The sequence below is a fragment of the Haemaphysalis longicornis genome, unplaced genomic scaffold (genome assembly GCF_048455015.1).
Source record: "Haemaphysalis longicornis isolate Haplotype H1 unplaced genomic scaffold, Haemaphysalis longicornis Haplotype H1 scaffold_7, whole genome shotgun sequence".
NCBI classification, from domain to species: domain Eukaryota; kingdom Metazoa; phylum Arthropoda; class Arachnida; order Ixodida; family Ixodidae; genus Haemaphysalis; species Haemaphysalis longicornis.
The window spans coordinates 189611661-189683213 of record NW_027526422.1 but is presented as its reverse complement, the minus strand read 5'-3'; the positions used below and the strand labels follow the sequence as shown (position 1 = coordinate 189683213).

Sequence of the window (71553 nt, the reverse complement as noted above, 5' to 3'; positions counted from 1 at the left end):
CTGTCGCATGTATCTGCGAACTGCTTGTTGAACTCCAGTACTATCTAAGTGGGTTTATTTGTTTTCCCAAAGCGATCATTCTAGCTTTCAGCTGCAGCTTGTGTGGGAATCTAGGAATGGGAAAAAAGGCAATCGATCACTTTTCAGTGCCCATCTAATAAACATATAGATTCTTAAGCAATACTGACATCTATTTACAATACTTTTCTCGGGTCCAATTTCACATCTTTTCATGAAACATTTTGTGCCTTGTGTGTCGGGCCGAGTAGGCGTTTCTGGCTCTTCCCGGCGCTATCAAGCCGGTTCTTATAATATTTTGAAAGCAACACGATGATGTCATCTCTTCTCTTAAAGCAGGGCTAAACGCCGGTACCTCGCATTTCGTACCCCTGAGTAGCTGCGTTGCACTGTTTTGTGCCTTGTTATCCGTTGGTCGTAAGTAAGCTTAATCGACCAGATTTAGGAGAAATCTGCCAGGTGGAGTAAGTTTCTTTTAAGCAAAAAAATGAAATCCACGTGAAATGTAGACGTACAGCTACAAAGAAATCTTACGAAGCTTTCTCTGCAATAGTCGAAGAAGGATTTCATCCAGGATTTGGATTTTGCAGGATTTGATCCCGGGACTACCGCCTATCTAGGACAGTTGCACTAACAACTGAGTTTAGAAGAAGAGAGGTAGAGAGAGAAAAAGAGAGGGAGAGGAATCACCTCATTTTCCAAGCATATTGGCTTAGGAATCCGCGGTCGCTGCCGGCACATCGCTTGTGGCGACGGTGACTATCCGGCCAACCAGAAGTAGTCGCCTCTAGAATGGGCGCAGCACACAGTGCCCTCCCACTCCTCGATGCTGGAGATTGGGAGAATGGGTTGAGCCGACGGGCACACATGACAAGAGTTAAAGTTTGCATTGACTCAAAGAGGGGACAGCGGGATAAGAGAACTGAGAGAAGAGGTCTCGTAGAGGATGGAAAGACAGCCGGGGGAATTGGTCTGAAATAGTTGCCATAGGTGCTCCGGAGCGTTTTTTAAGGATATGTACATAGGCAGGGGGTGACGGCGGCAGGAAAAACAGTAACGCTCCGTGGCATCTTTGTACGACATCACTCGATCGCGGCGCGACCGAGCACCGTGGTGGGGTGCGCTAAGCAAGTGGCTAGCCGTTTGTACCGCGAGAGCGAATTGATCAACAACTGGACGGGAAGCTTGACTTTGGAGCTCTATGGCATCTTTTGAGTGGCATAAAAATTTCCTTCGCAACAGATAAGCTTGTTAGCTCTTGTTATAGCCAGCTATAAAATTGAACAGGAAACATAAAACACACATCATTTTATTGCTTTTGCCCCTAGCGCTGCGCTACACAGGCTGTGAACCTGCCGGTGCAATTATTCAATTCAATTCAATTCAGTTTATTCAGTTTTCCCAGAAGCATCTGGACGACTTCCTGGCTAAAAACTGCTCGAGCAGCTTGACAAAGGCGCAGGAAGCCGTTACAAGGCATTCCAAAACTAATTATACACATGTTATCGTGGAAAATAAGAGCTTGGCACAATTTGTGCAACTAAAGGATGAAGTAGAGCGAAACATTCACCAAACCTGTATTTAAGACGAATGCGATAACTGCTCCAGTTTTGGCGTACGAAAAACAGTGGGATGTTGGTGCACCGTCGGAGATGAATATGATGACTATTAAGGTGAGATCAAGAAAGCACCATTCTTCCTTCCGTCGTTTGAGATGCGCTAACACCGAGCGCCATTTTGTCTGCTCATGGCCTCTCTAAATTCGCATTTCAGGGCTTCTGCTTCACTTGGTGGGCCATCGACGCACTTTCATCGTGTGCGTCCTCGGCCTCCTCGGTGCTTGGATTTGCATCATTTTTTTCAACACCGTGTGGATGTTCATGTTAAACAGGGCCGCCTCGTGCGGTTGGCTGGGCATCATGACGAACTGCGCGAGCCTCTACGTCACCGATGTTGCACCACCCGAGAAGAGGGCACTCTACGGAAGCCTGACGGAGGCAAGTACCCCACTGCTACGTTTTTTTGCAGACGATCGTAGAAGGCCTACACAAGCAGCTGAGCAAGTGATTGTTCTTCGATGTGCTCGCTACGCGCATGACTGATGGGCAACGCGCAGTTGAAGAGGTCGAGCAGGACTTTCTCAGGGTCATTGGAGGGATGCCGCCATGCTCATTTAGGGAGGACTTAGCGGGGGCTTCCAGCCCTGTGCGATTACAAATAGCGGTTAACGGCTTTGTTTTTTCTTTGCACGCTGACGCCTGTGGCATTGGAGTGGGTTTTTGAAGCTGTAGTATGTGTGACGTCTTTCAGCCTTACGCCGATCTGGCAAATACAACAGCAACGCTCCACATATACACCAATTACTACAAATAACTGCACCAACTCCGTGTAATTAGTAATTCTAAGTATTCTATGGTTGCTAATCCCGGTTTCAAGTACACTGCTTTCTGGTCTCTTACAACAATTGCGCTGGAATACCTCGCTCCAGCTGAAAGAAAGTGAAAGAAGCAGCATTCACCCAAACAGATGAACGCAGACATACCTGCTGCTCGCCCTGGCACCCACAATCCAACCCTCCCACTGGCTCGAATCCATTAAAGAATGTGTTTGAAATACGTATAAAGGGACCTTTCCCTGTTGATGCCAGAAATTAATGAATGAAACAAACAATAAATGAATCAGTGATTGAATTACCCAAAAAATAGAGAAAAACAATTATCCTAAGCCAAACATCCAATAGGAAATTACAATATTGCGTGGTATTCGTCGTGAATAGGTTCTCCTACTGAACTACAAAAGGATCCCATTGACAGCGACGTTGGTGTTCGAGCTGAGAAAGGTATGCTTGCATTGTGGGGAAGCTGCACGCTGTCGGTGCAAAGTAAGTGCGCTACTACGGCAATATTGAACAGTGAAGTTTATTGGCATCAAAAAACAAATTACACGATGACACAGGCCACGAGAAAAATCTGTCTCAAAGGGTACTTTGACCGACCTTAGGGTACCCGTGCGCAGGCAGCACAAAACAACGAATGGAGTATCCAATGTTCCGCAGTACGTCAGCCAGTAAATAAAAAAACTTAACCGCACAGAAAGAGCATTGGCATGGTGTCAGTTTGCCAAAATAATAGGTGCAAAACAAAAGAGATGTACCACTCAATACTCCCCCAAAAAGAGAAGGATAAGTCTGTTTTAAATCGCCATGTCGGGCGCGAAAAATGTGTGGCGCCAGAAAACCAGCCGGGAAATTTGTTAGAGCAACACAGAGCGGGTATTCGATACACGCCAACATGGTTATAAAAAAAGAACGAAAATGCTGACAGTTATCGAAAATGATTATCTAAAATTCGACGTTTACTATTGGTATCGCTAAGATGATATCAGTGGAAAAAGATATTTAAGAAGTAAAAAACTGAACTGACGAATATTGAACTCCCTAATGCGAAATTACACTCTTAGGCAAAAAGGACTAAAAGTTCGTCCTTTCGGGGACTAACGGCCTCTGCCACAATCATTAGTCCTTTTGGGGACTAACTGCGAGGGGACGAACGGTTAGTCCCCCACCCGGAGGGTCCGTTCCGATACTCCCCAAGGACGAACTGCGTAAAGTGCAGAAAAAAGAAAAAAACTCCAGCACCAGCAGGGATCGAACCCCTGACGCCCGGAATTATACGCAAGGAACTAGACGCGCTATCCGCTAGACCACGCCACCGGGCGGTTTCTGCGACAGATAATATTCAAGTGTACAGCGTGTAGTTCTGTGCAGAACGCAACAGATCCATTGCAACTGGTGCCCGAATTTCTATCTGTGCAAGCGAACGTGACCGCGTTTTGCGCCTTGCGCTTAGCGCTTTGCTAGGTTTAGGGACTATTGCTCAGTTCGATTCGAAGTAGAGCCTCACAACCATAGTTTTTTCGTAAATAACAATCAACTCGTCGTCGTTGAGATAGGTAGCTGGGCGATCGGACGACTCATTTGTTTCTGCACAAATTAGCGCAAGCTAAGTGCTTTCTTAGTGTTCGATACATATGTTAAGTGCTCTATGTAACGTATGTGAAAGATGTCGTCTGTGTGTCAGAATAAGGAAACATGCCATATTTTCCTGCATCGGCGAAAGCGAATTTGGTGTTCTTAGCCTGAATTCTTCAAATTCGCGTCGCTAGACGATTGCGACTGTGAAATGCAAGCGGGTTTTACAGCAGTTGCAGCATTGTCATAGTTTTGGTGCCCAAGGCAATTATGTACCGAGTGTAAAAGATAACTTCGAGACGCTTACCTGTAGCGAGCAGTTTTGTTTTGCAGTTGTCATCAGCAACATGCGTTTTTTCTAGTCTGTTAAACATATACATATTCATTACGCTCAGGAATCCACTTTTGCTATTGTCACTAATTTTTGTGTTACTGTTAAGGCGCTTGAAAGCTTTCATTGGCCGTTATTATCTCTGACGAATCGTATGCAACACAGCGTATCAACATGACCTCGCCGAGAAGCATAGGACAATCGCGCTTCGCCGCTCCTTGCCATTACCCGCCGCTCTACTAACCCTAGGCGATTTTCTTATAACTAACATCAATATTTTCTCCCGTGGCACCATCTAAAGCACCCAGTGACTGCAATGCCTTGTGTTTTGGAAATATAAAACTGTTCGCAGACATATGCGCGAAAGGGCAACGACGACGCCATTAGGGGATTAACAACGCAGCAAAGAGACTAACTGCATGCGTTTCGTCTTCCCGTTACTCCTTATAGATCGGCGGGGACGAACAGTTAGTCCGAATTTATGCACACGGCACTTACTCTGCCGCAGATACTCCCCTTGAAGATGAACGGTCGCCCGCGAAGACTAACGGCTGTATTTTAGTCCCTATTTTAGTCCTTTTTGCCTAAGAGTGTAGTGCCCGGCGCGAACTGCAGTATACTCGGTCTGGGCGCATAGCTGCTGCGTCTCTGGAAGTGATCGCGCGATCAGCGAACGCACGGCAGCGTGCGCTGCTGTGCTGTTATTTCGCATCGCGTAGCCGCAGCTTGCAAGCATGTTGTTGCAAATCGTGTTTGAACTTCCCACGCAAATGTCACGTCGTTCGTATGAGGTGTACACGGAGGATAAACGTCTTGCGAGAGTTTCAGGGTGAGACAGTGAGGGAGACGGCGCCATATTAGTGCGTGCCGCCCTCACCCTCACAGTTTTGTCACACTTCCTCAACCGTTTCTTTTCTATCTTCGCTCACTCGGTTACAACGCCGAGGTCGAGGCCGTCGCCGTCGCAGCCTCCAAACCGGTGTTGCCGCCGTCAAAGTGCTGGCGCACTGAAAAAGATGACCAGTGAAATGTGTTTGATAGTCGGAGAAGGCAGGTAGGGTTTCGCTTACTCCGCTGTTTTCTTTAGTAAACTCAGGCGTCATTAACATGTAACGACAAACAACAGAAACAAAACACCTAGCTTCGGCACGACAGTTAGGTGTAAAATATAGGGGGATGAGGTTGGCAGAAATACTATTTTGTCGAACGTACCTGAAAGTGAAAAAGATAAATTGTGTCATTCCTATGAACAGATGAAACTTCTTCTCTGTTGGTTTAGTTACCCTAACTTCTCCTTCATTCCTCGCTTGTATTACTGTAATCAAGTAATTTAGTGTGCGATTATAAATACGGCTTGAGGAAACCCGCGTCACATCCTGAGGTGACTCGAGTTCTTAGGCAACCTGCTCTTCATAACACCTTATTGCGGCTTCATGAGCAGTCTGTGCGTGTGTAAGCAATGAATTCAGTGCAACTAAAAGTTAAACAAGTTAGACTACATAATTTGTTGCTTAACGCATCTAGCATAGAACAACCTTCGGTAAGTCATATCATCTTTTGTCGCGTTCATTTCAAATGCAATTTGCTAGAAGAACAGCGGTATAGAAGGCAAAAAATTGCTTGTTACTCGGGTAAGCAAGCATTCGGTAAACTGAGGTTTGTATTTTTATCGGTCAGCACCAGACAAAACGTGACACATCAGGGTCTACTCAATTCACATCTAAACAAATTGCTAAACAAATTTTTAGCGATCATTTTTTTACCAACACTTGCATTTATGCGTACTAGATATCACGGGTTTGTCTTAAGTACAAGCGGATACTCGTTAACTTAGTTTTTTTAAATAATATATGTGTCGTTCTATTTTTGTGACAGGGGAGTTGGCCCTCAAGAAGGCCACGCATTTGATGGACATGTTATCTCGAAACATGTGCATTGTGAGCTTCACCCGTTTTAAGAAGTAGAGACGGCGGTTATTTTTTGAGCCCCCCTGAGCATTATTAGCACCTTCTAAGCGAATTAGGGGACCATAAGAATTAGCTCGGAATTTGTTAAAGCCGACACTGCACGCAATTTCCCGCCGCAACACGAAGGGCACCAACAGAACCGATTCACTTATTGATATTGCTTCACACGGAACAGTGATGGAATACCGACAAATGCAAGGACATAACCAGACCTCGTGGGAAATGTTATGAGTAAATGCTAATACAAAGAGTAACAGTAAAGACACAATTTTTGAGCAAGACCTTTAAATAGGTTTTCCTTACACAGCCTTGTAACTGCCCTCCTAAAGGGCCGCCACCACAGGTATACGCTAGCACAATATCGTTACGGGCTGGAGCCGCAAGCCCGCGCATTGCCCCTACTCTTCCATTCACCAACCAAAAGCTGTTTTTTAATGTTGGGTTGACTATACAACGTTACGTACCCTTTAAGTTCAGCTAACTACAAAAGCTGCAAAGTCACTCGCTATACGTCAAGCCGCGGCTACCAGTGGAAGCTTGGTGTCAAAGCATAGCGTCTGTTCTTCCCTTGCCACGCTCCCCGTCCTTGGTAGGTCACATCCCAAGCAACGTCAAAATCATTGTCCGCAAGCAACAGCTACCTGTCGGCGTCTTTACGCTTCCAAGCAAGACGTTACAGCAAATGCCTGCTGCGCGAGTAGCTCTGCTGGTTATGATCTCCCCTTGCCGTGCTCCGTTTGTGGACGCTGTTGTGAACCAGAACGTACTGTAGCTGTGAGACAGACAAACATGCACTGCACTTTGCAGGCTAGTAGTGCTTCTGTCCTAAAACAGTATTTGGCAGTTATGCACTACCATTCGTGGGCTTCCTTCTGCAAGCCGAGCGACAACAAAATAAACGCAGCCAGCAGTCGCTTATTGAAGGTGTTACGTGTTGGTAGAACAGAGATCAGACAAGCGATGACATGGGGTGGAGCGGTGTATTTACATTTGGCTGCACGGGAGTGTATAACCTCCAGTCGTCCGCGGCTACCCGACTTGGCTCCTCCGCCTCCTGAGTCATTACCGCCAGCCATACAGACTTCTTGGTACAAAAAAGACAAAAAAGACCGCCTCAAGACCCTCACTCCAACGGGCTTTTTATTTGTTCTACCCCCCCTCCCAAGATCAGCCGAAATTTTTATGAACAAATATTTTGCAAATGCTAGCTTAACCCCACAGACATTCCGTAAATGGTACACCCCATCCCTGCCGTCTCGATGTCCCTTCTGCACCTCCCTCACACCCGACAATCTCCAGAACCTAATTTGGCACTGTCTGAAAGTGACGCGTTACAGAAGCTTCAACCCTCCTCCAAATGCCTCCTGATACATTGACCCTCGAACACTGGAACCCTCCACGCTGACTTTAATTGTGCACTACTCTCTAGAAAGCGGTCTAGCGCGAGCAGTTTAGAGCCTCGAGCCTGCTCTCCTCACCCCACGTGGCCTCTTTCGCCTTCGTAAGGAGCCAACCAGCTTCAACTTGAACGGTTTATTTTCAAGATGTCCAAAGCTACGAATCTCCCACCCTCTACTCCCACTTCCCCCACTTGACTTGGCGTCTTCCTGATGTAATAAAGGCTATCTCCTCCTCTCCTTATTTACATAGCAGGCATTACAGAGCTCGTGCAGGCTGCGCCCCCCACATCTTCCTCCTTGTCGTCAGCGTAAATTGATTGTGGCCCATGGCGCCACGGGGATTGACCGCAGCGTCCCGTGAGAAAGGCATGGCAAGAGACCAATTTCAACAAAACTTGATATCATTTCAAAGCCACATAATTATGTATACTTCGTTTTACACCATTAGTCTCGAAAAATGTGTGCACTATTTATAATCGAGGGCACCCGTCACCACCAATGGTATAACCGGATTGGTACATAAACAGTCGATTCCAAAAAAGAATGAAGGGGAAAATATAAAATAATTACTCCCACTTCAGTATGGTGTGCTTATATCATCAAACAATTTTTTTAGTTTATGGCATTACGGTGGCTGTCTTATTCGGAGACACACCTTGGTTACCAGCCCCGACAATTGTCAAATGATCTTGGCATTGTGATCTGCTCCGATGATCCGCGCAGGCGGCCACCAGCGCCGGTGCCCTGATCGCCTACACAGTGAGCGGAGTCTCCTGGGGCATGCAGGCCAGCACATGCGCCATCCTGTGCGTAGCGGCCTTGTCGCTGCAGTACTACGTGGTCGAGAGTCCGCACTGGTACCTGGCGTACGGATGCCGCAAGGACGTCAACGTCGCCACAGCGCGTCTTTACGGTGTTGTTCCGCAGCCCGAGTACCGGTCGAAGGAGGCCGAAGATGTCTGGCAGCTGGTCCATCCGACTAGCGCGCACAAGGAGGCACGGTGAGGCATCGACTGGTTCCTGCGGTTCTTGGAGGTTTCACAAGACCATTGAAGGTCACTGAATCATCGTAATCATCGTTATGATTATGGTAGTCGTCGTCATCGTCATTATTATCGTCATGACTATCCCCTTTGTTCCCACTGCAGAACGCAGGCTTCTCCCAATAATTTCCGGCGCCTCCTATCTCGCGTACGTGGAGCTGAATATTTCCTGCAAATTTTCGTAGTTTATCTCTCCAGCCATCCGTACGCCTACCTCTATTCGAATATCGGCACGTTGATGCCGCCTTGTTGAACAACCGGACTCTAAGAGAACCAATAGGGCAACATAAAACTTCGCCTAATACAAGAGATCAGGCAGCTCATCACTAACTTCGATTTTCTTCAACGTTGAAGTTTCTGCCTTTGCCAAAAACATTTTAGCTTGATGGGCTGACCTAACATCAAATGTTTTGGTCTTATCATATGATTTACCATTGTGTCTGGTGCATACGCCGCGAAGCAGGCCAAGCAGAGGCTCAATGCAGTACCCTGTTGCTTTAGGCCCGTAGCAAAATTGCCTATAATCGGCTGAATTGAACCCACCTGAAACCAGGGTGGCCATCGGCGAGCATAAATACCGTTATTGTAACAAGGTTCCAAAAACGGTAATGCTGTTAGAGAGCCACTCAGGGGTAGTGCCTATGATGAGGCCCTTGCATAGTCGGTCTCCTAGTTAGGGCAATTTGTGCTCGTTTTTTTAGATCCTAATGCAGGTGCTTTGGGGCTTCGGTGAAAAATAAACGGATTTTACTTCCTTGCTTAATGAGCTCTGATGGTGAGTGCAGAACACAGGCCCTATTCACGGTATTTTTGAGGGGAAATCAGGCCACCTAAGCTTGCCTTGCTACTATTCCAACAGTAAAGTAGGAAGAAGTAGGTCTTGAGTATCAACAACTGCCTATTTTCTCGTTTTATTCTCTTATTTTCTAAGCAGTTTCGATAAAGGCTACCTTAAAAGTGGCGAGGATGTTCTCTTGGCTACCTATCCTGTCAACGAAACGCAGTTGTTTGTTCTCTGCATGTTCACTTTAAACCTTAAAGTGACACCATGGAAGCACTGCACGAAGATAATTCGTAGCTCTGTACGACAAAGGTGGCTCCGAAAGCAATAAAAATCATTCCAAGCAATCATCCTTTACCGCAGAATGATGTGCGTCTGCCTACTACTGCACCTGGCGCACAACATGTCGTGCGCCCCGCTGTTCACGATGCGGGCAATCCAAGTCATGGTGACGCTCTTTGGAGGAGGCTACGGCGGAGTGGTGGCCTTTTTGTTGGTCGCGCTCCACGTGATCGTCACGGCCAGCTTTTCGGCCCTCACCAGCCTAGTCGGACGCCGTCGACTCTTGTGCGCTTCTGCTCTCCTAGTCGCAGGAACCCTGTTCGCCTTGAGGCCTCTGGATCATCTGGTTGTGAGCTAAGGAACCAGGAACAAGTTTTTTTTTCTTGCGTAGCATTCCTTGCGCGATTAACCCCACAGCTAAAATTGTGTCAAGCCGTGAGCTTTACACAAACTGCATAATATGCAAAGTTAACACACATTTAACCGTTATGATAGTGTTCGGAGGATATTGAAAATGCAGGGAAATGTGTATAATGACGAAATCAAACATATGTACCATAAACACCACACTTACATAACAAAAGTGTATTATGAAAGGCCTTAAAAATGAACCGAACAACAAATAAAACCCGTGAAAGGGTAGCAACTTGTAATGCCGTTCATTTACATGAACATGAATAATTGTGTATTTAGCTAATTTAGCAAATTGATACTTTACATTAGCGTAAACCGATATTTTTAACGTTGTTAGCACTGACTTTATTATGTGTCTGAGAACGCCAAGGCCACCAGCAAAGGTTTCTTCGTTTGCAGAGATCCGTGTTCATGGTTCGGAATCCGCCGAGGCCGCAGGTCTTGTTGATTTCGATTGCGGTTGAGCAGGGTGACAGGGAAGTTCTAAATGATGGGGCAGAATTAGGGAGCTACAGACGCTGTTCCGATAGAGAGTGAAAACTATGAAAATATGTGCAGTCTTTAATTCATTTTAATGCACGAAGTCTAAAGAAGAACCTCAACACAATCAATATTTTCATAGCCTCACTGAACCATTCTTTCTCGTTCATATGCATATCAGAAACTTGGCTTTCTGATTTTCACAGGAATATGCACAGTTTCCCATTGTATCAATCAGAGTATTGTCATCGAGCTTCAGATAGCAATGAAGGAACAGCAGTTTTCATATCACCGAACTTCTCGTACACACCTACACATGATCTGTCGTGCACTACTAATCTTTGCGAATCGGTCCTGGATAGAAAGGGATAGGTCACTACTTCCACATACCAATAAGAAGGTCGTCATTTATTGCATCTATCGTTCCCCTTCATCTTCTCTCACTGAATTCCTGCTTAACCTTGATACTATTCTTAACCAGCAAGCTTTTGAAAATGACGTTCTGTTTGTTGGTGACCTCAACATTAATTTATTTGACACCGAATATAACTCTTCTACAGCTTACACAGATTGCTTTAATGGATTTGCATTCGAATCTCTAATACATTCACCCACCAGATGCGTGCGCAATGTTCCATGCACGTTATTGAACCATGCACTATCTAACCTATCGCCCCAACCTTTCCCAGCCGGTATTGACGCAGATATCACCGATAATTTTCATATTTTCCTTATTTTTGACGTGGACGTGCTTTAAAAATGCAGTTCTCCCTTTGCATTCGTATTTGGTTCAAAAATTTAGACAAGCTATCAGGGCGACTTTATGGTGCACCATTAACTCTATTGATCATGTAGAAGTAGCACTGCAGCCCTTTTCTTCCGCATCGTTAGGAGCTGTGTTATCTAGCACTATTACTGTAAAATGTAAAAAAAGATTCAGTTACATAAATATTCCCTGGATTACTAATGGACTTTTAGAAACACGCGAAAGAAAGTTAACGTCTACAAGAAAACCAAAAGGCACCGCTTCAATTCAAATTTAGCTACACGATACTAGAAATACTGCTCGCTTCCAAACATTCTTTTAAAACAGGAAAAAAAGGGTTACTATGAGGATGAATTTGCTAAACACGAAAATAACCCCCAAAACAATGGAATCTGTTTAATACCTTTCTTAACACGACTAGAGATAATGCCTCAATACGAAAAATTACCTGCAGTGGAACAAACCCAAATAAACCAATTGACATTTCCGAAGCTTTTTGCGATCATTTTTTCTCTATCTATAAGAAACTCCTCCGTCTGTGAATGCGCAACTCTGTATGCGCCGTGCCAGCCAATCTTTCTTTTTATTCCCGGTTACACCAGAAGAAGTGTGGTCTACTCTTGGTACACTAAAAAACAGGAGCCCAGGTCTAGACAACATTTCTATTCGCCATTTGAAGTTAGTTGTCGATTTAATCGGAAATACACTTACCCATATAATAAATCTTATATTTAGGTCTAGAACGTTCCCATCCTCTTTAGAGAAAGCAAAAGTGATGCCCATTTTCAAAAAAAGGCGATCGATTATTACTATCTAACTACCGCCCCATTTCCATTCTCTCCTGTTGAAGTAAAGTAATGGAACAGCTATTTTATATACTATTTTAATATACTAAGCTTAATATACTAAACCCTTGTCAATTCGGTATCCGGTTTGTACGTTCCACTAACCTAGCTTTGCTTTCGTTAACTGACTTTATTAAGAAATCAACTGACTATGGACATTTTGTGGGGTCAGTTTTTTTAGACTTTACTAAAGCATTTAATACCATTAATCACAAAATCTTGTTTAAAAAATTAGAAGCCTATGGCATAATTGGACCGGCATTACTATTTTTAAAACGTTACTTACTATACAGACAATAAACTGTATATGTTGCCGATACTATCCCTGAAACGATAACATTTAATCAAGGCGTTCCCCAGGGATCAATCTTAGGTCTCTTACTTTTTCTTTTATGTAATAATGACCTTTCTGACTCCGTTTATCCCGCTCACTGCGTCTTTTATGCGGACGGTGCCACAGTGTCATTATCTAATTTATCAATAATTTGCCTTATTTCGAACTTGAATGCACTGCTTAACAACGTTAAAAACTGGTGCCATGACAATTACTTAAATATCAACTCGGAAAAAACTAAATTTATGGTAATCAGGTCATATCAGAAAACTATCCCTATTTTTTTCCGAAATAAAAATGGGGCATCATTTAATTGCACCATTTGACCGCGTCACATTCTTTGGCATTGATCTTGACCCTAACCTTACATAAAAATCGCACTTTTTAATCTTAAGCAAAAAACCGCTTTTAGCATACGAGATTTGATCAAGGCTCGGCGCTTTTTCTCTCACCATGCTTTGTTCTCCTTATGTTTTGCTTTTGTTCACAGTCATTTCTATCATGCCACTGTTTCATAGGCCAATGCGTACTCTTCTCACGTTTCATCGGTTCAACATGTTCAAAATCAATGTATTCGAATTATAACGTTTAGTTCATGTCGTTCTTCTGCCTCAGGCCTACTACGTCAGAATAACATACTATCAATTAATGCACTATTTCACTACAATTTGGGAATATTTTCTTACAAATTATTGCACTGCTACCACTATTATGATTTCATTGATCTTTGTAGTTTACGAAGCAAAAGCGTCACCAGATTTTCACCTGATAATAATTTCTTATTACCAACTGTGCGCACTAATTACGGTAAGAAAACATCTTGTTTCGCAGCTGTCACATTGTGGCATAATTTGCCTGCTGCGGTCAAATCATCGTCGTCTATTACATGCTTAAAAAAACCTTAGAGAATTTCTTCTGGCTTAATTACGATCCTGCTTTTGTTCACATTTATGATTGGTGTTCTTGTTTGCTTGTGCCGTTATTTTCTTCGTGTCACTTCGCATTGCATAACTTCTCAAATCTTGATTGTGTAACTTCTTGTAAATTTTAGGCTCACTGTTTAGTGCATGCACATTACAGATTAACTTGTCCTTTTGCTATTATGATTTGATGTCACGCCCATTTCCTGCTTTCACCAACTTTTTGCGTATTCCGAATTCAGGGTCTCCTTGCAGTGTGTTGACTATGTGACCCTCGTCTGTATAATATGTTTGTATTCGTTTTTAAATAAACTTTCACCTAAAAATACAAAAAATACTACTACGCACCTTATGATGACCGGGCAGAAACCCGTTTGAGCCACCTAGCTTTGCGGGTGCGTAATTATCAGAACAGAACAATTATTTCGCTGTGGTCGCATGGACGTTTTAAAACCACGTGTTCACCTGCTCCGGAAATGCCCCTCATCACCTCCATCTCGCCTGCCCGCACAGAGTATGGCCTAAATATCTTCCGAGGCAGCTGTCAATCATGTTCCCTTACCGGCCAATTATCCGCCATGGAGCAGGCAGTGCGAATTGTCGGGAAGATACCGGGACGAGCGCGACGGCTTATGGTCGCCCGTCTCCAGAGCCAAACGCGGCGCGTTGCATTTCCCAGTATAAAGTGGTTCCGTCGCGTCAGTGCTTACCCCTTTAGAATGCACAACTACCATGAGACTTGCAGCGACGATTAGCTCTTTCTCACCGCGCTGTCTCATTTGTGCAAACTTGATGGTGAGGCGTGAGGACCGCTACAAAACATTCGCTTGGGTGTTTAACTTTCTCTCTACACTTGGGCGCCTCGTGAAGCAATGGCCGGTTGATCCCGTGGCTGCGTAGCTTCAGCTGCATTGCTCGTTCAGAAAAAAAAATGGCAATGGCTTAGCTCGGCTATGCCAGGATATACATAACGCGAGCTAAGGTTGAGCAATCCAGTCCAATCCAGTCCAGTCCAGTCCAATCGAGTCCAGTCCGGTCCAGTCCAGTCCAATTCAGTCACTGCTCCTCGCGCATGCGCAGCACGGCTCTCCAGCAACCACGCGAAACGGCTATCAAGCGGCTCCGGCGCAGCGTCAGACTTGGCTACTGCGCAACGTAGGCGTACAGCTGGGCACTCGTCGGCACCATTGCGATTGCCGCGGCTATGACGTCACTCCTCTGGAATGCGCAGACCGGGGAATTCGCAGACCCAATTCTCTACGCACCCGTACTCCAATTGGATTGGATTTCCAATCCAATGCAATCTAATTTAATCCAATCCAATCCAAATTCATTCCAATCCAATTCAATGCTCCTCGCGCTTGCGCAGCACGGCCCTTCAGGGTCCACGCGAAACTGCTCACCCTCGCCTAGTGCAGCTTACGCTACAAAAACGCTGGCTTTTCCCCGTTCACACGCCAGGCATACGTTTGCACTCAATAGCCTTCTGATTGACGTTGTTGCTAGCTTTCTTCGGAAGAGGGTTGTTTGAAATCTTGCTTAAGTAAACAATCGAGGAAGTTCATTAGGCTTGGTTGCACTGCTTTACAAAAAATCAGGGAAAAATCAGTATTACCGGAAATATTGGTCAATGTGCAACTCTGGGCTTCTGCGATCCGTTCCAGGAGTACGCACTTGCACAAAACCATCTTCCCACGTGAGAATCCTGAGGGGATGCAAAGCTGTTCAATCTGGATCAGCTACTCGCCGCTGGCGTTTCAAAGCGGCTTCTCGTTCTCGAAGCGAGGAATCCGCTACTCGACGCTGCTGTTTATGTTCGGCGTCGCGAGCTCTCCTCTGTGCAGCCTTGTCATCGGAGGTGCTCGCGGGTCTGACAGTGTGCTGGCCGGCGCTAGTTGAAGGTGTGCCAGCGAGTTCGCTGACTGAATCGTTGGCGTCCATTTCCAGTCATCGCACGGCGCAGTACCAAAGAAGCAACTGAGCGGAGCGTGGACCAGGTTTATTTGCTGAGCAGAGGGAGTGAAGAGGAAGAGCAGCGCGCATGCGCATGATTTGACAGCTGGTGTGGAGAGGGGAGAGGATGAGGAGCGCGCGTAGCGCTCAGGTGGTGTGGAGAGGAGGGGAGAGAGTGGTGTTATCACAGGTGGTGTGGAGAGGAGGAGAAGTGCGGACGCCGGACGGCAGACGACGGAGGGTCGACTAATAGACGTTTTGCATCTAAAACAAATCCCTTGCTAAAACTACGCAAGCACAGAACGCTTCAGCAAATTCAACCATGAAAAGTGATATCGCTCTACTTCCCAGGGCAAGTGTAAAACAAAATACACCCCCTTGACTGAATGGAAGCAGTATTGCAGCGGAGAGTGCAAACCATTAAATAAAATTTGCCGCGTATCTCCGTGTTTCGCTGCAAATGGCGCCGAAAGACGACAGTTCTTTGCCACACCTACCACGTAATTCCCCGTTCTCTTTTACTCCTCCCCATCTCATTCCCTGTCTTACTTCCCCCAGCATGTGGAGTTAGATTCTCATGTACTACTTGGTTTTTGATAATGCAGTTGGTTGGTTTAGAGCGCACAGTTGGGAGGATTATACTTGTGGGATTAGGTATTACTTGAATTGGTAGAAATTGCCCCGTTATAAGCATCCAGACCAACCTTGTATATATTGATGTTCATTGCAAAAGCAAAGCTTTGAGAAAAATATTTTGTTTTTTTACGTGCCGAGATGGTAGGGTTAAAAATCGCTGTATTAAGAATTAAGCTGTACTGTCTTACCTGTGTATGTAGTTGTATTCTATTTACACAATGGGGTTAAAGTGTAGAGTTAGGTTTTCTCTGTTTCATGGTAACTAAAAAACCAAAAGCGTAAATTTAAATGAAAATACCTGTGAATTCACGTCGGACATGTCATATTGTGGTTTTTAGGTGTTTGGCTCGGGGTTTGGTTTTCTTGATTCGGAATGGTGGTTCGTACTTTTTAACTGATTTCCCATTTATAGGGGTTGTTGGGTTCTGTAGTAAGAAGGCGCTTGGTAGGCTAAATAGCTTTCTTGGATAACACCCAACGTCTTTCCAAATTTCTCTACTGTGCCGTAACGTTGCAGAACCTCAGTAGTTGAGCTCATCCTGTTTGTTCGTCCTGTGGCTTATGGAGTGGTTAAGTTTTGCTCTGTGTTTTATGATTCTGCGTACCACCGTGTTAAACACTCGATGGTTTGATACCTTTAGAAGGGTATCATAGTTCTGTACTGTAACATCTACGGGAAGAGAAAGAGAGATAAAAAACCTTTAATAAAATCTGAAGATGTCATCCCCACAATGATAGGGCTTGCTAGTTCAGATGGGGGTTAAGAGCGAAAACATCTCCGGAGTAAAACATCACTTGTACGATATTTTGAGCGAGCTTCAGTAGCCTTGAAATAGATCTGTTGTGAACTTTGCACCCCTTTGAAAGCAACTAGCGAAATTGAAACAGTACTGCACGCTGTCCACCGCACAACTATACGCGCCACCTAGCGCCTTAGATTCAACTCTACAGAAGGTAAGCGGAAATGTGGAATATAGACCCAAATATCGCCGTGCTACGGTATTGAAGGTTTGATTCGAAAGAATCTGGTCACTTTATAATATTGTTCAGTATTCAGAGGCCACAGCTTGGATTCCACCAATGTTCCACGAACACCGGTGTCAGCCGAAAATATAAATGTTAGTTTTAGGTAACACTAACCTATTGCCAAACGATTACTAAATAGGTCGCATTGACGAAATTATTCACGTGAATCTAGACGAAGTGTTTTTTTTTTGGCCGCAGTCAGTGGTCACCTGAGAAGCAGGACGGACCTGTGGACTGGCGGGCCGTGCTGTCCGTCTGTGCCCTGATGCTGGGCTACTCAGTGGGTCTTTGCCACCTGCCGACCTTGCTCACCGGCGAGCTGATACCCCTGCGCCTGCGCTTCTACGGCTCGTCGTTCGTTTGGGCGTGGCGCTGGTTGATCGCTTCATTAATGGTGCACTTCGACGCGGAGGTGGCTGCAGTGTTCGGACGTAAGGACACGTTGATCGTGTACGGCTTGGGACTCGGACTTTTGGTCGGCGCGGTGGTGCTCCTTATACCGTACACGGAGAGCCGTCCGCTGCATGACATTGACATTGCAAGTTGAGCTTAACCAGCATGTTCTATCGCCGTGAGCGGGAAACGATATTATTTACTGCCGGTCGTTTTTCACAAACCGCACTTAAAAGGATAATCGGCTTTTCCTGTCTCACTGTCCGGAATGTATTGCTTTGAACATATAAAGTGTGTTTTATTTCAATTGGCGAATAAAGTTTCTGTTCACAAATAACCTCACTACATGGAAGACAGTGATATGGAACTTTTATGAATATATTTCTACCGCAATCTAGCAGACGGAAAAACGTGTTATGCTCTCTAATAAAAATACCTTCTACGTGGTTTTAGTAGTTTTGTGATAGCAAGCGAATGTTTTTTTTTGTGACAGTCTCCAAAGCTGCTCACAAAGGCCTAAAATTTAGTTCATTTTATATACTAAGCGGTGACTAGGAAAATAGCCATGCTTTATAGTTTAACGCTTTTATTTTTATTTTATTTTTATTCTGTTTTCCACTTGTAAGTGTTGCAGTGTCTCTCGAGACTTTTTTATGGTGGGTGCAGGTAAGTAAATACAAATAGAGTAGACTCTAGATAAACGGAACTCAAAGGGAGCGAAAAAATAAGTTCCATTGAACAGGAGTGCGGTTTACTAAGACATGCGGAAAAGGGAAAATTTATATGTGTCCACAAACTGAGTACCATATCATGGAACTCTGAGCTCTAGAAGGTGAATGTGGTTAGTTTTTCAGAAACCAAGAAATCTACCAGAGGTTCAGGTACACCATTCAGAAAGTTCATTTGAAACAATAGTCACTGTGCAATAAAAAAATGCATCGGTTTTCTTTGTTGCAATGGCATCGTCATCGTCTTGATCGCGAGCGAGCGCCTTAAGCTTCCGGCGTCCAAAAAAGAGCCGAATTCCATACACCAGCGGAACGCCATCTCGATGAGCACTGCCCAACGACACGTTCCGGACCTTAAGTCGCACCTGCGACAGACTCTGGTTTTCCTCGGATGTCTACCCCATCTGATTCGTAGTTGCGGTCTCGCACGAAACGAGAAATGCTTCACATTAGGTCACTGTCAAATGTACTTGTGCTTCCTATAATTTGCATAAAGTAATAAGGACGCTGATCATTTCGGATGCCACCCAAAGCCGGAAACTTTTAGAAACCCCAATGACCATACAGTACCTGGCACTTTTGTTAAGAATTCGTGAGCTACCGCGCGAGTATGTCAACTCCCGAAGGTTGTGTTGCAAACTCACCTACTACAATTTTTTGTGCGGCCAGCCTCAGCTAGCGGTGTGGGCAAGACATGTGGTTGCCACCACACGTTCGTTCATCAGTGTCACGATTTTTAGAGTAGACATCAGCGACACGTTTGATATTTAACACGTTCGATGTTGCAACACGGGGTTTCTCGCCTGAAGGCACCTATAACGCATTTACATGAGTGAACTACCCACTCTCTTTCGAGACGAGTAGTTCCTGTTGAATTTCGGCACAGACTTGTATTTTTCACATGAGCAATCTAAAACAGCTCCTGCAAAGACCGCACAGGTACAAAAGACGCTTATCAATGTTTTACTTTCTGTAATCACTCCCCGTGCGTTTACTTTATAAGGTATTTCCAACCAATGGGGGAAGTATTCATGGCATCCTAAAAAAAACTCAGTACGTTTTTTTTAAGCGCCGTAAGATTGCATTCACTTTTTGGGAATTTCTCTCATTGCCAAACATTTTTCGCCCAGTACCACAAAGCGACGAGGGTACTCGACATCTACTCTCTACAATATTGCAAATTTCAGTCATTGTAGGAAATAAAAACAAATAAAACAACGCAAAAATATAGAACCACTGAAATAAAAATTGGGGTCACCATCACCATCATCAGCGTGGTTTTGTCCACTGTAGGACGAAAACTCTCCCAGAGATTTCCAGCGACGTCTATCGAGCGCTAGCTGAGTCAACCTCACTAGGCTGTCGATTCGGATATTGATAGCCAATAATGGCCTTTTGTGTATTGATAGGTCAATGTGCAAATTTGGCTCTTCATAGCCACACGTCGCAACCATCGTGCGTTGGAGTAAGTAATAAAAACGGACAAAATTTTTAGTGGAAGTAACGATATCGCAAAGGTTTACTCAACCGAACGCCCTCACCTGAATAAGAAGGAAAAGATCTTGATGATGATAATGACTTTATTTTGCCCAAAACTTGGTGAAAGGAGGAAAGGAAAGTGAGAGCCTTCCATTCCTGATTTCCTCCCCCTGAGATGGCTGCATGCAGCCCTGGGGCGCGAGCGCCATCTTGGGCCAGTTGTACGACCTTGATCAGTATTTCGGGGTCGGAGCTAAGCATACAGGTATCCCACTGCTCCGCACTAGTAATTCATAACTTCATAAGCATGTTCGTGGAGTTGGTGGATGGGTATTACAAGCCCAAATCGTGTGAGTGAGTGTGGCTCGCTCAGTGCACCACTTGCACTGATCATTGCAAAGGTCAGGATAAAAGTGGCTGAATACTTCAGGATTTAGGAATGCATTAGCCTAAGCTGACGCCAGGCTACAAATTGACGCCTGTTGAGCGTGGGAACCGCTGCGGGATATTTTTGGCGTTCTCTGGGATAGTGTTGAGCGATATCCCGGAAAGTCACCAGCCTGTGCCCAGCCTTCTGGTCCGAGCCAGAAGGGTCGTCAGGACAATCCCCGAAGCTCCAACATGGGGCCGCCTCATAGCTCGTTGCCTTGGAGAGATACATGGGCCGGTGTCCAGGTTATTTGCAGGTAGCGCATACGAGAGTCTCAGACGGAGCGTAAGATGCGTACGGCTATATTAGAGATCCTGCCAATTTCGTAATTCCGGAGAGCTCTTTTAGAGTCGCTCACGATGGCTTTAGCCGTTGTGGAGGCGGCGGCAAGCGCTATAGCGGCCTCTTCTCCTTCGTCAACGTGACTAGCGTAAATAGAGCCGGATGCCTGAGAGTTGCCTTTAGCAACTTTTGCCACGATGGCCATAGCGCGCTTAGAGTGGTAGTCGGCGGCGTCAACATAGCACACATAAGGGTCATCTCTGAAATGCTGGTGCAGGGCAGACGCTCGGGCATGACGGCGAACTTGGTGATGTACCGGGTGCATGTTTCTTCGTATTGGGGAGACGTAGGTGGCCTTATTGAAATGAAGAGGTAGCGAAGTCTCGAATTTTTAAACAAACATTCTACAGTTGAATATCTAAACAAGCATTCTACAAAGGCAAATATAGAAAGTAACGAAATTACAGCTTTACCTAAAACAGCGCCCTTACGCTTGCTCTAAAAACAATAATTAACGAACATGATAAAACACGCGGAGGCACGAAGGCCAATCTGATCCAGGACCAAAACGTGATTAACTAAAGAAATCGGTAACAAAGAAAACGCATTGTTTGAGTTGACGTGTTACTTCAACGCCACCAGAGATGTGTATGGGCGGTGAAACGAGCATACTGCACAAGAGTTCTTACGCATTCTTAAGCTATGTACCGAGCTGCTGTTTGTGTTTCGCTAGTGTCACCCATATTAAGTTTATAATCCGTGTTCAGAAAAGTAATTGAGGGCCAAGCGACCAATTCAGACCACGGACTCCGGTCATTCTGGAGTAGTTACGCGCCACGTAAGTTGTGTCCTCCTTTTGTCAGCATTAGCAATGAAGACGCGACCCTGCGACCTCCAAGTGAATTTCCACCTATGCTCCAATGGGAGATTTTATTTCCAGATCCTGACCGGTGATTCAGCTTGTGCTGGTCGACGAGGAGCAGGTGGCCATGACGTCATATGGACTTCAATGAAGAAGGAACCACTGCCAACGGGCCACACCACCTTACTTTAGACGCGTAATAAACGTATTCTCTTTTTTTCCCTCTCTTTCGAGCACTTCGATGGGGATGGAGTTTTAACACTGCGAACTCCATCCCCACGACACCTTGTTTAACAAGTATACAACGCTATACTAGGACTCTCCGTTCTGTGTAACATTTCGTATGGCAGTACGGCGGTGTCAAGCCGTACTCGGCATACCAGTAAATGAGGAACTACTTGAAGAGTAGGGGGGGGGGGGGGGGGTCCTGCTGTACCGGGCCGGCCCTGGGGGTCAGCCAAGGCTCGTGAACCAAGCAAAATGGTCAGACGAAGATAATGGCATCCTGAACTGGGGAAACCACCCACCTGAGATTAACATAGCCAAGATCACCGGCTCCATTTTCTCGAACAACGTTTATTTATTCCCGTGCATGTTGTTTGTCATTATTGGGTGGCCGGTCGTTGTACTATATTGTTCATCCCGGCATAATTATCCTCGTTGCCAGCCGTCCTCTTCACATCAGGTTTGCGAAAGACCAGGTACCGCGTCGAGTCTTCCGGAAGGAAAGGAGCCAGGCCAGCCGGTCGCGGATAAGATGAGCAGATGGAAGTTCAAGTGGCAGACACAATCAATCAATCAATCAATCAATCAATCAATCAATCAATTTATTAATATCTCTAAATGATACATGGGGGTTATATACAGAAGGAGGTCCCAAGGTCAAAGAATGTAGCGGGACCTCCTGCCAAGAATCACTTAAAATACACTGTATAATAGCAGCAAATGAAAAGAGGGATGTGTGCAAGAATGATGTAAAGCAGAGTCAATAAGTAAATTACATGGTAGAAATAACTATACACAATCAATTTAGAAAAGAAAAACACTGAAAAACAAAGCATCAGGAACAATTTTGGTTAAGTCTGGGGCAGGGACATCAGGTAGCACTTTAAATTTTTTTTGAATTTGTGCAATGTGTTAGAAGACTTAATGGCGGGTGGCATAGAATTCCATAGACATATAGCCGAGAAGTGCACTGTCTGTTTGCCGTAGTTAGTTTTTACTCTCGGTAAAATGAAATTGTGCTTAAAAGCAAACCTAGTGGTGTTAGTATTAACAAGACTAGCGGCCAAAAAAGAGAAACACGGAAACTCATTGCGAAGCACCTTAAACAAAAAAATACCTAGGTTATAACTCACCAGTTTGGAAATAGACAAAATATTATTTGAACAAAGCAATGAATGAGCATTCGCGCCATTCATTCATTCAAGCTGGGCCATTGGTTGTGTGTTCGAGGCCGAGGCTCACCTGGCACCCTGGACTCGTCCTCAATGCCGCCACGGTGGCCACTGCCATGGAGGAAGAAAAATGTTAGGAGGGAGCATGACGTCAGGCGGCCCAGCTTCGGCAAGCCAACCTCCTCTGAAGCCGCTTTCTCCTCTCCTCGGGCTCCTCCCGCGCAATGCATTATGGAAAATCCACCACGCTCAGGCCCGCGGTAGCATTTAGTGGCTCCGGCTGGCTGCCCGTGGCCTCCGCGATTTGCTGCCGGCGGTGCGCCGAGCAACGGCGCGCCGCCAGCAGCAAATCGCGGAGGCCACGGGCTGCCAGTGGAGGTGGAGGCGAGCGCCGTCGCCGAAGGCGCCGTACAAGATTGTTCGCAGCGTTGCGCTCCAAGCTTCGCATCGTGGAAGTACTGCCGCTGTCGCTGTTCAAAGCAAGGCGAAACTTCGATCGCATTCTTACGAAGCACCCTCACAAGCGGCAAGCCGAATTTCACTTCTGACGTTGGATCGCTCGAACGCGCCACCGTAAACATTCACAGGCATGGAGCGGCCTACAGCTGCGCGGTGTTTGCCAGGTGTGCTGTGACGATTGCGCTTGGCATTCTGCTGAGTTATCGCGCGTAACGAGTGTCGTGTCGGCGGGGAGGTGGTGAGACTAGCTTTGGTTTCGCTCGCACGCGCTTTTGCATACGTTCGCCTTTTCGGTGCTCCGGCGTGGTGCTACGTTTTTATCTACTTCAGTGCACTGGAAAACAAAGGGTTCAGAACCCTTATGTTGGGTGTGACCATCTCGCGTCGCAAGCAGTATGCCAACTGTTTGTCCGCTGAGGACCGCTCTACTGGTGCGATACGTAAATGAAAAAAAGAAAAAAACGAATGCTAGATTACGCCTGGGAAGGACCTTGCTGAATTGTGGACTGACTGCGCTTTGGCAATAAATGGTTGATTACCTAGAATGCCGGATCTTTTCAACTTTTCCTGAGCGGCAAAGTTGAAAAGATCATCTCCACTTCTTCACGCGGCGGCGGCACACAACTCTCCGACTGGCGTGAACTTCGACGGGTCCGAAAGCTCAGTAAACAAAGATGTTTTCTGCCTCTTCCGTCCGACCACTTTGCCCTCACGATCAGGCCGCTGCGCGTTTCTGGTTGCAGGCAGAGCTGCGCGGAACGACTCGTCGCCGAAACTCGAATACGCGGACGGCCCGGCAACGCACGCACGCAGCGTCGGCGAAGGGCCACATGAGGCGCAAAGAACTACCGCTTGCCTGTCACGTGAGAGAGGAACTCCCATCAGTTTTTCCTTTTTATTTTTTATGACTAGCCTTCACGATTGTCACGTTACGCTCTCTCCTAAAATTTTCTTTCCTCCGTGGCCACTGCGGTGATGAGGACGACAAAGATGGCGCCGGCCGGCATTGCCGGCTTCTGGCGGCTTAGGCAGTCTCGCATGAATGACGACCGGAGGGGACGCATTTGGCGAAAGAGCCCAGTTGGGGAGGCCGTGTAGTTGGTGAATCGTTCGGCCATGTCACAGCACCACCAACGGTGGTGGTGGTGGGAAGACCGAGCTCGAGCGTGTGCCGCGATCTTCTTTCTCTCCTTCTTAGGCGTCGACATTCACGCGGAATAGGTGGATTGGCCAGGGGTTGGAAGAATGTTTGATGAAGAAGAATTAAACAATGGGTGCAGGAAATAGAAATACGATCTGCATGAGCGAGAAGAAGCAAATAAAGTGGGTACAAAGGGGCCTCTGTTGGCCTATAGAATCATGTAGGGTGGAGAAAAGTTTCTTTTTTATTGTTGTTGGTGCTTCCGGTTCTAAAGGTAGACCGATAGTACAGCTAGCGGAGAAGGGGGCGCCTGATAGCAGCACCATTCCTACGTGCGTACGTGCGGATATCGTTTCGCCGGGCAACTCTCTGACAGCGCCTGTCTCGTCTGCCACCGTCCGTCTTTTTTGCGTTAAGCCTCCCACTGGGATTTTTACGGGCTGCACTGCAACGGTCAAGCGCGCCACGACAAGCTTCGGGGCGAAAAGAAAAGCACACACAGGCAGAAGCACCGAGTCAGAAAGGCGATTAGGCAGACTCCGAAACAGCCATCGCGTCAAGGCTGCGTGTGCACAGGAGGGTTATTGGGCAACGAGTTCGGGTGCAGCACGCTTGTCCACGCCGCATTACTGGAGTCCCAAATTCCGCGCACCCCTTCCGTAGAGACTTAGTACTCCGTTTTCTCCGTGGGTTACGTGCGTACCGTGTTGACCGTGACCGGTCTGTTCACTTGCGCATTCGTTTCGGAAGAGGGATTAATTTCCCGGCTGGCCTTCGCCATGACCGCACATTCGTTACGGTGGGGTGCGCCCTCCTCGCCGTGCCTGCACGCGGAGGTGCCGTCTGGTCCCGGCCAACACAGTAACCACGGAACAAACGGTGCATACACACAGAACACAAATGAGCCGGAATGGGTGTTTAATCCCTCCACCACTTCTTTTGAACTCCTCATAGCAAACCGCTTCCTCCGATCCGTGGCAGTATTTTGGAAGTGATACTACGGATAAACTCCGATAGCCAAGAGCCGTGGTAACTTAGCGCGTTGTCCACGACTTTACTGCGTCCCCATGAGGGAGTTCATGGATGCGAATACTGCGATTGTTCTAATGGGAGTGAGCCAAAACTCCCACCCGCTCAGATTACAAAATGGCTGTCAGTTCACTGCTGCGAGTGCCGAACGTGTGTGCAAATCATCTGTCTGATTGGAATACCGGCAGCAGGTACGAAACTAAAACAATTTCTGCAAGGCGCATTTTTGTTTACATTCCGCCGAACCGATTGGATGCGTAACCTGCATGGGCGCGCGTTCGACCAGCGCAGTCGGTGCTTGTGCCAGCCATCGGTGAGCCCCAACAAACGAAATAAAAACGGCCACAAATGCGTTTAGTCTGCGTAACGGTCCCAAGTACAAAGCTGCCTGGTATCCCGCTACATGAAAACCAACAACGAATGCCGATCGTTTCGTCCAACCGGGCCGGCAACGTACAAGTCCGACCGTATCGTGCACGGCCGTTCGAGGCGATTCGGGCGCAGCCGAAGAATGCATATGCTTCTCCGGCGAGCGTATTTCCAGCGTGCGGTGTGTTTGCTTTCCCGCTAAGTTTTGGGAAGGTGGGCCCGTCATCTGCCAATCATTGTGCGAGCGCCGCCGCAATTGACGGGAGGGCCACAGCGCCTCGTTGCTTTTCTTGAACGTTTTCGCGAACATTTCTTCCAGCCTCACCGCGGCATAAAAACATGTCCCCTCCGTTGAAGTGGCCCTGTGTAACAATGCAACAATGCAGAGATGACCTTACCCTAGATAATTCCTGGAAAAATGGTTATGCATTCATGTCCAACTTGGGATACCTGCCAAAAGTTGTCAGTGCCAAACAGAAAATATCCTTGGTATTTATTTTCAATCAAGCACAATCGTTGTTGAGTAATGTTTGTGTAGAACTGACGATGCAGTAATGTTAATTTACTCTGTCTCAACCACAGAAAATGCAAATAAAGTTTTAAATTGGCACCACTCATTCTTTTCACTTACTGGCGTATCACAACGCTGAAAACATTGCATGCCTGTGGCCTCACACATACCAATTGTTAATGTTCAGTAAAGTTCTACGCACAGCTGACTACTTTTGACTACCCAGTCAAAGCAAGTGTAATGTCAGGTGATAAGCACACAAAGCTGGCCAGAATTTTTTTTTTTTTTTTTCACAAGAGGACGTTGATGTCAGAATTGCCGACTGGCATGAGGCACAAAAATATATTGACGTATCAAAGCATCCGGCCAGGGCAAAATAGATTGAACACATTTCACATTCACCCCCAATTACAATAGGATCCTTTGGAATGCAAACAAACAAGTCTGTTACCTGGCCGCGGTGGCCGATTGTCTGATGGAGGCGAAAAGTGAAAACGCCCGTGAGCTCTATATTTGAGCGCATTAAAGATCCTCAGGTGGTCAAAAATAATCTGGAGCCCTCCACTACAACAAACCCCACCGCTTGTGTAGCGTCAGCACGTTAAACGTCATAACCAATCAACCAAACAAGTCACTGCGCACAAGCATACCGCAGTCAAAAAAGCTACAACATATATACACACAGGGCTAGACGTCAATTATAATTTTAACTGGATTAACTGCCTAAATCAATCAATTCACCAGTTGCAGATTTCAAAATTAACAAAAGATGCTCTCAGTGGGTGTTTCTGCTTATTTTCCCAAAGTAAAGTCTAACTGTTAATGGTTTTGCATTTTAAAGAGTGATGCTGTGAATGCAAAGCTCGTCGACATTTGTGGGTGCAGCAGGTTTTGGGCTTGTCATTCATACTGTACATGCTAACAAGATGGATGTCGTTGGGTTGACCATACAATTTTCTTAAGCCCTTACAAAAAAAAGGTATAGGCCACCTTTTGTCGTTAACAATGACTGCATTCTTGAGGATTTCACCCTTAATTGTAATAGCTAAATGTGACATCATTTTCTACTGTAATGTAGCGTAGGCTACTTGAACAGGGCAGCAATACCATACAAGTTGATTCATGTGAGGCAAATGGGTTCAGCCTAGTGGGTGTTTGAAAAAACGAGGCCACGAAAAAACAGCATAATTAAAGCTTTAATACACACGAGTTACAACCAAACAAGCTAACATACCAAATGAGGAAGAGCCCGACAGTTCATATATACACACCAAGGTTACAGCAGTCACAAACTGCCAGAACAAACAGCCTGAAACAAACTTGTAAAACGAAGACAATAGAACTACAGGAAAATTGAAGCGCTCCAAACAATAAACTGAATATGGCATTACTGAATGAAGCTAATACAGAAAGCCAACCAAATCTACAGCAACAATTTGAAAGGGTGCATTTTAGAATTGAAGCATATGTAAAGTGCCACAAAGATATGCTAGCAAACATCAGCATAAAAAACATTTTACAGGCTTGAGAGTTCAGGGTCTGTAAAAAATGTGTAGCGTGGGCTGACATACAAAGAGCTTGTACGTTTGTACAAGTACAACAAGTAAAAAAACTCTGCGTGGTGGCTCACATCTTCAATTATAACACTGTGCCTCGTGTGCTCCACAACGAAAGAGTGGAAGTGCTCATTAAAGCACTTCGTGCTCAGAATAGAAGCAACAATAAACAGCTTCGAGTCACAGATTGCCATCAGCTGTATTTGTGCAAAGCGAGGAAGGTCATCTTCACGCACAACTAAGGGAACTACACCAGCCAACTCTAGTTTCCTTTCGGACAGAGTAAGGGAAGCAACAGCCTGTACACTTTCATCTGCCAGGTTCAGGTCTTGAAGGCGGTCTCTCAAAATATCAGGCAACGAGCTCTGGTCCACTGTTTTACTACCTGCAAAGAGCATCTCTTGAACAGGTTGAGCTAGGGAATACATGAAGTGCATCTGGTGACGGCGACTCAGCGTTGCACAAATGTTCCTGAAATTCCGGGTTTTCTGGGCAAGAGATTTAAAATACTGATGCTTGGCCTCAAAGCGCATGCACGAAAGCTTCACAAGAGGGCCATGCAAGAGCAGCAGTCGAGGGTAGTGCACAAGGTAGTGCATCTTATGGATGATCTTCACAAGTGGAAAGGTCTTCTTAAATCCCCGATAGAAGTCTTCAATGAGTACTTTCAGGTATGCGACTGCATCAGGGTACACTTGTGGTGCGACAACTATGTCTATCACAGCCCGTAATGCAAGATAAACCTTGTATGCCTTGTTGTCTCTAGGCACATAATCCCCGATTAGAAGAGAGAAGAATCGGAAAAAGCACAGCTTTTCGGAAGCAGACCCTTTAAGCATTGCTTTCCCAAACACAGACTTTCGCGTGAGGGGGGGAAGTCTGGAACTTTTGTCCCCTCCCTGGAAAGGAAATGTGGCAAGTCTCTCATTTAGCTGGGCAAGTTTGAATACATTGTCAGTGATCAAGCACCTGATCACACGCTTCATTACGAAAGGAATGACCCCCTCAAAAATGTCATGCATAATGTCAGGTGGGAGACCTTGGGTCACATCAAATGAGTCAACCTCGCTGAGACAGCTTTTTCCCACGGCACCATAGATACTTGACAACGTCGAGTCTCTTGCTACAAGTTGTACATGGCGCACATGTGCGTCCTTTGTTCGCAAGACAAACTCCTTTTCATTCCATTTTTTCTGAATGTCATCGCGAGTTGCCAAACAGAAACGGCAAATGGGGCCAGACGAAAAGCATGTACGAAAGGCCCCAAACTCGTGACTTGACAAGTTGTCACCTGAAAGATACAGGAGCGAGCCTTTCACAATTTCTTCACCTAATGCAACTCCATTTACTTCTAGCTCATGGAGATCTGCCAGCAGTGGCTTCATGATCTCTTGCAAACCAAATTTTTTTACCAATGAGGCTTTTGCTAGCAGGACAAGGCATTTGTCGCTAAGCTTTGACCGACACTTCGGCGAACCATTGAAGATAGTCAAGTAGCCAGCCAGAACTTTATGCTTGCCGCGTTTACTTCCAAGCGGATTGCAGACCTCGAATTCATCAAAATAAAGTTGAAGAGCCAAAAGCTTCTTTTTGTCCGCGTTCATAAAAACAGTGTGCTGGCGAAAGTACGCACCATCTTTTACATCCTCGAGAAGCACTGAGTTGCCTTTCTCTTCTCCCTCAAAAAGGTTGCGCACCTGTGACACTGCTCTTATTGTTTCCAAAATTGGCACGTACTGAAATGTCTCCCATGCCCGGTCTGAGCACGCCACTGTGCGAGGAGAGACAAAACCATGCAAAGTCTTCCAGTGGTTTTCCCTCCCTCTTTTTGTCCTTAACTGTTTCAGTTTCGACAAGTCTGCTGAACACAGTGCTTGCTGGTGCTCAGTAGTAAACATGATCACATCATTCGCAATCTCATTGATCGTCTTCTCAGGCAACTGTCTGCCTTCCTGCCACTTGAGCAAGAGGGAAGAAAGGTGCTCAAAACACTGATCACTTGGTGCAGTAGCTGTGGCATCCTCTTCATCACCAGGCACGTCGGGCTCGCTGTTTACTTCTCCCTCCGTTGTGTCCTGGCTGTCGTGGGAAGGGGACCCAGCCAGAGGCGACTCAGCTCGCGGCACAGCCTCCTTGGTGCTTAAACTGAAGACGTGCTTGTGGCAACGGTTTATGTGCACTCGGTATGGCCTGTAGGACCTGTATGTTTTTGAGCACCCATCCAAGGTACAGTGCCAGTTGCCCTCTTCTCTGTGCCACGTGTACAAATGACGAAGGAGTGCTGCGAAAGATGGTGCCCTTTGCTGGCACCGGTTGCAGCAGTACGTGATGGCGTGATCCATCTGAATAAACAAATAAACAAGAAAGTGTTCATGTGAATGCATGCGATAGTATATGAAAAGATTAAATGCCAATATGCATGCAATTTACATTCAAATTAATTATAACTAACAGATAAAACCACCAGGCTAAGCTGCAGCTGAGTGAACTAGGGCTTGAAACGGGCTGGCTGCCACAAATTGAAGCAAAGAACAGGAAATCCAGCAATTGTGGTGCACTCGTGCAAAGTTGTAACTCGCACCTTTTCCCGGTTTTTGTTGGGTATTTGAAATGGAATCCCCTGCCCGGTGGTGATGCTCATGACACCATGCAATAGTCGGCAGAAACCACTGCTTTATCTGCTACAGTGAACTTGCATGAGTGGAACCCACAATTAAGAAAGCTGACAAAGCCCATCACTTGTAAGCAGCACTAACTTGATAAATAACCAAGCAAGAAACTGTTAGACTGAGCTAAAATGTAAAATTAGAAATGCAGTTGTCTGCCAAATAAACTACAGTAATGCAGTAGTTTGCCAAATACACTATATTTGGCAATATGAGTCTTGCTGGTGCCCAGTGCTGGCAAGTTTCAGCCTAACACCCCACTGCAAGAAACAAACCCTGTCGAGGCACCCACTAAAGGAGTGTGTCGCTCTTATGTAGACTAAAAGCGGGCCTTAGCAAAAATATGCAGTATATAAGATTTATTTGCTACAAATACAACTTTGCTGCAAATCTACAAATAAGCACGTAACGTACTGTTTCAAGGGAGCATGCATGTTGTTCTGACTGTCAGTGTGAGGTTATGCATTTGACTTTTGCATGGCCTTAAGACCAGGAAATAAATACAAAAAGTGAATATAATACCCCCAAGCACACTGTATCAAGTTTTCGCAGATAATAGATAAGAACTAGGAAAGAACTGACAATGACATTCACTGAGATTCGAACCCCGACCTTTTTGCGTGTAGGCGCGTAATTAGGCTTTACACGTTTTTTTTCTTTTTTTTTCCTGCTTCACTTTTGATGCACGCATTAATTTGCAGTATAGGCGTTGGGAGCAATCAGTCCTGATTTTTACTAGATCACCAGAACCGCAACCACTCACTGATGTCACAACCGGTGTAGCCGGAGCTATGAGTCATGACAGATTATTTGTGATTGCTAGTAGTTAACAGTGACTAGCAGTTAACAGCGACAGCTGCGTTGCTCTAGCTGCACATTGTGAAAAGAGCGTGCGGTAGCAACTTGGAGTTACGTCCGGATCCAGCTAGAATTAGTCCGATCACCTGTAATTATTAATAAAGATTACTCATTAACAGCAATTCTGGCGAGTCACTGAGCGGAAGCGGTTTGACTGGTTTGGTAAAAATGAATAGACTGCTCTCACCGCGAGATTGCATTTCCTCTGGACAGAACTTAACTCACGGATTTTTACCCAACAAGCTAAACAGTTTTCGCTCATTAACTAGGCTGAGTCACTTAATTATTAATCATTGTTAATAAGTATACAGATTACCGGACTAAATTTAGTTCCGTCAGGACGGAACTCCAAGCCGCTACCTCACGCCCGCTACACAGCATGCAGCGAGAGCAGTCTGCCTTGATTTTAATTGGTCAGGCCGCTTCCGCTCACTTACTTGCCAGAGCCATCGATAATTATTAATCACTATTAATAGACGCAACTTTATAGAGATCGCTACGTCGGTCTTGGCGTCAGTGAGCGGTACGGTGCGGCCGGTTGAGTGAAAATGAGACCGCGGCTTCTCTCACGATTAGAAACAGCGCAAGAGACAGGACGAGGGAACCTGTCTCTTGCGCTGTTTCTAATCAAGAATCCTTACCGACTCGCCCAGCTTCGCACGCTTCTCTCACCGCGTGAATTATAAAGCGGGCGTGAAGTATAGCTATTACGAATCGCTAGGAACGGCCACACACACACACACAAAAAAAAAACGCTCGCGGAGAATCGAACCCGGGACAATAACACTGGTAATCCGAGGCAGAGCCTCTTTAATTAACAAATCCCAGGAGGCTCAATGACGTCTAATGAACTGATTTTTACTTACGTCTGGACTGTACAACTTCACGATAGTTTTGTTTGTACAGAACTTTAGACGGAACGCTAGGCACTGCCAAATTTAATTGTTGGCTTTTTGTTACGTCGGACGTAACTCAAAACATTCAGCTGAAGTTGCGCCGGACGCAACTTCAATTCATTTTGGGTTACGTCGGAAATTCAGACTATTGGGGTTAAAGTTTCGTCAGACGCCACTTTAACTTTTATCGTACGTAACTACCCACAGCGCAATTTATAACTGCCTATGCAACTCACCTTGAGGGCTATGCAACCCCGGCAGAGAATGTAGCTTGCCTACATTGGTGGGAACTTGGCGTCAGTGCGAACACAGGCGTGAGACTGTCGAACAACGATGCGTAAACTTGCGTCCTGGTCTTCGTCTTCACCGCACAATGCTTCTCCTTCACTAGCCACAATATCCTAACATACCACTAAAAGACATATCGCATAGAAATTAGCAGCAAGCCGTGCTCTGGATATCGTGCCTCTAGTGCACCGTGCTTTCGAGTCACAAGACGCGAAGTGGCGTTTTGTTTGTTTTCTGTTAACTTGAAAGGGTAATCGTTATCATGCGTAATTGTTAAAAATAATTTCATTCAACACATTAAACGTCTTTAATCGATGACGAATCCAACTCAGTTGGCTTTTCTTGCGGCCAACCAAAGAGGGTAATCGTTATTATGTGTAATTGTTGAAATAATTTCATTCAATAAATTAAATGTTTTTAATCGCCGGCAAATCCAACTCTATTGGCTTTTCTTGCGGCCAACCAGTCCCATTTTAACAACTTCACCATACAGAAATCACGTTTTCTGTGGCTGATCATCAGACACGGCGGGAATAACGTTCTGTGGAACAACGCGACGCAAGACGCATGAGCTTACTTTTTCCAGCCGTCCGGAATGGCAGAGAGGCGGGTTTGCGTCGTTATTTTAGAAACGGGTGAGAAAAAAAAAGTCGTGCTCGAAACAGGTAGTCATGCGGAGCTGTTTGGAACCATCGCGGTACTGACCGCGATCACCGACAACACGCTGGTAAGTGTTCGCTTTTTATTATTACAGTTCGATGCCGCATCGGTAGCGTGCTGTGTAGCCGTTTGGAGTTCTGGGGTGGCGAACACTTCACGTTCTGTGCACGAATTTAAATTATTGCGACGCTGGCTATCCTTGCTCTGCAATAACATTTGTTCTCTTGCTTTGCACAGTGCGACTACCTAGAGAGGAACTCTTGCTCCGTTGCTCGACACGGCGTGACCGGTCAGAGAAATATAGCAATTGATTAAAAAAGAAAAACGAATCAAAATAAATGAATGCGCGAATGGTCCCACTTTTAATAAAATGGCTGGCGTTTCGCAGGCGTCGTGAAATCTTCCCGGGTGGGGTTGACGACGCCTGCGAGGCGCCTGAGTCGGTTTTTTTTTCCCGTGCCGGCATTACATTACGATAACAGCATGCTTTCTGCTCATTTCAACTTCCCGAAAATAGCACCGTGAAAGGGTTGTACTAGGCTAGGAATTTGCGGAATGGATTTGCCTATATTTCAAGGAAAGTTGCACGTGGTCACTGTTAAACTTCTTTCCCCTTAGGTCCAAATGTATGACCCGGAGCTGGATGAGTTCATCGACCTCGAACCAAACGACGAGGTACCGAACAAGGCAAAAATAAAGATTTCGAGGAAAATGACCCCTGCAGCAGATGTAAGTATTTTGTGAACTTGCATTTTTGAGTCATTGACTGACTGTGGGGTTTAACGCGCCGACGCAACGCAGGCGATGAGGCGCGCCGTAGTGGAGGGCTCCGGATTAATTTTGACCACCTGGGGATCTTTATCGTGCGCCGAAATCTCGTACACACGGGCGTTTTTGCTTTTCGCCTCCATCAGAAAAGCGGCCGCCGCGGCCGGGAATCGAACCCGCGACCTCGTGCTCAGCAGCGCAACGCCTTAGCCACTGAGCCACCGCTGCGGGTATTTTTGAGTCATTGGCAGAGTGTCAAATTACAGCGTGGCCATGCCTACATGGTTGTTGTGGGCCAGAAAATGAATGAACGCACGTTTATTGAAAGAAAAAAAAGGGAGAGAAGTCCCCTTGACATGACTGGAGGCCTCGGTTGCCTCGGTCAAGAGTCGGAAAAGGGATAGGAAGTAAGAAGTGGGGAGAACAGGGCAAGAAAGGAACCTAAAAACAGTCCTCAATGCCGGCTTCTCTGATGAAAATCAGCAGAGTGCCCAGCCGGTGCTTCCTGTGAGGTGGGGCTCCAAGTGGATTAACCCGAAGTTCATAGTCTCCCGGTCGTAGCGGGCCAAGTATCTTTAGGCAGCGTTCTCTAGGAACACTGAGTGCCGAGCATTCCCACAGGAGGTGTCGCGCGCTGCACAGGGCTTCGGTGCCACATTTCTGGCAGTTCGAAGAGCTGTACGGGTTTCCACGCCCGAAGAAATAGTGAGCTGTACTAGACGTAAGGGCCGTGCCCGTTCTTATACGCCTTAGCCGCACTGTTGCCCATCAGCTGAATCCGTGGGGCAACGGGTTGGCGTCGTCCGGAATTATGTTTTGAAGAACGGCCTTCCGCTTGGCCTTCACCAAAGCAGCACCGTGTGGCGATGTTGGCCCCCGCATCTGAATCAGCGGGTTCTGAACAGTCTTGTTCGGGGTGAATACGAAGTTGGTCCCGGGCAGTTCTGTGTGCCCCTTCATTGCCTTCAATCCCTTCATGTCCCGGGACCCATCTTATTGGTATTGCAGGCCAATCTGTTGGCATTCAGCAATGAATTTCTTTATTCTGCGGACAGTGCAACTGGTAGTTTTGCGTGAACCAAGGGCTTGAATTGCATCCATTGAATCTGTGTAATTATGCGTTCAGGAGGGCCGAGGGTGCTTGGATGTTTCATGCATGTTCAGTCAAGGCAAGCAGGATGGCCCTTAGCTCGGCTTCTCGGCTGGAAATTTTGACAAAGCGCACGTATACATTTGCGCTTCAGTCTTCGAGGCTGTACCAGCAGAGTGAGGCGCGTTCATGTTCAACTGCGGCGTCTGTGTAGACATGCAGGGTACGATTTGCTGTGGTATCGCTGTCTCCACTGGCTAGTTCTAGGAGGTTATCTTTAACCTTCCTTTTCCTTCGTCCTGGGTTATCGTGACCAAAAAAAATGCAGTCAAAACTGTGTAAAAAAGTGTTCACGAACATCACCTGTTCTATTGAAAAGTTTACTCACGATTTTGTACAGCCCCCAAGTGGAAGCAGCCATTCAAATGAGTCACCTCAGCCGGTGAATGAAGATAGGTAAGTAACACATGATTTCTAGTACGAAGTCTTTTATGTGCACTGATCTAGAATATAAGCTGCACAGGGTTGAGACAGCTGCGCATATTGCACAGTTTTGATACAAATTCATTTTCCTGCGCCAGGCTGCTCCGAAAGAGTATGAGAGCCAAGGATTTTAACGCTCCCGTCAATTTCAGAGGGGAAAATGCTTACTGACGGCATAATTTTCCAGCACCTTGAAGGTGATGCTCTTTGTAAAGGTTTAATTGATTGATCGTTCAATAAAAAATCCGCATAAAATTGTCCACGGGATAGTTTTTTCAAAAGTCACAATGTCGGGTTGCACATGTTACATTGTGGAAGTTTTAAAGTTTTTCCATATAAAGTTTTCACAAACTACTTGTGCAAGTTGATTTTAAAACGGCAATTTTGGGAGCGCCGCATCTCCAGAACGACATTACTGGGCGCCGCCATCTTGGTGCGGGGAAGATTGGAAAACATGGCCGCTGGGCGAAGCAGTTTCTTGGGGTTCAGGCAGAGTCCTCTTCGCCAATTTCTACCGCTGGTTACGGGGGTGGCCGGGTTTACGTTTGACCTGTTACGGCAAGTTACGCGACTCGAAAGACGAGGGTTCATCAAAAACAACGGGGTACCCGTGATATCGCTGTGTTTCGGCCTTGAGTGTGAGGCGCGGTGCGTGCTTGAAGTGAAATTCAGGACTCATTGCGAAATTATAAAACGCCAAGTTATTGTTGCTATTGACAGTGAGCTTGCGAGCGGCGGGAGTGGGACGATAGACACTGCAGAAGTGGCGGCGCAGGCTGCATCACCGCAAAATATTCAAGCAGTGTCCGATAGCGGGACGGGCTATTATCACACGCTAGTAATAATAGTCCATCTATCTGAATTGAAATTTAATGCCAAAAGGGAGGTGACTAAACATACCAATACTCTACTTACGATCGTTGTGAACGCCCACCTTGGGGCTTAAAATGGGAGGGCTGGTGGGGTGCGACGACTGCCACCTCGCTTTGCGCAACTTTTGCCGTGGCTCTCAGTTGTGCGTAACGCCGAGTCTGGGATTACAAAAATAACTTCGGCATTCACGGGATAATAAAAATTCCTTAAAATTGCTTAGTTTTTCAATTAGATATTTTCAACGGAACTCCGCGTTATCTATGCCTAGAGGCAAGAATGTAAAAATGGTTTGAAAAAGGTAGTGCGTTCCTTGTGATACTGAGGTAGAAAAAACTTTATTGAAAGGCTGTTTCAGTGTTATGTACGTTCAAAACCTATTAAAAAGGGCACTCCCCCCCTGCCCCCCCTCCAAGCGGCCAAAAATTTGATTTTTTTTAGGCTCCTAAGGTGACATAATAAATGTTGTTCTGCTCTGAATCAAGGTTCTTCAGCTCCAAAATCGAAATTTCGCTGCTGCAACAGCTGCTCCCAAATCTCATTCAGCTGTCTCACCCCTTAATAACTGATTTTAATGCTGTGTTTACATTTTACAGTGCTAACAGTGCACTGGGCGCCGTGAAGAAAGTACCTCTTCAAGACAAGCAGGACTACCTGAAGTTCATCCTACCATCCTTTGAACCGTATGAGAGTGTCTTGAAGCGCAAAACACCCATAAGCCGCCCATTGACCCACTTTATCGTCAACAAGCTCTTCTAGACCTGCTATGGCATAGTTGTGTACGTGGTGGAATTGTTTATGCTTACCATTTTAATTATTTTTTTATCCAGAGTTTGCTTTGCAGTATGTAACTTTACAGATTAGTGGAGCTTAATGTGCTGAAACAGATTGTTCTTAGTGAAAAAGCCTCAAGGGCTGCAGGGATATAACCCAAGGAGCCAGTTTTGATTTCTGCTCTATCAGCCATGCTGCAGTGTGCGTGTGTCGTGATTCCGGTGTCCAAAAGATATTTATATAACGGTCTGAATGAAGGTGTTGTGTTCAATGAAAATAGCGCGTCTCTGAGGCTGCAAAGTTCGCTAATCATGTGGCTTTTTCTTGCTCGGAGCCTCTAACCTGCCAGACTAGTGCCACATGTTTGGGCAAAAGTTCTTCATGATTTGTCGGCATTTAGATGGGGAAATTGTGTTTTGCACTTAATCTTTTGCGGCTACTCTTTACATGATGCAGAATATCTCCTGTAATGGTTTAGTGGCTTCAAGGACAAATAGATCGATTTCTTGCAGTGGCGGCTGCTGTTCTGACGGAGGTGAAAAGCGGAAATGCCGGCGTGTCTGACATTTTGGCGCACGTTAAAGATCCATGGGGGGTCAAAATTAATCCGGAGCCCTACACTATGGCAGCGCCTCATCTTCTGTGTAGCTCCGGTGTGTTAAACCCTACAAGAAATCAAACAGGTTTAGTGGCCTAAAAATGGTGCTGCTGAGCACGGGTGCACAGGTTTGATCTTGGCGGCAATGGTTGTTTTTCTTAATGAGGCAAAAAAAATGCTTGTCCATTCGAGGTTTTGGCTTGGGTTAAAGGCCTCCAGGTGGTCTCAATTATTTTTGTAGCGCTCCACTATGGTGGGCCTCATCTGTGAGACGATGCTCTACTTCCCAAATCCTACTTAAAAAGGGCAAATTAAAATCAGGCGTGACATAATTTGTAACTATGGCATATATACCATTTCTTGGTATATGAGCCACATGGCTTATAAGTGCCATGACTGTTCTGAAAATCTGGGCAGCTTTATATTTGTGGTCGTAATGGTTGTGCTGCTTCAGCAAGCTCTCCCACCCTTGTAAATGTAGTTCATGAAACTAGACCATTTAATTAAGAAGCTATGAGTAATTAAACCTTCAAAACAACTTCGGAAATAAGTAACCTTAGGTAAGATGCCTTGAGTGGTTATAATTGCTGTTTGATTTTCGTGGTTGGTTGGAAGTCTGAAAGGGATATTTTCATTTCTTTTAGGTACCCCTCTCACAACCTGTACAGGGTCGCTGTTGAAGGGCTTGTGGCCAAATATCCCCATTTGCTTGACCACGTAGATGGCACAAGTGGCGTGGTAAGCTCCGCAGATCTCTGATGGTTTTCTCGAAGTTTTCCTTTTTGTGCAGCTGCGTAGAGCATATTTTCAAATTTCAACAGGGCTCGTGGATCACGTCGCTCAGAAACAAATTCAAGAACGTGAGAAAGGCAACAGAGAACTGCTCTGCGGAGATGATCGCAATGCGGCAGAAACATACACACCCCAAGAGGCAAGCAAGCTCTGATGCTGGTCAACCGAACAAGAAGCTCTGCCGGCTTGCAGTAAGTTCTTGGCTGCAGTACTTGATGTTATTGCGATAGGGTGTATTGGCAGGGCTTCGGGCTGCGCGGCAGCGCTACCTGCGCGGCGGCGGCGACTACGACGCCATATTTGAGGTTGCACTTAGCCGCGCGGGCAGCGCGTTTCCCGAAGCAAAGTGGGGTTTGCGGTGTGGTGCTGGCAAGAAAGTTTGTGTGGACGGTGTTTTTTTCTGCGTGATTCGTGAGTTTGCGAATGCCTTGTCGTAACGAGTAGCTAGCATTGTTTTCGCTTCGAAATTCCGGACTGCGATTGAACCGAAGATGGCAATGTGACAAAATCAAGCGCGCCGGGCTTTTTTTTTTCCTCGCTGTTTTGAAGCGACGGCTAGGGCAGTGCTTGAAGACTGCCTGTCTTCATTCGACGGATTCCCAAAGAAGTTATTGATAATATGGCTAATCAGTACTGAATCTGTTGGAGCTCGTTTCACTCAGGTGGGCCCTGGGACAGTGGGCATCGGAGCTTTCACCTCGCACCTCGTCACGTGTTTGAAACATTACGCAGTGATTAAAATGTTCACAAATTAAGGTAGCCAGTGTACTTTACGGATGAGACGAACCATGCTGGGCTACTTCGAGTGTTGAGGTGAATGCATGCGCACATGAAATGTCGCTTCATGTGCTTCCCAGGTAATTGCAGGCATCCATCCTTCTTTCCTTCCTCCTTCAATGCTTCTTCGTTGCCTTTGACTGTTCTCTAATGGCCAAGTGTTTTACGTGATCAGACACTAAAGCTTGACACTGGGTACAGTTTGACTATTTCAAAACAGTGCAGAGACGAAAACGTATGCAGGGACAAACTGGAGCACTCTTTGTCACTTGTCTCCGCACTGCTTTCGAAGTAGCCAAAGCATGTTTCATACTCTTGTTCTGCTTATAATTTCTGCTTCGTCTTTACCGAAAGGAAAACGCATGAAATTCATCAGTGGGATCTTTGTCGCCGCCACCATACCTAATTTTATGATGTCCTCACCTCGTGATGGTCCACCCAGACCCTGTGTGTAATTGTACCGCTTATTAGGAGCTCAAATGGATGACCTTCGTGCATTCAATGCACAGAACACTGTCGCCGGAGCACCACAGTCTTTCATACTCCTCAAGAAGCGCACAACATGCTTGGGTGGCACGTTAAAACCAGCTCCACATCTCACGCGCCACTACCATATAAAATATCTTCGCAGCCTTTGGTAAAGAAATTTTCTCAACTCGAGCCACGATCGCTTCAAGCAACGCGAGAAATAAGGAAATCGGCACACGGGGATGACATCGAGATTGCGTGAAATCACCGAAACAGACCAGGTTATGCATGCTGCTGGCTGCGCCTGTCGAACCGTCAGACAGTTGCATCGTGCGAAATCATAGTCTTCAAGCATGCCCTGGCCTTCTCTCCCTGACCATTTTTTTTACCTTTTTTTCTCCCCACGAAAATTTCACTCTAGCTGGCCTTACCAAAACGTAGAAAAGATCATGCAATTGGCACCCTAATGTGCTATTCTTTTTGTCCCATTGCAGGACTACAGCCACCTCGTGGTCTACGGGGAGACGGCAGAATCTCTCCGCAGCCATGTAGAGTGGCTGCATGAAAATGCACACTGTACTGTGGATGACGAAGCATTGAGGGCCCGCCTGCAAGCGACATCCAAAGCACGGCACGAAAAGCTGAAAGAGCTTTCCATCGAAGATGCGTTGACAGAATTTCCATTTCTGTTCAATGAAGCATCGGTATGTTTTGCAGATGTGTAATTTACAACGTGAAATGACTGAACGGCAATATATTTTCAGCTGCTTATGGAATTCAACATTGCCTTTAAAAAAGACATTGTGGAGACCATGGAGGCCGGCTTCCGAAAACTCTGCGAGCTCGTGATCCGCTGCGGCACGGAGAAGGAAGTGGGGGCTCTGTCTGCGGCAGCAGGAGGTAATTTTGTGCAGTCGCCTTTTGTTGTGTTCTGCTTGTTCTAATTGTGTTCAATTACCTGTGCTGCATGAGTGGAGTGTTTCAAAGACCATTTGAGTCAAATGGCCTTCAAATGTTCAAATTCTGTTCAAACTGGAAGGACTTCCACCAGTCTACACGGCAGTGCAGTGACTGTAACAACAGTTCTTGGACGACAAGCAGACGGAGCAAAATCCGATTATCACACGCAAAGCTGCGACAGGGAACGGAACCCCCTGAAATGTTAGAAGTAACTTCATCCTTTACAATACAGCATTGATTGACTGATTGGTAGGGTGATTAATTGATTGAATGGGGTTTAACGCGCTGTCGCTTCATAGGTGATGAGGCGCACCGTAGTGGAGTGCTCCGGATTAATTTTCACCACCTGGGGATCTTTCACAAGTGCCAATACAATACAGCATTACTATGACTTCTGGTTCCTTGTCAATTTAAAATACCTTTTATTGTTTGGTCATTATAGCCGAATGGCATTAAACAATCCCCTTTTCATCTAATCTAACCTTTAAAATCACGGCATTCTGTTTACTTTTTTTGTCAGGCAAACGCATTGCACTGCCAAACGATATGAAAGGATAACTTTCTCCAGCACTTACTGCTCGTCGATAGCAGGATAACAAGGCAGCCTAATGTGGAAACGCAGCTCGAGATAAGTGAACGCTTCATTTGGAAAATAGCTCAACCTGTTCACAATGTGGTCAAAGGAAAAGCTTCTAATCCTTTTGCGTTGTCACGCAAAAGTAGTACGATTACAATACAGTTACTGCTGATCGCGTAAGCATTTGTGGTGCAAACAGAGGTTCCACAAAGGTGGGCTCCGAGCGACAGGCCACATGCACTGCGCAGAGTTGGGCCAATCATGATCTTGATCACGGTCAACCAATATTAATGGTAATATTAATACCATATTAATATGGTATAATGCATTCAGCTGTTTCTGATAGTCTGCTCCCACAACATGTTCTTGATGGTCAGAGGGCAAAAAAAAAGTCAACTGCACTTCTGTTAGAACGACACCAATGCAGGAGCGCAAAGCTTTTGAAAATCAAGTTCAACACCAAACAAACCAACCCAGAGGTGACCAAACCCTGATTGTTTATAACGATTAGTATGGTGGTAGCACGATTCCCTCTTTATCTGTATGTGTGGGCGTTTCATGGCTTTCTGTAGCATTTTTTGTATAATTTGCGCTTCTATGCACCTCACTCCAAATACAAATTGCTTCAACTGTGCTGAAATGGCACGATCGAATAAACAGTGGCTTGATAACACGAGGGACCCAGTTTTGATTCTGACCATGGGAAGTTAATTCTTCACTGCACCAACTTCATCAACATCAGGGAAAATTGGATCTCCTGCGGTGTGTTTTGGGTGTACTGCTGATGACATCAGTGAGAGGCTGAAAGCTTCACTTTGAAGCATATTTTAGGGAGGGAAAAAAACCCTGTGTAATGTCTTTTTACGGAGATATTCTTTCTTGTGTGTTTGCAGAAAACGTCTGTGAAGCGTTGCTTGGCTTCATGTCGTCCCGCTGCAATGATCCATTGGAGGAAATCCTTACAAAGGTGAGGGCATTTCAGTATGTATTTTGTAGTTACATGCATTGTATTGTCGTAGTAATTGTAGTAGTTTGCCTTTATCAGGACTGTGCAACAAAAACTCTCATTTTGTTTGAAAGAATTACTTTTTTGCTAAACTTTATTCCAACTTCCAAAACACATTGTTTTCTCGAAGAAATTATTTCAAATATTGACAAAGTTTCAAATGTCTCGCTACATGCTATTGCAGTGAAGTCATAGGGAAGGTACTAAAAAAAGTTCAAATCATTAGCTCCACACTTGCATTGAAGGCCTGAAATTGATTCATTGTAGGGTTTAACGTGCTGACGCAATGCAGGTGATGAGGTGTGCCGTAGCGGAGGGCTCCAGATTGATTTTGACCGCCTGGGGATCTTTAACAAGCACCGAAATTTCTACACACGGGCGTTTTTGCTTTTCGCCTCCATCAGAAAAGCGGCCATCACGGCCGGGAATCAAACCCGCGACCTCGTGCTCAGCAGTGCAATGCCTTAGCCACTGCGACAGCATGGTGGGTGAAGGCCTAAATTAAATCGCGCCCCGTTGTCCTGTAGCAAATGCTACGTAGGACAGACGGGACAGTGCATAAATGACAGAATGAGGCAGTACGGTGCAGGGGTTTCATTGCTTGCGGTGAAGGGCCACCTAGCTGGCCACTGTAGGAGGTGGCGGCCAAACTAGTCGGGAGATTAACTAGGCATATAATTACAGGGAAGACAATAATTGTGTGAGCACACCGTCCATTGCCCCCACAGAAAAGGAATTGCGCTTTTTACGAGGGCGCATGCGGGATACATAAGCTGGCGTTTGTGCGGTGGTGATTGGGTCAGGAGGCGGCCTCTTACCCAGAGCCCGGGCTAATTTTGGTACTATCACCACATCCTCACCCATTAGTGCTAGGAAACATTAGTGCTTAATAATTACCATAGCAACCCTGCCATTGTGTTCACCTCAGAAGCATTATAAACCCCAGGAGGCACCGTGAATGGGGGGAGACGTGAGGTTTTCGCTCTCTTGAAGCTTTCGATTCTGCCCCCCCCCCTCTCCGCCTAGCCACCGCCGCCTCCGTTGGGCCCAACTGGTGCACCGCTATGGCAGCGGGGCCAGGTCAGATGCCAGCTCAAATTGCACTTGAAAAGTTATTCGCACTAAGAGTGCCAAGACTACGTGGGGCAAGAAGCAGTGATGCACAATGCAACACAGTGTAGACCGCTTATGTCGCGAGAGCCGCAAAAATCCGCTTACCCCAACTTGTGTTCACGATGCCGAAGGCGCCTGCTTATCAGCGCAATGTACTGGGGGTGGAAATCTTCGTATTCGCACAGTTTTGCTTGTTCAGAAAGGGAAAGTGCGGTGATTTATCTGCACAATGTTCTAAAGCGTGAACCGCATGGAGCGATTTCTTCTCGCAAAGACATGCACTGCATGCCGCAGGCATGGCGACACCGGTGCTGATACAACTGGCGTAATGTGTGTGGCGCGGTACGAGGCTGAACTTGCGCATTGAAGAGTGTTGAGACACTCTAGATTTCAATGCAAGTCAATAATGGACATCTTACAGGTGCTGCTGCTGATGACTCCATGTTATACTAAGAACACGCTTCGTGCAACTCACACATGAGCTCTTTACCGGTCACTGTTTTCTTTTCCCCCTGCCCTCCCAGTGGAGGAGCTCAAGCTCATGAGGTGAGGGGGGAGGGGCTTCAGCAAAAAGAGGAGTGTGTTGGCTGATGCTGAGATGCAGGTGGCCCTCATCCAATGCATTTTCCTAACGTAGTAGGTAGCAAAACAGTTTATGACAGAAATGTTTACCGTAAATTATGTGAAAAAAAAACATTGCTGGATGCAATTATTCAGATAGGCCCGAAACTTCACTTTCGAATCGTAGTAATGTCAACAGTAACTCAACCATGCTAGTCTAGTCAAATGGATCCTAGGACCACAAATTTCAGTTGCCCAGTGCATGATGAAATTGCACTGCGTTACCCATTACTGCAATAGTTGTTTTCAACAGGCAGCCAAAAAGCGCTACCACGTCTTAGACAGCTTTCCATGCTCCCCAATTCTCTTAATGGTATCACTACTCAGATCAGCGTAACTACAGCCGTTGAGCAGTGGGATGTGACACACAATGCAGCTTTCCAGGACTTTTCGGTGAGCTTTAGGAGTGGTTAAAAAATTCAGGCCACAGCTATCTCAATGCCTTTCTACGTTACGGGAGGATTGAATGTTCAGCATTGCTCCTCTAATGGTTTTCATATGCCCTGTAGACTATCCAGAGCATCTAAAGGCCGATCCACACGACGGATCGAGTCCGCGGTCCAATCGGTCATGTGATGAGACGTCATGGTCCGCCGCGGTCCGATCCAAAGTGGAGCACATCCACATTGCGGGCCGGCTGAGCGGACCGCAAATGGTTGACCGTCTGAACTCGCAAGCTAGACGGTTAACACAGGCGCCGTGTGGCCGCGACAACTGGTTGTGATGTGCAAGCCTGCACGAAATATTTCATCCCAACAATAACAGCCACCCGCATGCGGGTGGCTGTTATTGTTGGGATGAAATATTTCGTGCAGGCTTGCACATCACATCACTTGCATGCGGGTGGCTGTTATTGTTGGGATGAAATATTTCGTGCAGGCTTGCACATCACAACCAGTTGTCGCGGCCACACGGCGCCTGTGTTAACCGTCTAGCTTGCGAGTTCAGACGGTCAACCATTTGCGGTCCGCTCAGCCGGCCCGCAATGTGGATGTGCTCCACTTTGGATCGGACCGCGGCGGACCATGACGTCTCATCACATGACCGATTGGACCGCGGACTCGATCCGTCGTGTGGATCGGCCTTTAGATGCTCTGGATAGTCTACAGGGCATATGAAAACCATTAGAGGAGCAATGCTGAACATTCAATCCTCCCGTAACGTAGAAAGGCATTGAGATAGCTGTGGCCTGAATTTTTTAACCACTCCTAAAGCTCACCGAAAAGTCCTGGAAAGCTGCATTGTGTGTCACATCCCACTGCTCAACGGCTGTAGTTACGCTGATCTGAGTAGTGATACCATTAAGAGAATTGGGGAGCATGGAAAGCTGTCTAAGACGTGGTAGCGCTTTTTGGCTGCCTGTTGAAAACAACTATTGCAGTAATGGGTAACGCAGTGCAATTTCATCATGCACTGGGCAACTGAAATTTGTGGTCCTAGGATCCATTTGACTAGACTAGCATGGTTGAGTTACTGTTGACATTACTACGATTCGAAAGTGAAGTTTCGGGCCTATCTGAATAATTGCATCCAGCAATGTTTTTTTTTCACATAATTTACGGTAAACATTTTTGTCATAAACTGTTTTGCTACCTACTACGTTAGGAAAATGCATTGGATGAGGGCCACCTGCATCTCAGCATCAGCCAACACACTCCTCTTTTTGCTGAAGCCCCTCCCCCCTCACCTCATGAGCTTGAGCTCCTCCACTGGGAGGGCAGGGGGAAAAGAAAACAGTGACCGGTAAAGAGCTCATGTGTGAGTTGCACGAAGCGTGTTCTTAGTATAACATGGAGTCATCAGCAGCAGCACCTGTAAGATGTCCATTATTGACTTGCATTGAAATCTAGAGTGTCTCAACACTCTTCAATGCGCAAGTTCAGCCTCGTACCGCGCCACACACATTACGCCAGTTGTATCAGCACCGGTGTCGCCATGCCTGCGGCATGCAGTGCATGTCTTTACGAGAAGAAATCGCTCCATGCGGATCACGCTTTAGAACATTGTGCAGATAAATCACCGCACTTTCCCTTTCTGAACAAGCAAAACTGTGCGAATACAAAGATTTCCACCCCCAGTACATTGCGCTGATAAGCGGGCGCCTTCGGCATCGTGAACACAAGTTGGGGTAAGCGGATTTTTGCGGCTCTCGCGACATAAGCGGTCTACACTGTGTTGCATTGTGCATCACTGCTTCTTGCCGCACGTAGTCTTGGCGCTCTTAGTGCGAATAACTTTTCAAGTGCAATTTGAGCTGGCATCTGACCTGGCCCGGCTGCCATAGCGGTGCACCAGTTGGGCCCAACGGAGGCGGCGGTGGCCAGGCGGAGAGGGGGGGGGCAGAATCGAAAGCTTCAAGAGAGCGAATACCTCACGTCTCCCCCCATTCGCGGTGCCTCCTGGGGTTTATAATGCTTCTGAGGTGAACACAATGGCAGGGTTGCTATGGTAATTATTAAGCACTAATGTTTCCTAGCACTAATGGGTGAGGATGTGGTGATAGTACCAAAATTAGCCCGGGCTCTGGGTAAGAGGCCGCCTCCTGACCCAATCACCACCGCACAAACGCCAGCTTATGTATCCCGCATGCGCCCTCGTAAAAAGCGCAATTCCTTTTCTGTGGGGGTAATGGACGGTGTGCTCACACAATTATTGTCTTCCCTGTAATTATATGCCTTGTTAATCTCCCGACAAGTTTGGCCGCAACCTCCTACAGTGGCCAGCTAGGTGGCCCTTCACCGCAAGCAATGAAACCCCTGCACCGTACTGCCTCATTCCGTCATTTATGCACTGTCCCGTCTGTCCTGCGTAGCATTTGCCACAGGACAACGGGGCGCGATAGACTGCCCCTTCTTTGCAGGTGACAAACCTGGTGCCATTTTTTTAGTGCAAGCTTGGTGCTTTTTTTTTAAATGGCGGGGCACATTTGCATCAGCTTGCCAGCTGTACTGTCTCCTACGTCACCGCTGCACTTTTTACCCACTTTTTTCAGGCAGCATATCAGCTCGTGTACAAATGGCACAGGCACACGCAACAACTTGTTCCAGTTGGCGTAATCTCCCCTTGGAGAATACGCATCACAGTTTTTTTGTATTAAATATGCCTACTTTCCTACTGCTTTCGCAGGGGCAGCCTGGGCTGACACCGATTATGGTGGACCAGGACGGCGACCTTTGCCTTCACGTGGATGGCCAACGCCTCTTCTCCACCTCTTCTTTTCTAGCTGGCGTCTGCTGCCTGTTTGCAGCGTTTTGGGTATTCCATATAGAGTACCCAAAAAAAGCCCATCGTGTGCTCACATTCCTGGAGCATGCTTTCCTGCAACTTTCAAAAACAAAGCCGCGAGTGAAGTCTCTTGACCTAATTAACTTTTTTAGGGGTACTGCGGCACTGCCTGGCGCCGACGATAAGTAAGGAGTGTCACTGAAACATTTTGGGAAGCAGTCTCCCACCTTCCTTCAAACTTTTTTTTTCTATTTGTGGAGCTTTCCTGTGTTTCCCTCCACTTTTTGTGATACTTGTGTTGTACTAAATTTTTTTATATTTGTGCTGTTATATGTAGCATTGTGTGTTTGTGATGCATTTTATTTAATAGTTTTCACTTTTTGTTATACAATTGAATTGCTGTGATATTTGTCTGTGATTTTGCAGTTTTATTTGATATTTTTTACGGGTCTTTCATGTTCAATACATTGTGTGATATGTCAGGTTTGTGTAATATGTTCAATTGTGTTTTACCCGCCGCGGTGGCTCAGTGACTAAGGCGTGCTGCTGAGCACGGGGTCGCGGGTTCGATTTTCGGCCGCGGCGGCCGTTTTTCTGATGGAGGCAAAAAAGCAAGAACGTGAGTGTGTACAAGATTTCGGCACACGTTAAAAATCTCCAGGTAGTCAAAAATAATCCGGAGCCCTCCTCTGCGGCACGCCTCATTGCCTGCATTGTCAGTGCATTAACCTCCAATCAATCAAATCAATCGTGTTTTACTATGTTGTGCTGATTTGTAATCTGTCTAATTTTCTTAAGCTCTACCATTTTTTTATGTTTTCTTTTCTGTGATATGTTTCATTTTCGTCTTTTTTAAAGTTTTGAACTAATTTAATGTTTTTTGTGACATCTAGTCCGATTTCTGTATACGTTGTGTTTATGTGCAATCTTTTTTATTCTTTTCCGCTGTACCTTTTTGATAGCTGCACATGTATTTGTGAGTTTCACAGTTCTATCATGAGTTTCAACCCTCTTTAATACTTTCTGTGAACTGTGCATTTCTTGTGATATGTTGCATTTCGACATTTTCTAACATTTTGTATATTTCAACATTTATAACCTTTTCATGTACTCTCTCTACCCTTTTTTATGGGTTTGCACTTCTGTGTTACGTTTGAGTTTGTGTTCGCTCCAATCAATCAAATCAATCGTGTTTTACTATGTTGTGCTGATTTGTAACCTGTCTAATTTTCTTAAACTCTACCTTTTTTTATGTTTTCTTTTCTGTGATGTTTCATTTTCGTCTTTTTTAAAGTTTTGAACTAATTTAATGTTTTTTGTGACATCTAGTCCATACGTTGTGTTTATGTGCAATCTTTTTTATTCTTTTCCGCTGTACCTTTTTCATAGCTGCACCTGTGTTTGTGAGTTTCACAGTTCTATCATGAGTTTCAACCCTCTTTAATACTTTCTGTGAACTGTGCATTTCTTGTGATATGTTGTATTTCGACATTTTCTAACATTTTGTATATTTCAACATTTATAACCTTTTCATTTACTCTCTCTACCCTTTTTTATGGGTTTGCACTTCTGTGTTACGTTTGAGTTTGTGTTCGCTTCGCAGCTTTATTTCATCTTTTTATTTTATTGTTTGAGGTACAGTGTCTGATTTTTATATTTGTATGTGTCAATTGTTGAATAAATTATGCATAAGATTCAAACTGCTTGTTTCATTCCGAATATCTGCCCTAATTAATAGCAAAACTACTCCCAGTGCACCTCCTAAAACCACCCAAAATGCAGTTCGGAATACTCCTAATGTACTTCTCGAAAACACCTAAAGGTAGCCTAAATTACGCCTAATGCACCTGTATAAAACTCCCAATACAAGGCAAAAATACTTCCAACATGCTGCGTGAAAACTCCCAGTGGGAGGCAATAATATACTCCCAGTGCTCCCCCTGAAAACTCCCATTCTAGTGGCAGTAGAACAAAACTCCCATATAGTACTAAATAAACTGCCAAAATAATGGGAGTTTTGCAAAACTCCCATTCGAAGGAGTTTTGAAAACTCCCACTTGGGTTCAAGTTATGACACAAGCCATTTACTCCCATTCCGGCTTATTTGTGTTCTGTGTGTAGGGTGTGCTAAAACTATCTGTTAGAGAGTCTTAGCACTCCGTATGCTTCTTGTTGTACGTGTGTACCGTGTTCACCACAACCCGTCTGAGCACTCTGCATTCGTCGCGGTAGGATGGATTAGTTCCGCGGGTTGACCCTCGCCATGCCCACGCTCATTACGGTGTACGGGGGGGGAGTGGTTCTCCTCGCCCTTCCCGCGCATGCAGGCGGAGTCGAGTCCCGGTCAAGCGGTGGCTACGGAACAGACGGTTCGTACGGGGTGCTAAAACCCTCTTTTAGCACTCCGTACGCTCCCTATCTTCAAGTAATGACCCCGGACTCCACCTATGGGGCAGAGATAATTACAAGGATAAGAATGACATGGTATGCATTGGGCAGGTATTCTCAGGTAATGAATGGCGTTCTACCATTGTCTCTGAAGACGAAAGTGTAAGGCAGCTGCATCGTATCGGTACTCACCTACGGGGCAGAAACTTGGGGCTGTTACGATCGGCGTATTGACATTACGGCGCCCATCTGCAATGCTATCGGGTTCAGTCACCCAACGCTTCCGTTGGCCAATTATCCCAAGTTTTCCTCTCCCCTACCCTCATCGATGGGGAGCGACACGGCTTTGTACGCGATGACGCGGCGGAGAGGGACGCTTCTGCTGGACACAAGGCGCTTTCCGCGGCTTCCCGCCGGCGAGGCAGGGAGGGATTTACAAAGACGTGCAGCATTGCTTTTCCGGCGGCAATCGTCAGCGGGGGACTGCTTTGTTGTGGTCCGAGACGCTGCTATTCAACGAGTACTCCACGCCGGATTATCGACCGGGTCCGGGCGTCCTCCCGGCGCTTCAACCATTGCATCATCAGAAGTCAACTGTACATTGACCTGCGCAAAGTGCCATCTCTTTGTGAGTGTGTGGACGTCAGCTGAGGCGCCCCTGATTGGACCATACTGACGTCAGTCGAGGAAAGGGGGAAACGGGGCGGGCCCAACCTGGTTATTTAATCTCGTGCGCGCAGGAGCGCAAAACCCTGTTCACTCAGTCAAACGCCATGTAGGTATCTGTACATAAAGTTTCTTTCGTCGCCCTACAAGCCCCAATGTTTGCCCCAGCTCCGGATCAACGTACGCCACCACCGGTCACGCTACCAGATCCGCAACACTGGTTGGCAGCAAGTGGGATCGTCTCCACCACGGCGAGATCATCTCCACTGCGGACGGGTTCGTCTCCATGAGGCATGGGTCGACTCCAAGCATCGGAACCGACTTCACGAAGGCATGACTGCAAAGTTTGGTGAGTGCGAGGGCATTCTGTTTGAGGGATTACCAGGCTCTGCTTACAAAGTGTAGCGAGGGAGGTAAAGTGTATTACTCTTTTGACGCGAGGTTTCTTGGTGCGTCGGGGTAAAGGATTTTTTTGTGTGTATTACTCTTTTGACGCGAGGTTTCTTTGGTGCGTCGGGGTAAAGGATTTTTTGCAGTAACAGTTGGCAGCACTCGATACAGACATGAACCTGAAGTCGCTACGAAAGCCGCAACTCCTAGAGTTGGCAAAAATGTTGGGGTTAAGCTTAGGCGATGAGAAAAGAAAGCCAGAAATCATCGAGGCTATCGAAGCAGTGGGGGCAGACGACGATGAGCTCTCAGAGGGCCTGGAGCTTATGAAAGAACGGGAGCAAGATGAGAGAAAGAAAGCAGAAGCAGAAGCGGAAGCGCAGCGTCGTGCAGAGGAGCTAGAGATGAAGCGGCTCGAACTTGAAATACTGAAATCCAGAAGCGGTAGTGGTGTTGGCGAGGCCTCTAGGGGGGGAGGAGTAAAGCTGTCGTTCAAAATGAAGGACCTCGTGCAACCGTTTAAGGTGGGAGAGGACATGGGTTTATTTTTGGTAAATTTTGAACGCACATCGAGAAAGTGGATTTCCCTAGAGACACTTGGCCGCAACGCCTACTGACTTTGTTGCCGTGTGAAGCCGCCGATGTGGTAGCCCGCTTGACTAGACAAGAGGCAGAAGATTACAGCAAAGTAAAAGCGTGTATTCTAAAGAAGTACAGGTTGTCAGCGGAGGCCTACAGGCAGCGGTTTCGGGAAGGTAAAAGAGGGAGAAATGAGTCATACTCGGAGTTCGCGTATAAATTGATGGCGAGTTTTGAGGAGTGGCTAAAGGAGGACGGCGCGTTTGGCGACCACGATAAAGTTGTACAACGCCTAGGTTTGGAGCAGCACTACCGCCGGATCCCCGCAAGCATGCGTAGCTGGGTAATGGACAAATCAGATGTCACAACGGTGACACGAGCCGCCGAGCTCGCTGACGAGTTCTTGTCGCGTCATGCTGGCGAAATAAGGGAGGGTCCGAAGCGAGAGTTCAAACCCAAATGGCAAAAAGACAGCGTTTCCCGAGATGCCGAGGGCGCTAGAGAGAAAGATTTGAAGCACCGTGACGATGAGAAAGCGGAGACAAAAGACGACCAGGCGAAGCATCAGAAAAAGGTTTTCGAAAAGCGACAAGCACTCACTTGCTTCAACTGTCGCCAGCCGGGTCACGTGGCCGCCGGGTCTAGGACTCCCAGGGTAGCTTTTCTGTCGGCAGGTGAAGGCGATGTGAATATGAAGCTGCTGGAACCGTACATTCTGGAGATTACGGTGAACAGCAAATGCTGCCGGGTACTCCGAGATTCCGCGGCGACGATGGATGTAGTACATCCATCTTACGTGACCCCAGAGCAGTTCTCAGGCGAGTGCGCCTGGATCAAGCAGGCGGTTGAGGCAAACAGCGTGTGTCTTCCAATCGCGCGAATCTGTATCGAGGGCCCCTTCGGTATACTTAACACCGAGGCCGCGGTGTCGCCTAGTTTGCCGCCCGAATATCCGTACCTGTTTTCCAACCGGTCTGAGGAATTGTTGCGGCAAAAAGGTTTGAACTTCGGGGTAGTTGTCCAAGCGCTGACCCGCTCAAAAGCTCGGGAGTTGGCGGCGATAGCAACCAGTTCAAACGGGGTGGCACCCAGCAGTCAGTGCATGGGTGAGAGCAGCACTCTAAGCGTAAAGGCGCCCCTGCCGGCTAGGATAATTGAGGTGACCTCGCAAGGCTCTAAACTCGAGGAATACCTAGAGACGATGATGAATTTTCCGACTTCTTAGGTAAGGTGTTTGTCCCACCCACTTCCGAGAGTTTGCAAGAGCTGCTTGAGCCCGTGGTTCCTCAGACTGGTAGCGAGCTGATTGGTTCGGCAGATCGCGATGCCCCAGCTGTATGCGATGCCGCTCGAGATAGAAGCGGTCTGATCACGTTGGGAGATCGTGAAGAGCGGCTTGAGCCCATGGTTCCTCAGACTAGTAGCGAGCCGATTGGGTCGGCAGACCGCGATTCCCCAGCCGTATGCGTTCCCGCTCGAGATAGAAGTGGTCTGATCGCTTTGGGAGATCGCGAAGAGCGGGCTGAGCCCGTAGTCGCTCAGACTAGAAGCGAGCAGTTCGCGTCGGCAGATCGCGAAGCGCGAGCTAACTCCGTAGCCGCGCAGAGAAGTAGCGAGTCGGCCGCGTCGACAGATCGCGAAGCGCGCTTCCTGCGTAGCCGCGCCAGAAAGTAGCGAGCCGGACGCGTCGGCAGATCGCGAAGCGCGACCTAAGTCCGTAGGCACGCAGAGAAGTAACGAGTCCACTGCGTCGGCGGATCGCAGAGCGCGAACCAAACCAGTATCCGCGCAGGTAGGCCCGGGCAGCCATAACATGCCATACAAGTTTGAGTGCAAGTCACCTGGGATCGGGGCATTGCCGCTCGAATGCGCCGCGATACCCAAAAGAAGGAAAAGGAGGCGGCCGAAAAACAGTCAGCGTGAGAAGGCAAAGAAAGAAGTGAACCCTTTCACTTTGCAGCGTTCAAGGCTGAGATGGCCAGAAGCAGCAGAGCTAAACGGAAACTCGGACGTCCGAGGGAATCAAAGAGGCCGCTCCCTAGCCGTGACAAAGGCCGAGGGGCACTATGCCAGCAAGGGCAGAAGGGGGTGACTGGGTTCCACAGGAATTCTCGGAGAACGAGGGAGAGGACGTTTCGGGGAGAGTGCGTTCCCCGCCGGCGCGTTCGTCATGGTCGGGCGTCCCATTCTTCTCTGGGTTCCCTTTACTTCCGTACTCTCCGCACGCGTTGCGCCTGTTTTCCCCCTCAGTGTCAGAGACCTCCCCCGTACACTGTGCGGTGCACTTTGCAAAAGATGAGCACAACCGGTCGGCCTAAGTGGCAACAACGTTTCGCGAGGCTACACCCGGAAATGTTTGTTTTGACGAGGGCTTAGAATGTTTTCAAGGATTCAGACGAATCCGCGTGCGCTTGTATAATGGCGTACTTTGCTCATTCTGTTTTATTATTCAAGTGTTTGTCGAGTTTTCGTAAGATAGAGGAAGTTAAGCGTCTGTTTCTTTTAGTTAGCAGTGTGTCGATCGTCATGCTTTAACGCCGCGTAGTTAGACTTTTGCTTGAGTTGTAGAAGTTGTTATTGTTAGTGATCGAACTCACCGGGAAGTAAGCGTAACTTTTGTGTGTTTCGATTGAAAAAGTGGTTCATGTGCGTGATCTAACACCCCGTAGTTAGACCTTTTGTTAGGCGTTAGAGGAGTCGTTATTGTTCGAGGTCGAACAGAGCGCGAGGTAAGCGTAAATTTTGTGTTATTGAATGGAGAAGTGGTTAATGTTTGCGACTTAACGCCACGTAAGGTAGGCGGAATCTGCGTGTCAGTGTTCATTTCGTCTCACCCTGTTGGTGTACAAAATTGTTGTATATAAACACCGGAAGTGGTTGCGTTTAGTACTCATTTGAGGTCCGTTACGAAAAGGGGAAGCTCAATGGCAACGCTGACGGCCTAAGCCGCTGCCCTTAGTGTAGAGATGGCCTCGAGGAATACGGTTTCATATTTTTTTTCCTGAACTATGTTTTTATTACCAATATTGAATTCTGCGGTTGGTGTCATTGTGAGTCCCTTTGTTAATGCGTTTTGCATACCAGATTTATTTTTATTCAGTTCATATTCTCGTGTTCAGTGTTGCCACATTAGATGGGTTTTAGTCAGTATGTTTGTTTGAATTTAGAAGCAGCCTGGTGGTCTTTCAGGGAATTGTCCTTGCACCCGCTTGCTTTGTGGCTGTGTTTTTTGTGTTTTTCGGAACCTGCGAGGGCACGTGAGAGAGCCATGAAGCCCTTCGCGACTGGGAAAGCCAGGAGTGTTCCCGCAAGTGTCTGTGCCGTGATTCTGACCGTTTCGTCGTGTTAAAACAATGGGTTACCCTCTGGGCGGACTGATTGAGGTGTTATTGTGCCGTCCCGAAGTCTACCTGGAACAAGACTCCCTCCTACACGGGCTGGAAACCAATGTCGTCGGGAGCTTCCCGCCGGCCGGAGATGCTGTTACGATCGGCGTATTGACATTACGACGCCCGTCTGCAATGCTATCGGGTTCAGTCACCCAACGCTTCCGTCGGCCAATTATCGCAAGTTTTCCTCTCCCCTGCCCTCATCGATGGGGAGCGACCCGGCTTTGTACGCGACGCGGCGGAGAGGGACGCTTCTGCTGGACACAAGACGCTTTCCGCGGCTTCCCGCCGGCGAGGCAGGGAAGCAGGGAGGGATTTACAAAGACGTGCTGCAGCATTGCTTTTCCGGCGGCAATCGTCAGCGGGGGACTGCTTTGTTGTGGTCCGAGACGCTGCTATTCAACGAGTACTCCACGGCGGATTATCGACCGGGTCCGGGCGTCCTCCCGGCGCTTCAACCATTGCATCATCAGGAGTCAACTGAACATTAACCTGTGCAAAGTGCCATCTCTTTGTGAGTGTGTGGACGTCAGCTGAGGCGCCCCTGATTGGACCCTACTGACCTCAGTCGAGGAAAGGGGGAAACGGGGCAGACCCAACCTGGTTATTTAATCTCGTGCGCGCAGGAGCGCAAAACCCTGTTCACTCAGTCAAACGCCATGTAGGTATCTGTACATAAAGTTTCTTTCGTCGCCCTACAAGCCCCAATGTTTGCCCCAACTCCGGATCAACGTACGCCACCACGGGTCACGCTACCAGATCCGCAAAAGGGCCTTACTTGGAGGGTTCAACTTTAAATCGAGGACGACTCAGAGAGCAATGGAACGGAAGATGATAGGTGTAACATGAGAGAGTTGTTCTAGTATAGCGTTTTCAGCCCTACGCAAAGTGCTGCCGTGCGCTATTCCGTTGCATCGGTCGCACTGCGCATGTGCAGTACAAAAAATTTGGTTTTACGTTTAGCGGCCGTAAAGAGAACCCACGCTAAAGTAGCGCGCGAACGCTACAACCCTTGCGTGTCTTTGTGTTCACATGGTGGCGGCAGGTAGAGCGGAACACCTCAATGTTTTCGTTACTCTATGTGCAGAAATTTGAATCTTATAGAACAAGTTTTTAAAGCAAAGCTTTCTACCTCTACAAGCCTCTACATCTACCTGTACCTCTACCTCTACCGCTACCGCAAAAATGTTACCTTTTACGTACACAAAGGCACAAAATGCTATATTAAAACTCTCTGTTGAGGGAGAAGAAGACAGCGAAGTGGGTAAGGAAAGGAACACGTGTTAAGGACATATTAGTACTAAATAAGAAGAAATGGGGTGGGCAGGGCCTGTGATGCGAAAAAAGATAACTGTTGGTCATTGGGGTAACAGGGTTGATCCCCAGAGAACGCATGCGTGGCAGGTGGTGGCAGAATGTTAGGTGGGCAGATGAGATCAAGAGATTTGCGGGGATAATTTAGTCACAGTTAACGCAGGACCTGTGTAATTGGAGATCTATCGGAGAGGCCTTTGACCAGCTGTGGGCATAGACAGGCTGATGATGATGATGCGATGCTCCATCTGTTCGGTGGTTACCGTGTTGGCCGGGACCTGACAGTGCCTGCGCGCGTGGGAAGGGCGAGGAGGACACCGCCCCCCCAGGAAAGAATGTACGGCCGTGGCGAGGGCTGGCCCGCAGAACTAGTCCATCCTACACGGTAACTACGGAACAGGCGAATCATACGGCGTGTTAAGACTCTCTAATGGAGAAGAGGCGCGGAGAATTTCGACGAGTACCCGAACTCGTCGCCCAAGAACCCTCCCGCGCACGCGCAGGCTTGACGCGGTGGCTGTTTCTAGAGTCTGACTCGTCGTCTTTCTGACTCGGTGATTTTCCATGGGTGCGCTTTTCTTTTCGTCCCGAAGGTTGTCGTCACCCGCTTGACCGTTGCAGTGCAGACCCTAAATACCTTAGTGTGAGGCTTAGTGCAAACAAAGACGAGGACAGTGGCAGGCGGGACAGGCGTTATTAGAGAGTTTTAGCATATCGGCTAGCGGAGGCTCACGCTATAGTACACGGTGGCGGGTAACGGGGACCCGACTGCGCATGCGCGCTCTGAGAGGGCGCAGAGGTCGCCCCTCAGAGGAAGTAATGCACGGGCATGGCGAGGGCTGGCGCGCGGAACTATTCTACCCTACCGTAACGAATTCTCAAGTGTTCAGTCCAGTCCCGGTACCCGCCGCCGTAGCGGTAGCGGACGCTACCCGCTATGCCAAAACTCTCTACTAACAAGTATCGGCTGTCTCGTCTGCCACCGTCTTCGACTTTTTTGCGCTAAGCCTCCCATTCAGTATGCATCGAATAGCCAAACAGCACGTTTTATTCTCGTAAAAAGCTACCCTCCAGCAAGCCGGGCCAGTGAGTTTTGACACGGCTAAGAGCGTTCCCATGCCTGTTGGAATGGTGGTGGTGGTACAGACTTTATTCATCCAAAGATGCATAGAAAGAAGCGCCGGTTGATAGCACCGGCAGCCAACAGTCCCCTTGTCGACGGCCAGGGGGGCCGTGGGCCCTAGCGGCGAGTTCGGCCAGCTGGATCAGACACTCTTGCACTTGCGCATTGGAGCTAAGCGTAGCCTCCCATTGCTCTAGCGTGGTAAGGTGCAGGGACAGAGTAGGATGTAGGGGGTTTAGAGGGGCACGCGCCCACTATGTGGTGAAGGCAAGTGAAAGGCGCGCCGCACCACGTGCACGTGGGGCAGTATCGCGTGGGGAAGTGCAGGTGACATAATGCCGGATGCCGTAAGGTGTTAGACTGCAAGTCTGCAATCGACGCCACTGGGCAGACCGTCTGCGTATTATTGTGGGAGTGGGGCCGGGAAAGTTTGTCCGTTTAAGGCGCTAATGCTGTGTTATATCCCGATACGTGACCAGGTGATCTCTCCCTCCCGCCCGAAGGGACGAGTGGGCTGGTGTCCATAGCAGGCGTGGACAATGTGCAAGCAGAGTCGGCGCTGTCTGCAGGATACTTGCGGTGATGGGGGATACACAACCCGTCGCGAAGTTCCGAAAAGCCATCAGCGAGTCAAAGATTATTGCGGTGTCTGGGGTAGCTGTAAGGGCGAGGGCAATGACGACTTCTTCAACTTCAGGGTGACACGCGTAGACCGAGCACGAAGCAGCGGAGTCTCCTAGGAAGTTGACAACTACGGCGACGCAGGCTGCACGGTCGGTATATTCCTCTGCGTAGACGTAAAGGGTAGAGCAGTGCGAAGCGTCGGCCTTGTGTAAGGCCTTGGCCCAGGCAAGGTGGCGTTCTAGATGGAAGGCAGGATTCATGTTCCGTGGGATGGGGGCCACACTCTAACGAGATAGGAGAGAGTTATTCAAACTGACCTTATCTTCGTGCTGCGTAGCAAACGAGATGCACAGTTTCGTTAAGAAGAAACCACCCATCGGAGTAGAGGCGACACGGTGGGGTTGGCAAACACGCTAGGCTTCAACCAGCTCCTCGAAGGTATTGTACCAAAGGTATCGAAGGTATAGAAGTTTTTCAGTGGAGGTGTGACCCGGGAGAACCATGGTCAACTTGATTACCTTGCGGATGATGCATTGGAGGCGTCCAATTTCGGTCTAGGTGGACTTCAGACAGCGGGGGACGTATGTGATCCGACTGGTAATATGAATGCTTGCACCAAGCGGGTAAGGCTAGCTTCTTCAATGCCATGGTTACGGTTTGCTATGCGGGCGATAAATCTGCCAATCTTGAAAGCTGTGTTTTTGAGGGTGTGGAAAGGTTCGGTGTTCGCCCCCTTTTCCTGAATTCTGAGTCCAAGATTGCGTATGGAGGGCATGTAAGGAATTAGGGTGCCTATTAGCAGGACCTGAATATCAGAGGCACATGCATCACGATAGCGACGCTTTCTCGAGTGGCAGAAGAAGAGCTCACTTCTGTGGTGAGCAGACGTGTCCCCATTTGTGGGCGTAAGTGGCGATGATGCTGGCAGCTTGCTGAAGGCGGTCTTGAATGCCACCATAGCTGCCCCAACTGTCCAAACGGTGATATCCGCGTAGATGCCGTGGTGAAGGTCCGGGATGTGTTCGAAGAGGGGAGGGAGCTGGCGCATAGTCACGTTGAATAGAAAAGGAGAAATTACTGACCCCTGAGGTGTGCCTTTACTGCCCAAGGGCATGGGGTCCGTTGCAAGGCCTTGGACCGAGAGGGATGCTGTACGACCAGTAAGAAATTGCTAATGTACTGGTAGGTACGGGGTCCCACGCGAAGTTGGCTAGGCTCGGTCAGTATACTTTGATGAGTGATATTATCCAAATGGCTTGATCAAATAGGTACCCATAATGACTTTAGTGTCTTGCGGGGAAATGAGAGGGTTATCCAAAATTTGATGCTGAAGCTGCAGCATAACGTCCTGGGCAGAGAGTTTAGGACGAAACCTTAGCATGCTGTGAGGGAACAGGCCCTGATAATCCATATACGCTTTCAGACAGGCCAGGTTGACGTGTTCGAGTAACTTGCCCAGACAAGAGGTTAGGGAAATGGGCTTGAGATGGGCCAATTCCTTACCCGGTTTGGGTATAAGCGTGGTGTTTGCTTTTTCCAGAAGGCTGTAGACGGCCAGATGTCCACACGGGGTTAATGTAGTCAGTGAGCGCCTGTTCTGCGGCTCTAGTGAGGTTCCCAAGAAGCTTGTTCGTGATGCCGTCAGGACCGGGGCGGATGTAAAGTTGACACGAGCGAGGGCAGCCCTTACTTCGGAAACCTTGGTGGGGCGATCTAAGGTCTCGTTGCAAACGCCGGTCTAATCCGGGGAAGGAACGGAAGAAGTGGACGGGATATAGAGCTCATGAAGCTGACAAAGAAGCTCCTGCTCGGAACCCAATAATTTGTGGAGGAGGTTGATGTCATTCTTGGTCGGTTATTTCTTTTTTCTGTATTTTTCAGGCCGATGAGAATATTCTACGTCTGCAGAACATTCATGTTGTTCTACAAGCGGTCGCAAAAGGCATTCCAATGCTGCTTGGTTAACGTTTTTGCATGCTTGCTAATCTCCTGGTTGGGCTTAGCTAGGCAGCGACGGGGAGGGCGGGGGCGATTGTGTTTCTGCCTCTGGAGTCGGCGCTCAAGGCCCACCTTGGCTTCCCATAAGCGGAGAAGACGAGAATCAACCACATCAAGGTGTGCTTGTTGGTGGACTGTTTTGATACCACCATCACATTGTTCGAAGAGTTTGGCAGTCCTGGGATCCAATTATTCTAAATGGTCAGATAAGTTTGCCACACAGAGGGATAGGAAAACATCCCAGTCAACCAGCTTGTGGGAACGGGTGTTCGGCAGTGGCGGTCCCTCCTGAATGAGGGTTTCAACAACATGGCGGTCGCTTCCCAAATCATGACCAGTGTTGCGCCAGACTGAGTTGGCGATGTTATGCCTGATGGTCATATCAGGAGGGCGTCTCTCTGAACGCTGTTGCCTTGACGTGTAGGGTGTGCCTGGTCTGTGAGGACGCGCATCTGATGTGAGAGCATCGTAGAGAGCGCCCCACGGTCTTTGCCTGACACATGCGGATACCGCCATTCAGGGTGCAGGGCGTTGAGATCCCCGACAATAAGCAGCGGCTGGCCCTGGGTGTACGGCCAGGCCTCCTGCAGAAGTAACGTGAGGTTCGGAAACTGTTTGATGGAACTACAAACTTTCCGTTCGGCAAGTCATTATTGGTTTTTCTTCTTGGAGGTGGTCTTGAACACCACCATAGCTGCCCAAACAGTCCAAACGGTAATACCCACGTAGATGTTATGGTGCAGGTCCGGGATGAGGTTTTCTTGGCATGCCGGGATGTTACTTCGCACCAGGGTACCCACCCCTCTCCATGCAGGGGCATTTGTTTCCGTAACTTGACAAAGAAAACCTCGATAGCTGGGTAACTTTCCAGGGACCTATGTCTCTTGCACGGCAATCACGTCAGGGGCTGGGAGGAGTCGATGGTGCATGTGATTGAGATGCTGTTGGAGATTGCCGCGCTGCGACTGAAAACCGCGATAATTGCACTACCAGACTCTAAACGGGCTAGGAAGGCGGGGGGGCGGGTAGGATGAGACTGCAGAATAGTCGCCATTGTTAATGGAAACATTGGCTAAGGAGGTGTCCAGAAAGCCAGTGGGCGGAGTGTGAAGCGCAGGGCCTGGATCTGCGGTTTTGGAGTGGGCAGGTGCGTCTTCGGGAAGGCCTTTGCTAACTGTGACTTCAGCGTGGCAACGGATGCTTTAATCTCCGCTCCTTACAACGGGCAGTGCTGGCAGCATCAAAGTTATCCTCAAGATCGGCTACTGTTGAGCAGGTTTCAGTGATGGTGTCACCAGATCGACGTATAGGAGGATGCGGGAGGGTAGGCTGGGATGCGCTCATTACACGGGCAGCAGTGGGTTAAGAGGAGCCCTGGGAGGCGGATGAGCTGATGAGTACGGATGAGCTGTTGCAGTTGTTTTAGATCGGCTTGAAGCTGACGTTGAGTGGCGACCACACTCAAGCAAAGTGCGAAGGTAGGCAAGTTCCGAGCTAGGAGGGGTTGGGTTGGATGACGTATGACGGACGGGCAAAGCAGGGGAACGGAAAGGCTGCTCATGGTTAGGGAAGGCTACTGCTGCCCAGCTCACCTGAGACGATGGTCGATGTTCACTCGATGCACTCGTAGCCGACGGGGGTTATTGGGAACCACGGCGCTTGGACTTCGACTGGGATCAACGTCGTTGAAAAGTCGATGGGGTGGAAGGCTTGCTGTCAGGCGCAGAGGAGTCACTTGGGATCCTTAGAAAGGAGCCAGCCCGATCACAGTTGTGGTGGGAGTCCTCGTTGTTGCACTTGCAGTTTCGGCAGTGGGCCCTCCGTTGCTGTCGTTGTCGGAGAACGAAGGGGGTGCTGTACTTCTGCTGGCAGACTGCATCTCCAGTTGGATGCAGCTAGGCCGAAGGCGACGCAGTACGCTTGGTCAGGGTACGGGCACACGTCGGCTCGATGGCCAAGCCTGCCACAGGCCGAGCAAACTTTGTGCTTGCCGTTGTGGATGTAGCTGCAGGTTATGGTGCCCGGTAGTCCATGTAGTGAGGTACCCAGCTGCTCGGAAAACAGACGAGCACCGTATTCGCTAGGCCATTGCGACGAGCATGTAGAGTGGTGGGGTTGCCGGGCTGCACCACTGTATCACGGATGGCTGCAGCGGAGTGGTCATGAGGGATCCCGGGAATAACTCTCTTCACCGTGTTTTCGGATCAAGTGATGTATCAACGAGCGAAGACCACCGCAACTTTCAATGCGATGGAGGTGATGGCGAGCGTACTTTTGCGCTCTGTCATGGTCCGGAAAGCTCAAGAAGAGAAGGGTCTGCCCCAGGTTCACGCTGAGATGGTCTCCCCGCGTCTCCTGAAGCGCAAGAGCAGCAGCCTGGCGTAGGGCGTTGAACAGGGCAGTCCATGTACAATTGGTGCTGTTGAGCCTATCTCGACAATGGATGACGATTTTTATGTCGTCCTTTGGGAAGAAGGGCCTGTCGTTACTTCGGCAAACTTCTTTGAGGTGGCGGAGTCCCAGAACTCGAAGTGGAGGCATGGCGGACAGCGATGAGGATGCCGTACCTTGATGTGGTAGAGTTGTAGGAGGGAGGGGGTGGCACGCTGGCTTTGCTGGGTGCGGCCGAATGCTCGGCGGTAGTAGGGTAGCCATCCTGTCGAATCGGCATGTTAGTGGGTAGAGATGGCTTCGCTTTCAACTACGGTGACCTACTTCAATGAAGCGCCGACCCGTTGAGAGGGAACGCCAGCCGCTCGGTGCTCCGGAGAAAAGGCGACGGGAGCCGCGGCTCGAGTTGTCATGTTGTAAGCACGCCAGGTTGCTGTACCTGTACTATCACTTTTAAATGCAGAGCATTTCTTTAACTCACGATTTTATGCGTCCGTAACTCGGCGTCAGCAGCCAGCCAGCACGTGCGCCCCGCCCCCGCTCCTCCACGCTCTCAACAACAGGTGCGGGCGCGCATGCGCGTGCTCCGACGCTGAAAGAGGTGTTGCAGCAGCAGGTGCTACCTCCTCTCCCTCTACTGCGCGCGCTACGAATATGTATACTTGTTGCCCGAGCGAAGGATCCGCGGCCCGACGTTGACGTTTGGCCGCGGCTTCTCGTGCACGAAGTTCGGCGTCGGCAGCGCGCTTCAGACGCTTGCGTTTGGCGTCGACAGCGCGCCGTCTCGCCGCCTTGTCCTCTGCCGCCGTCGATGAAGAGGGTGGCACGATGTCTTGAACTGGTACTGCAACGCTGACGTTGGCTCGCGTCGCGGTACTGGTTGAAGGTGTTGCTTCCATCGCTTATGAACTTCGACGATGGCGCACTTCCCTCCCGAGAGGTATAATAAGAAAGAAAAGAAAAGAAAGAAAATAATAACAATAAAGATCCAACCGATTGCCCCGCAGAGAGGGTGGCGTGCAAACGATGGCAATAAATAACACGTAACGTACTTACGTCTCTCGTGTCTCTCTCTCTCTCTCTCGTCTCGCAACCCAACTACCCAACCCCTCCGAAAACAACAACTACAACTACCACCGCCAACTACCACAACCTACGCCACGAGGCCACCCCCAATGCTCTGCATCTACTCGTGTCCCTCGCGCGGGGGCATGCGACGGAGGTTTTTTCTACCCGCCAAGTATTCAACGGTTCAGTTTGGCGTTTGCCTCGTGCTCGCTGATAGGGGGGCACCACTTCTGCAGCCGGTTACCGACAACGCTACCACGGCGGAACTGGGTTCTTACGCGTGCACCTTCGCCTTGCAGCGGATGTCTAACGACGACATCCGGTACCTGCAGCTTTAGGTGGGGTGATTTTGACGTTGTTTGGAACGTCGATGGGATCAACGTGAAGGTTGGCTGATGTCATAGCTGAATACAGACCTAACAACATCGATTGGACAATGACGATTACAACCGTCAGAAACTGACGGCGGGTTCACCATTTCCCATTTGGCAACGATGTCGACATGCCCACAGTGCGGCAGACAGACGCATATGCTTCCATCTTCCAACTTTGCTTCCATCTTCCATCTTCATGCTTCCATCTTCCAACTTTTCTATCCATCCAACGACTGATGTAAATCATCTATTGTCGTGCTTCGAGACTATTGTTGTGTTCTGCGTTACCCGCTTTGTCCCACTGAAAACAAAAAGGCAAAATAAAACATAATCCTTGGATAACCCGCGAATTTTTACACGCAAAGCAAAAAGTTAAAAGGCTACGTCAAGCAATCAAAAAGAAAGGCAAGAACCCAGTAAGCGCATCTATTCTAGCACGTGCTACTACAGACTTCAAACAAAAAACAAACATCGCCAAAAAGCAATATTTTACTTCAACGCTTCCGGGTTACATAAAAAACAACCCTCACTGATTCTGCAAACACTTTCGCCCTGCCACTGAAACAAAGTCGTGTTTAAGCGATAGCGATAAAACAACCCAGGCCAATATCTTCAACGATTATTTTTAATCTGTCTTTACTGATGACAATGGCACCACTCCTACGGCCATGCCTGCAGCCCGAATGCCCATTGAACCATTATTCATAAGCGACACCGGGATGCTTAAGGGGACACTGAAGTGAATTTTTCAACCTCCCGTTTTTGCTTGCACTGCGTAGACTGGCTCAAATTAGCACACTTTTCATCGTTTATCCGGTTGACAAATCCGTAATTATTTTACGAAGCGCGAAAGAAGAAAAACTACCATGCGCGGTTTGCGGCGGCCGCACCAACTAAGGCTGTGACGTTGGGAGGAGGGGGCACCGTGATTGGACGATGACCAAGGTTAGCAATCAAACAAGTTTCAGTTTCGGTTTCGGTTCTGTAAAACACAACCAATGGCGTTTTTGGATGGGCATTCTCAATATCTCAGTAATCATCGTACCACGCTTCTTCCATGTTGTCGGCTGTAAGATGCATAAGATAAGCCTCCCAGGACGTCTTGGAATCGTAGAATTCACTGGCCGAGGCATACGCAGTGCATGAACACCCTCCGCGTCCCCGCAGACGCTCAAATGCCATGCGCTTTTCCCCTATATTGCGAGCTTGCCTCACTCATGCCTGTATCGTAAAAAGCGTGTTCGCACCAGGCCAGGTCTGTTGATTCTGGCCTGTGCCCACTTCCCGCAAGCAGTCGGTGCTTATGGCAACAGCACGCCAACGAGAACTCGCTAGCGCGCCAGTGCCAGCCTGCGCGCGTTCTGTGAACTAGTTCGTGGAGCAATGAAGGTTGCGGCCCAAAAAAAAAAAAGGTGAACTCAGTATAGAAAACATCGGCGGAAAACGAAAAATTAACTTATAAAAAAAAAACCACGTACCCGCGAGAAATCAAACTTGCGACTTGCAAAACACTTCCGACGGCATACCTAGCGCCCCGAAGCACTCGGCCACGGGCAAGCACTGCCGACATTGGAAATATAAGGTATATAATGTATAACCAGTTTACACTTTTATTTAGGTTTAGCATTCCAAGCAGCTTAGGTGACTATTTGTAGTTTTGCGCTCGTGCAGTAAGCATCCCCCAACTTTCCACAATATCTCACGTCTAGCAATTGCATTTCTTAGACCGAAAAGCGTTCGCAGATGCGTAGTCGTGCTGCTGACCGCTGTGCTTGTTCGCCCAGCGCAAAAAAATGCTTCCCGCAACAATATCTCACGTCTAGCAATTGCATTTCTTAGACCGAAAAGCGTTCGCAGATGCGTAGTCGTGCTGCTGACCGCTGTGCTTGTTCGCCCAGAGCAAAAAAAATGCTTCCCGCACCCTAGTTTTAGGCTGTATGGTAAAAACATCAGTTGATTTTATTTCCTTAGTCTTCGCTGATTCTTCTCCCGCCTTCAAGAGGCCTTATATTTTCCTACTGGCGTACCAGTCAGCGAAGCGTCGCATGTGCGCTTGTGTGAAGCGACCTTGAATTGGAGCTAGATACAGTGTACAAACTAACCAAGTAAAGAAAGGCACATTCTTCCATTCATAAACGTGCCCTGGCTTCGTTTCAACTGAGCGAACGAATTGCGACGACCCGTTGGCGGCCGGCGGACGAAACGCTGGGCCCGCTGACTCTGTCTGAAGGCCGGGGAGCCGTGCAGCCAATTGCGAGCTCGGCTCCTCCCGACGTCACACGAAAACGCCACAGAAAATGGGCGAGCGTAAAGAGAAGACGACAGCGTTTTCGAATTAATTTTTCTACTACATAAAATCGCATAAACGCGCCCAGAGTGGTCGAAACATGGCCTGGGGACTCCGGACTACAATTTGCGCTAGTAATCCCGCAATGTTTACATATCACTTCAGTGTCCCTTTAACCTTCTTGTTAAGCTAGACCCGAAGAAAGCCAGTGGCCAAGATGATATTGCAAATGAATTTCTTTTCCGATACGCAAAACTGTGCAGTAAATACCTCGGCATAATTTATCGCAAATCTATAGGAACAGCTAAACTGCCATCGGAATAGAAAGTAGCAAAGGTGATACCCATACACAAAACCGGAGATACCGCAGTTCCTTCTACTTTCAGACCTATATCCCTCACCCGTACGTCATGCAAGATACTCGAGCATATAATCTTAAAGCATTTAACGATTTTTCAAGAAAACAGCAATCTTCTGTGTCCCCATCAACATGAATTCCGGAAAGGATTATCAACAATAACTCAGTTTACTTAGGTTGCCCACGACATTGCACTTAGTATAAACAACCGTGGCAAAACTGACATAATTCTGCTTGATTTATCAAACGCGTTCGATCGAGTGTGTCATAGCAAACTGGTTTCGAAATTTCAGAACACTATTGGGGATGGGGAAATTACGATTTGGGTAAAGGACTTTCTCACAAACCGGTCACAGTTCGTGGTTTTGGAAGGGGCATCGTCGTGGACGGCTCCAGTTAAGTCAGGTGTTCCCCAAGGCTCCGTCCTAGGGCCATTATTATTTCTAATTTACATAAGTGATATCACTGATAACATAGACTGCAAAATTAAACTTTTCGCAGATGACTGCATTATTTACAGAGTGATTAACAGTTCGGATAACCATTTAGCTTTAAATATTTCATTGAGTAAGATTGCTCACTGGTGTGAGCCATGGCAAATGTCAATTAACCTAACAAAAACAGTTTGCATGACGGTAACAAGAAAAAAGGAACCCTCCGAATTTACCTATAAAATTAACGGCGTACCTTTACAAAGAGTTACGCAGCGGAAATACCTCGGTGTTACCTTGACTTCCGAATTGAGATGGGATGCGCACATTAACAATGTTACAGCATCGGCTTTGCGTAAACTGTTCTTTCTACGAAGGCGTTTACCCCTCGGGCCAGCAGATACTAGGCTCCTAACTTACACATCATTCGTGCGACCAATCTTGGAATACGCTAACACTGTGTGGTTCCCGCAATGTCTTACTAATATAGCAAAAGTTGAACGGGTTGAAAGGAAGGCCATTAGGTTTATACATAACAAGTATAAACGCACCGACTCGCCCACAAACCTTTTAGAAACCTCCGGTCTACCCACGCTTGCAACAAGAGCAAAAATCGCGCGTATCAAATTTCTGCCCCACATTCTGCATAACCACAGCCGGATCGATGCGTCCAGGTACATATCTTTGGCAGAATCACGAACACTACGAAAAAATTACGCCCACCTCCCCTCGCGGGAACCCTCGTGTGATGCGATGCTGAAGGGGGTTCCATTGGCGTCGCATCAAGCAATAGTCGGGTACGGCAAGAGAGCAAGCGCAAGCGCGGACGACCGTCGACTGAGAGACCGGCCGGAGCGCGGCACTCCGCTTCTATGCGCAGTGCGCCTGAAGGAGAGGAGACCGCGAAGAGAGAGAGTACTGCACATGCGCACAGTGCGCAGCCGCGCGCAGCGTGACCACAGACGTTGGGAGAGAGTGTTCGCTATCGGAGAGAGGAGAGGAGGCGAGCGGAGGAGAGACGCAGCTGTGGGGACGCGGACGATGGACGCACGCAGGACAGGGCCGCCGGCAAGAGATGCTGCTCTCAGCGTTGCACCTAATAAACATGCATACACTATCAAAAAATACGCTTTTAACAATGACTGTTTCAAGCATTCCTTTTTCCCCCTGTCAATCAGCGAATGGAATAGGTTAGATCCTTCCATTACTAACGCACAGTCACTGGCAGAATTCACTTCGAAAATTGAGACTATACTTCGTATATAACAACGGCGTACTTTAACCATGAACTTCATTATTGTTTTCCAGTTGTATTTATTTAGATGTATAAGTGTACACGACGCCTTCTGTGTATAAAACTGTATTGATTCTTTTTATGCAGCAAAAATTCAGTTCGCTGCTTCCGAAGTGTGTGTATTTGTAGTGTGTGTATTTGGGGTGCATAAATACCTATGTCTATTGTTTCCATATAACTAGCAACGTTATTATCCATTTTAAAATAGCTGCAGTCTTGTATGCCACCTGTCAGAATGTACTTAGTATTCATTGTAATCTGAAACTCATGCCTTCCTGCTTTGGTCTCGTAAGAAACTGGCAGTATTCTAAATAAATAAATAAATATGAGCGTTGCTCACGTATTATAGCATCACATGTGAAAGCTCTGGTACACCCTTAACACTTTAAAGCTACTTGTTTTCCGCAATCCGTCTACATGAGCGCTCTGCCTGCTTCCGTAATGTAGATTCGTTAGGCGTAGTTCGGGAGTGTGGTCTTCATTTATAAATGAGGTGGTTACACTTGCGCGAAACAAACAGGAGCCTAGAAATATGTACACCGACGAGCGCACTCCAACAAACGATTTTATTGGTTCGAAAAAAGGTGTTAATAACGCACAAAACTGCGCAACAGCTTGACGGACAACCCTTTACAAAGCAGCGCACAGAGGAACCACATGAACTACTCCGAAAAAAAATTAATCGGCGCTAAAACAGAGGCGAAGAAGAAACACCTAACACACAACCTGTAGCGCCGATTCATTTTTTAGCATAGTGTACCAACTCGCCCACATCAAGCTTTTGTTACTCCGGAAACTACAGACGAGATAGCGGCATTTCAGCCTTCAACGAAGCCAAGGATGGGTGCCTGACACGCTAGTCTTCGTGCCGGGAGATCTCGAACGATTCCACTATCTTCCTCGAAGTTTGATGATGCCCAAACCAAAGAAAAAAAAACTGTAGACACAGCGTCTTCTCTTCGCAACCACCCAATTTTTGCAATGAATGTATAGTTTAAGGGAACACCACTCATAAAACTGTATAGATGATGCCTTGTACACCAAAATCGTAACGTTTCTGGAATCAAACTTACTATTTCAACCGGAACTGAACCGAAAACCGGAACCGACCGAAAAACAAAAATGTTTCGGCATTTTGGCCGCAACCGAACCCATACCGGAACAGGGCCGACAATGTAAATAACGGTTACAGGTTCACGGCGAAACGGTTAAATCATCCGCTGCTGGTAATGCGCGGTCAACACCATTCGGGGCTTTTTTTTTCACGCACCGTCTACTTCGCAACTTCTCACTCACTTTCCCTTTCAGATCAGTAACAACACTACCAACGCTCTGTTTCGTTACAACACAAAATTTCTTCATTCCAAGACAAGGATAGGTATGCACACCAATGCGGCGCTGTTGCTGCCGGTATCGCCAACTGAGCCCAGGGTTGAACGAACGAAATGTCACACTCTCGGCAGCCCGCAGGCGATGTTGAAGGTCCACTTAGCAGTGGCAGTGACAATCGGGCGGCAAGGTTGTTGCATTCCGCAACGGAAAAGGCCCACACCAGAGATTTGCATACTTGTTCCATTTAACGATTTGCTTAACACATGTCGCTCACACGAAAGGTGAAAGTACTTGACAAGTGTGACCTAGTGTGGCACTAGGAGGGAAGAGTGCCGATACTCTGTAACAGCTCTGTGGCGGAGCTGTGCGCTGCTGACCACAAGGATGCAGGTTCGACCGCCACATCCAGCGGCCGTACTTTTTATGTGTACAGAAACGAAAACTTTTACGTGTCGATATTTCGATGCTCGTTAAAAATTACAGGTGGTTTAAATTGTTCTGCCGGCCGGCAGGTAGCCTCGGGCATAAAAACCTCCAAAATATTTTAGCACCTTGTTTTCACGAGAAAACAACCCCAAAATAAAGAGACCAGCACGTGCTTTTAAATTATTCCACGCCAGATTCCTACACCAACAGTACCAGCTCTTTCTTGCTCCCGTCACTTATGAAATTTGCAAAAAATAAAAGTGAAATCCGCTTATAGATATCCTTTCCTTAGGCCAGCATTTAATATCCAAAATAGCATTACGGATGAAGCGCGAAGCACCGTGGTGCCTGGTGTAAGTCAATTTTTCAGGACTCGTAGGGCCGACAACTTCGCGTTTTCTTAACATATCCAAATAGTGATAATATATAAAACAACGGGAACTGTTAGCGTGTAGCACAACTTTCTCCTTTTGCTAAAATCTGTATCCCTGGTTCTTCCGGGCGCTATTTATTTCGTCTTATACGAAAACTGCACTAAAGTAGGCGACGAATGCAGAAAGGCAGGCCAGTCCCACACTATCCCATTTGCACAGCGCTTATTTGCGTTTTTTCGGTGTTTTTCCCGTTTGAGGGCTGCGAGATCCCCTTTTACTGACTAGTCTAACTCGGTATACTTTGCTGCTGCTACTGGCTCCAGAGGGGAACTCGTGCCGTCAGCAAATTAAAGAATCTCTTTCCGAAAGAGGTCCTTCTTGTGTTTCATGGGTCCAATCACACTTCAGTTTGTAACCCCGTAATCTGCTATAAGAATCGGCAACATAGCCGACACAACCAGGGTCATGGCCAGTCGAAACGGAGACGTATTCAAGGAGACACACACCAACATCCGTAATAGCTATCACAAAGTCCATTGCAGCCATCCCAGCAATGAGTGGCACTGCGTTAAATAAAACGCGCTTTCAACAAAATTTGGTTCGCGTCCTCGAGAAGGTGACTAATAACAAATTATCCGAGGTGGCCATACAATCGAATTTGTAGGTAGCATTTACGTGGCGGTATTTTATACTACAACTGATAAAAAGAGCGCACAGCTGGTATTTAAGCACTTACTCGGCTAATGTACGGAGGTGGCTAGCCGGTACGCAGGCTTAGTACTAGGGGCTTAACGTTCAGGGTGATGGTCGATTCCTTACTATTTCATCTGTTTTCCTCAATATATGGGCTAAGTACTTACTGCTGTATTTAAAAGTACACACCTTTTATTGCGAAAAAGCAGTATTTGGAGTACATCGAATTTATGTTTAGTTTTGGTGGTCGCTTTAAACTGCAAAGCATTTTTTAACTATTCGCTAATAAGTTACACCTCAAAGAACCCTTTGGCGAAATGGTTCGGTTTTTGATTTAGTCGAACCGGAACTGAACTGTAGCAAAATGAATGCTCCCGAACCTGAGCTGTAATCAAAGCGGTATTCTTTTCGGTTCCACAGACTGATTTACTAACCCACAGCATGGTTGATCCGTCTCCCCACACGCACGCACGCAGCACGTTTGCTGCTCTCAGATGTCCTGTTCCCCGCTAGCGGTGCTATAGTTCTGCCTTAATTTAGAACCGGAAGCCCAACCACACACACAAAACATCCCCCTCGCGAGGGGCACGATCAAATGCAGAGCATTTCTGCGGGGGGGCGCGCCTGCAAGTCGTATGGATTACGTATTGGTGGTTGTTGTTGTAATTGTTGTCTTCCAGCGTAGACATTGTCGATGAAGTCGATGGTAAAACGTGCCGTGAACCCCCTGCCGCGGCTATGACGCAACGTGGAGCGGCTATG

The 71553-nt window shown here is 47.4% G+C and overlaps 2 protein-coding genes and 1 long non-coding RNA gene across 3 annotated transcripts; 2 read left to right on the top strand and 1 right to left on the bottom strand.

The window, feature by feature from the left end:
- Positions 1-21824: 21824 nt before the first annotated feature.
- LOC144146722 (uncharacterized) lies at positions 21825-32582 on the bottom strand. The gene is made up of 4 exons (XM_077678650.1): positions 32459-32582; positions 27899-30144; positions 22808-22848; positions 21825-21850 (listed from the first exon to the last, which is right to left on the bottom strand). The coding sequence occupies exons 2-4, from the start codon at positions 30142-30144 to the stop codon at positions 21825-21827; spliced, it is 2313 nt and encodes a 770-aa protein (XP_077534776.1). The 5' UTR covers positions 32459-32582.
- Positions 32583-32813: 231 nt separating this feature from the next.
- LOC144147334 (uncharacterized) lies at positions 32814-35471 on the top strand. Its single transcript, XR_013317891.1, has 3 exons — positions 32814-33237; positions 33789-33899; positions 35429-35471. It is a non-coding gene; the product is annotated as an uncharacterized LOC144147334 (long non-coding RNA).
- A 1385-nt stretch (positions 35472-36856) lies between these two features.
- LOC144146721 (uncharacterized) lies at positions 36857-43991 on the top strand. Its single transcript, XM_077678649.1, has 7 exons — positions 36857-37160; positions 38398-38491; positions 38575-38736; positions 40285-40494; positions 40555-40690; positions 42221-42294; positions 43971-43991. Exons 3-7 carry the CDS (start codon positions 38647-38649, stop codon positions 43989-43991), a joined length of 531 nt encoding a protein of 176 aa, XP_077534775.1. The 5' UTR covers positions 36857-37160; positions 38398-38491; positions 38575-38646.
- Positions 43992-71553: the final 27562 nt, after the last annotated feature.

Bases quoted from the DNA above. Each gene is read 5' to 3' on its own strand.
- LOC144146722 (XM_077678650.1), bottom strand. From the start codon at position 30,144: ATGGATCACGCCATCACGTACTGCTGCAACCGGTGCCAGCAAAGGGCA. The intron at 22,849-27,898 runs GCACAGTGTTAT...CCTCCATGGCAG, and splicing joins TTCGTTGTGGAGCACACGAG to TGGCCACCGTGGCGGCATTG. The intron at 21,851-22,807 runs GTGAGCCTCGGC...TGGTTTCCCCAG, and splicing joins GGACGAGTCCAGGGTGCCAG to TTCAGGATGCCATTATCTTC.
- LOC144146721 (XM_077678649.1), top strand. From the start codon at position 38,647: ATGATCGCAATGCGGCAGAAACATACACACCCCAAGAGGCAAGCAAGC. The intron at 38,737-40,284 runs GTAAGTTCTTGG...GTCCCATTGCAG, and splicing joins AGAAGCTCTGCCGGCTTGCA to GACTACAGCCACCTCGTGGT. The intron at 40,691-42,220 runs GTAATTTTGTGC...GTGTGTTTGCAG, and splicing joins TCTGTCTGCGGCAGCAGGAG to AAAACGTCTGTGAAGCGTTG.